The sequence below is a fragment of the Netta rufina genome (assembly GCF_964035555.1).
Source record: "Netta rufina genome assembly, chromosome: 26".
In the NCBI taxonomy this organism is placed as follows: Eukaryota; Metazoa; Chordata; class Aves; order Anseriformes; family Anatidae; genus Netta; species Netta rufina.
The window spans coordinates 2,121,224-2,190,684 of record NC_140150.1 but is presented as its reverse complement, the minus strand read 5'-3'; the positions used below and the strand labels follow the sequence as shown (position 1 = coordinate 2,190,684).

At 52.8% G+C, this 69,461-nt stretch overlaps 2 protein-coding genes across 4 annotated transcripts; one reads left to right on the top strand and one right to left on the bottom strand.

The window, feature by feature from the left end:
- Window positions 1-13,664: 13,664 nt before the first annotated feature.
- On the bottom strand, window positions 13,665-34,842 carry LRIG2 (leucine rich repeats and immunoglobulin like domains 2). The gene is made up of 18 exons (XM_084301812.1): window positions 34,612-34,842; window positions 31,378-31,449; window positions 30,830-30,904; window positions 30,211-30,345; window positions 29,542-29,685; window positions 29,275-29,418; window positions 28,428-28,571; window positions 28,044-28,187; window positions 25,362-25,442; window positions 24,490-24,561; window positions 24,284-24,352; window positions 22,713-22,876; window positions 21,333-21,653; window positions 20,144-20,425; window positions 19,088-19,537; window positions 18,457-18,606; window positions 17,009-17,290; window positions 13,665-16,701 (listed from the first exon to the last, which is right to left on the bottom strand). The coding sequence occupies exons 1-18, from the start codon at window positions 34,836-34,838 to the stop codon at window positions 16,472-16,474; spliced, it is 3,186 nt and encodes a 1,061-aa protein (XP_084157938.1). The 5' UTR covers window positions 34,839-34,842; the 3' UTR covers window positions 13,665-16,471.
- Window positions 34,843-48,386: 13,544 nt separating this feature from the next.
- SLC16A1 (solute carrier family 16 member 1) lies at window positions 48,387-62,870 on the top strand. Of its 3 annotated transcripts, none has more exons than XM_084301815.1 (5): window positions 48,387-48,447; window positions 55,904-56,161; window positions 58,339-58,482; window positions 58,982-59,842; window positions 60,161-62,870. In XM_084301815.1, exons 2-5 carry the CDS (start codon window positions 55,945-55,947, stop codon window positions 60,436-60,438), a joined length of 1,500 nt encoding a protein of 499 aa, XP_084157941.1. In that variant the 5' UTR covers window positions 48,387-48,447; window positions 55,904-55,944; the 3' UTR covers window positions 60,439-62,870. The 3 variants fall into 3 exon arrangements, with proteins under 3 accessions (XP_084157941.1, XP_084157942.1, XP_084157943.1); XM_084301816.1 differs by lacking the exon at window positions 48,387-48,447 and adding an exon at window positions 50,604-50,706; XM_084301817.1 differs by lacking the exon at window positions 48,387-48,447 and adding an exon at window positions 53,331-53,822.
- Window positions 62,871-69,461: the final 6,591 nt, after the last annotated feature.

The window sequence follows — 69,461 nt, the reverse complement described above, 5'->3', positions numbered from 1 at the left end:
TGCCAGACAGCCCTCGGATTTGGGAAGAGCTTTTGAGAGAGCGCCAAAGCCTGTCCTCTGTAAGCAGAGTTTTGAAAGCTGCTGCCTGGTAGGTAACAGGCTCCAGGCAATTCTCTGGTGGCTGCTGAGCTGCTGCTTCATCTTGGAGCCTCTGATGAACTTGGAGCTTCGCAGAAGCAGAAATAACGAAATAGACCCTTCCCTTTATGTGAAGCTGGGTGCTGGATGTGCCGCATTGTTCCTATCCCTCTCCTTCACCGCGCAGCAAAGCAAACGCAGCACGGAGGTAAGAGCAGTCATTCCCAGGAGTAACACAGAGAGGATGAAAAACAACCTCAGAGTCGTGTTCTGTGCAAGGTTGTTTATAATGCCGGGAACTATTTTTAAACCTGGGCAATGAAGGGCTGCCAGCTGCAGAGAGCCCTTCTGGGCAGGTACGTGCGCTGCTGGCAGCACAGGAGCGGGCGCTGGGTGCGGGCAGGGATGGCCGTGACACCACCACAAAACCCTTCCCAAGGACACCACTCAGGGTAAAAAGCCGTTTCTGGAGCTCAAAGGAGAAGAGGAGCATGGAAAATCCTGGCAGGTGATGCCATTTGCTGCACTCGGCCATCGGGCAGGAGGGAGCATGCCGGGCAGGGCGGCTGCGCGCGGGGACAAACGGCACGCGGTGCTCCGGCTCCTCGGCGGGGCAAAGAAGAGGGCAGGAGAGGCAGCCAGCCCCTCCTCACTGCATCATCCACACGTCAGCTCCCAGATGCTGACAGCAGCTATTTTGAACAGCCTCTGGCATGGGTAAAGTGAGAAATCAATTCCCAGAGCCAGAATTCCTGTCTACGGCGTTTTGGAGAGATTTGAGGCCACCCAGGCTCAGGCTGCGGATACCACCACGGAGCTGCAAGCCCTGTGCCCACCCTTCCCACCGCCCCGGCGAGGGCGATTCCCCACCACCAAGAGGCTCAGCAACCGCGGCGTGGCTCTGGCTTACCGGGGAGCCAGGACCTGCTTGCAATCTGCTGTCACCTCCTGAAGTTTTGGTGTGCGATCATCAATCTGAAAGGGATTAAAAGAGAAATGAATATCGTGAACACCCCAAATGAGTCGGATCTGTAATGGTTTCCGAGCACACTGTCAATATACGTTACAGTATTTAAATAATAGGTTAACAACTTTTGCCTATAAATTAAACTATTTTATTGAAATGTATGCTGATTATGAGGCAAATATCTTTGTTCTAATTATCTTAATTACGGGCTTTTAATGGCAAGAAGCTGCAGAAATAAAAACACACATAAACGGCAGCTTACAATGATGATGGCCGCACCTGCCAGCGCTTCTGCTGTGTTGTCAGGGTAATTCATGCACCGATTCCCACCGAGGCCGAGGGCTGTGCCGGTGACGTGCGGGCAGGGCAGCAGCCTGGGCTCAGCACGTGCCCACGGGGGGATTCACTGCATGGAGGGGCTGCTGTGGAGGGACAGAGGTGCAGGCTGCTTCAACCCCCAGTACCACAGCACCTCGATTTGCTCCTGGCAGGGGCCCTCCCTGCTCCCCGTGGCACGGGCAGCTGCGGCGTGCCCAGGCACCCGTCCTGGTCCTTCAGCCCCAGGGCCTCGGCCGGGCCCCGTCTGAGTCTGCACGGAGAAGAATTAATTTCCATTTGCTCTGCTCCACTGCTAGTGACTGCATTCAACCTCCCGGGCTGCTGACTCGGCTCCCATTGCCTATGCCTGACAAACTAATGAATTTCCTTTGATTAGACGTCTGCGCTGCGTCTACCACCTTCGTTTTATTCTCATTTTAGCTCCTTATCTTTCTTCACGCTCCCTTACCTTCAGCCTGTGAGTGGCTGCAGCCTCTCCGGGTGGAGGCTGTGTGCCTTGCTCAGGCTCTTTCCCCTCTCCGAGCGCACAGGCAGCGATCGCCCTCGCTGGCCTCTTGCTGGGTGCTGCACAGCACTCCTGGAGACACAGGACTGGCCTCAGCTGGGGAACACCACCTGGCTGGTTAGCAGGGAAAAGAGCCCTTGCGATGCAAGCCCAAGCTGAGGGCTGTGCCTGCAGGCCTGGCTGGCTGCAGCGCTGCGCTCAGAGGCTCGGTGCAGAGCCAGCAAAGCACGCACAGGCAGGGGCTGTGCTCCTGCACCCACTGCTCGGAGCCCCAGGGAGAAATGCCAAGCGCTGGGAGCAGAAGCAGCGGGGCAGCACGGGGGCACCCACCTCTCGTCGGCTCCTGATGGCAGAGCGTTCTGCAGGACCAGCAGGAGGGCTGTGCCATCTCCTGCTGCAACTCGTAACGGTGGGGACACGGCTTCTGAAAAGCACGGAGCAGAAGTAGATCAGAATCAGGTTTTATTTCCCTTCAGATTTATGCAGGCAGGGCCATTTTGGCTCCCCAGCCGTGCATTAACCCTGGAAACACGAAGTCCTGGCCAAACTATCGCGATGGTACAATTTCAAACTGGATTCCCCATCCAGGTTGTTTTTCTTTTCTATCTGGACATACGGATAGAGGAAATCTTTGGAGACCCTGAAAAAGCAAACTGCCTCACTTTGAATTCCTGAAGCAGCGGCATGGCTAAGAATAGCCTCCGAAGGGAGTGACAGGAGGAATTCAGCACCTTTCCTTACTGCCTAACGTTCACAAAATTTAAAATACTGTACAGAAGGAAAAAAAAAAAAAAAAGAGGAATAGCCAGTCACGTTGAGGACATTTGGAGGAGTGTGCTATTATGTAAAGCGAGCCAAGGAAAGGTTAGTAAATACCACTCCTTCCCCTGGGAGCTCTTCCCTTGCAGGAGTCATTAGTGCACTGGCAGGATAACAGATCCTCGCCGCTAATTCTCTAGGTCATAAGCAAATGAAACAGCAAAGCTGATCGGCTCTCGATCCACATTAGGCACGGCTGACCAACTCACCTGCCTGCTGGCTGCCATTGTTACAGCAAGGTTAGGGCTACAAATACCAAGCTCTTGTCATTAAACCAAGCAAATTTTGCTCCTAACTGCCAGGCAGACCGGGCACGGGGCCTTAGGAGACTACAGGGTGCTCGTCCCCGTGTGCTCACACCACGATCCGGTCCCTCCCGTAACCTCGGGGAGGTTACACTTGTACTAAGTGGCAGTTTTATTCCAACAAATTGTGATTTCAGTGTTTGCACCATCAGCCTATGTATATAAAGATGGTCATTTTGTCACGCTGGCTCTGCAGAAGGGAGGTGTGGCCCCTCCTTTGCTCCTTCCCTAAGCAGTTTGGTCCGGAGCCCACAGGTGGCTCGGTGTCTGGCCACCAGCACCGACCCACGCCGCGTGCACGATGCTGGCCGTGATCCCTGCAAGCCTGGGCAGCACGCCCAGCCCCACGGTGCTCGGAGAGGTTTGAGTGAGCACTTTGCTGCAGGGCAGCTTTGGGGAAGAAGCATCCTTCTTGCTACCTCTGCCAGTGCTCTCCCATTCCAGCTGCTGCAGGACACCGCGCAGATGTGCCAAAGCCCACGGAGCAGCAGAGCCAACTTCAAACGGAAACGCTGCCTGTGAAACCTCCGGAGTCGTAATGCAGCGAACAAAACCAGCCACCCGCATGCAGCACACCGTCCCAAATCCTGCCTTTAATCTCAGGTTCCAGCACCAGCCTTCCCCCCACCCAATTACTTGTCTTACAATTGACATCGCAATATTAAATTCCTAAGAACTAAAGCACTTTGAAAACATAACCTACTTTAAAGCAGACAAGATTTATAGCAGAAGTATTTACTTTCTGGTCCTTGATGCTATCAAAGTCCCTGCTGTCTGCTCAGCAGCCCCTCAGCGAGGCCTCCAAGCCCAGGGGCCGCCGGGCGCACATCCCACAGCGGGCAGCGTCTGCCGAGGCACCCTGGGGGCTCTGCTCCCCCAAAGGCTGCGGTGTGGTTTGTGGCCGTGCTGCAATTTTAGCCTTCGAGAGCAGTGCAGAAACCACAGAGAATGCCTCTGCCACGGCAGTGAAACAAGGTCACGGCAGCGAACCTCCAGAAGGGAGGCTCGGAAAAGCCCGCAGCGAGGTGCCGGCCAAGCAAGTGGGGGTCGGGCATGGAAAAGGACTGAAGAGGTGCCCAAAGCGGGCGAGGGGGCAGCGAGGGTCTCCCCGTACTCACTGGTGGCAGGAGCAAGACAGCACTTTCCCTCTGCTGCTCCCAGGACCTAGTAAAACAGCCCAGAGCCACTGCTCTCCTTGCGCTTCTCTCCTGCTGCCCCCAGCGCCCCCAGCCCAGGGGTGAGGGTGGCACCGCGCTGCCCCTCCGCTCGGGTACGGGGGCTCTGGCACCACGGGCTGGTCAGCACGCAGCTGTGACACCCAGAGGCAGCTCGGATGTAAAATGGGAAATCTTTCCGCTGGTGCAAGTGGAAAGTCTCCAGGCAGCAAGGCAGGCAGTGGGACTCCTGGTGCACTTTTCTGCCTGGCCTCATCCCTAATCATATATTGCTGCGCTAACCTAAATGGAGTAACATTAACTTTCACTCCTGAAGCAAGGTGCAATTAGTTGGGCATAAAAGAACACTGAAGTGATGCTAATTACCCTCTAAAAGATGAATAGTATTGAGCCAGAGAAGCAGAAAATTACCTTTGTGGGAAATCAGTCTCAGAGTCTGTACTGAACAGCGGCAGCAGCAGCAGGACAGGCACGGCCCGGCACAGAGCTGCCTCTCCTCCACATCCAGCCGAGCCCTGAGCAGCCGAGGATGCAGGGAGCATCCCACCCGTGCTGCCTGTTAGCCCCACACCGAGCCCAGGCCCCCCGGGCACAACAGCACCGGGACGAGGCACTGGGAGCGCCCGCTGCTGCTGGGCAGAAGGGGCTCGGCCACGTTGCCCCTGTTCCACTGGGCACTGCTCTCTAAAGCATAGGGCAGAAAAAACACATCCGACAGCAGCTCAGGGAGGCCACAGCCCTGCAACTTTGCCTGCAGCAGCTGCAGGAACTGCGGCTCAGCCAGAAAACACACACAGGAGGGGCTGTGCCACCGATGTCCCTACGCAGCGGCGCAGCACGCGGCGTGGTGCCAGCACACCGGCCGTGGCACTGGTTGTACCGGTACTGCAGAAAGGCAAACATTGGCAGCACCCTGAGGTGCCTCCGTCCCAGCTGGGAGCATGCAGAGGGCTGCGGGGCAGCTGCAGGGCTGATTTCGACTTTCCTGGTTCCAGCAGGGCTGCCTGTGGGGCTGTCCCCACTTCCCATGGCGCAGCAGCTGCTGTCAGCCCCCGCACGGAGGTCGTGGCTCTGCTCTGCGGGAGATGCTCAGGCGCAGGAGGATGAACGGGAAGGATTGGGAGTGGCTGGGGCTGCCCAGGGAGGGGGCATCTGCTCGGGGGTGCTGCACGCCCGGCCAGGAGGATGCAGCGCAGCGGCACGTCAGCTCTAACCCCTGCGCGGAAAAGGTCTCGTAACAACAGTTCACGAGTGCCCTGACCGTCCCGTCTTGTTTGTTCCTGGAAACCACCCAGGTTTTTAATTAGACATCAGCTATTCCCTACCCATTTAGCAGCATTCAGAGAACCCAGTGCGTTTCTTTCCCCTACCATCCGGCAGGTTCCTCGGCGCTGCCTCGCGGCACTTTGCTGGCCAGCGCCTGCTTCCAGTAACAGGCCGGCATTCCTCAGGGCAGGAATCCAGCCACGCTGCAGTCCAAGGCACTTTTCTGACCTGAAATCCTTTTTTAAGGAGGTCTGCAGGGTGGCCACGTGCCCAAGGCAGCCCAGAGCACCTGCCCAGGAGCCGGACACCACGTGGGACAGCTTCAGGGCTCGCAGGACCAACACGAGGTGCAGCGGAGCCGTGCCACAAGCAGCTCCTGCCGCAGCCCTTCACAATGTGCTTTGTGCAGCTTTCAGGCTGAGCAGCAGAGGGGTGGTGATGCTTGCACCCTCCAGATCACAGCAGCGAGCCTCGTGGCCGCAGCCAGCTCTGCTGGGTCTGCAGAGCGGGGAAGTCCCCGGTGTGCAGGACAGGGCTCCCCAGCACCTCCTGCTCCGGACTGGGTGTCCCCAAGAGAAAGCTTGGACCTTACCTAGTGCAAAACCACCCGCACCCGAGACCTCGGGGAGCTTCACCCCCATCTGCTCCACTGCAGGCAGGCTGCCTCGGTACTCCGCAGCTCCCAGGACCTTTAATAGTAATTAACAGGCTGCTCTGCTCCAGTCCTGGTGGTAAGGGGAGGCAGCTTGCTGGGGTGCGAAGCACAGCATGTAGCAGGACAGCTCTGACACGGCTGAAAATGCTCCTGAGAAGGGGCAGAGACCCGGCTCCCTCCGAGGGATAACACCTCGGCAGCCTCCTGCCTTCCCTACTGCTCCGAGCTCATACACACACAACCTTCATGTTCCCATCAAAGCCTCTCCCTGATTTATGCCCATGGGAGAAGCTCACGGAGTTATGTTGTGGGAACTAAACATTTTAAAAGGCAAATTGAAAAGCAGTCCAGAAAGCAATCTGCTCCCAGGTACCGCTGCCGTCTGCTCTCCCTGCTCCACCAGACTGGCTGTACCTGCAGCACAGGCTGCTTGTTCCAGCCGTGATGTGAGCGCTGGTTTCATTTATAAGATGCATTATTTACCAGTCTGACGTGCAGCTCATTTAAAAAACAAGATTTATCAGCAAAAAAAAAAAGTAGTGCTTGCTATGGCAGCTTCCAACAAGCGCAGCGGGGCTCTTTGCTGGCCCTGTGCTGACCGTGCAGATTCCTGCCCCATCCAGCACCAAAGCGCCCTGGCCCGGTGCAAAGCAGCCCCGGGGCTCATCCCCCCCATGCCTGGGGCTCCCCACGTGGTGCCACCGGCCTGCAGCCCCCTGAACTTGGGAGTTAAACAAACGGGTCAGGGACACCTGCACCAAGGAGAGACCTTCCCAGCACCGTGGTAACTCCCATGCTGGTGGAGATCCCAGATGCTGCAGCCTGGCCCTTTTTGGGGAGCAGCAGCTCCCCAAAGGGGTGCTTCCCACAGAGCTGGGGTACCCCCACACTGCTCCCCGAGCTGCCGTGTTCCCAGTGGGATCTGTCCTGCTCCACTGCTGCCTGCCCTGCAGCGATGGGGCCGTGCTTGCCTTTTGTGCCCTGCTCTGCTGGTAGAAGCGGCTCCCTCCAGCCCAACAAAGCCAGAGGAGCTGCTCCGGTGCCAAGGAATTTTTAGCAAGCCGTGGGAAGTGTCAGTCGCTTTGCAAAGGTGCGACTGTTCTCAACGAGCAAAGCGTAACCAGAGCTCGCCGAGAGATCAGGATCTGCAGCGGGACATCGGGGCTCAGAGAACCAACGTCCTCACCCCGCCTGCCCCCTTCCTGGCCAGCACCCCACTGCTGCTGTGCGCCAAGCTCCTAGGGGCCACAAACTTCCCTCCTTCGACCCCTTCCTCCCCCTGTCCTTGTGTTGTTAAGCCAAGGGATGATGCCACCCTGCTCGCTGTGCCCCCAGCCCTGGTCTGAACACCCCGGGGCCGTACCTGCAGGAGGAGCTCCCCAGGGACCCGCTGCCCTCCGACACCCGGCGCCGTCACGGCCACTCGCACGTGGTCGATCCTGGCCCTGCCGCCCCTCCTCAGCAGCCCGGAGCTGGAGCACGCTGTAAGCACAGATGAATGTTTAATGCTCAGAGCGAGTTTTTGCGTTGACCTACATTTCCTTCCCCCAGACACCACGCTGGGGCCTGAGGGGATCGCGTGGGGCAGGAGCGCGGCACAACCCCCAGTGCTCGTAGCAGCCCCCAGCCCACACAAGCCGGGCACCAGATCTTCCCTCCCTGGTGCCCGGCCCTCTTGCAGCTCCAGCCTGAGCCAGAGCTGGTGCACGCCTGCGGGTGCTGCTTCCCCTACCTGCAACGGGTGAGCACAGAGGGAGGTGAGCGCCCAACTTCTCTGTGGGTTTGGGGGAAGTAGCTGGGATGCTCCGGGCAGGATCAGGCCACTTCCCGCAGCGGGCAGCTCCCAGGTTGGCCAGAGGCCTGCCAGGAGCACCCAGCTCCCCAACTGCTAAAACCAAGGCCAGGCTGACCCCGAGGAGCACACGAACCTTGTGCCAGGGTGGCCGCAGCACCGGCAGGGCCCAGGGCTGCTGCTCCTGCACGTGGCCGAGTCGCATCCTGCAAAGGCAGCGCTGCCCCATCAATAATAAAAAGCAATTTCCCCGGACAGAGCCGGGAGATTACGCGGGCATTCGCGCTCCTCCTCTGCTGCTGACAGGATGGGAAGGACTTTAATAAGATGTGATTTGACAGTAACACAAAACAACAACAGCATTAAGGGAAGAGTAATGGCAAAGGCAGCTGTCAAAAACCTCATGTTCCCTAACCAGGAGAAAGAAATCAGAGCTGTCAGGCCTCGGCGGAGGAGCAAAGGGCAGCCAGGACAGGAGTGGGTGGCCAGGTAGAGCTGGCGGCCCCAAGAGGAGGTGTTGGGGCTGGGGAGGCCGAGGGGACCCACCGGGGAGCTGCAGCAGTGAGAGCAGGAGGAGCGGGGCAGGCAAGCAGTGCTCCGTGCCCACCATGAAGCCTCGGTGAGCACGAGCCAAAGGACAGCTGATGGATTGAAAGAGAGGGAAATGAAACGCATCCAGGAGTCGGGCTCTGCGAGGCCGTGCCAGCACCCTGCAGCACCCTGCGAGGATCCGCAGCACCCCACAGCACCGCAGCCCCCAAAACCTGCAGCAGAGGGAGGACCACCAACAGGGCAGGGATGCACCAAAGCCCGTGGTGGGGAGGAGACCCTGCTCAGCTGGCAGCAGCAGCAGCCCCTGGGCCACGGCAGGGCTCAGAGAGGAACCACGGGGCACTGCCGCTGCCGGGGAGCACAGATCAACGGGTGGCACCCACACAGCACGGAGAGGTTCAGGCCAGATGAGATCTCATTAAGATTCTGTTGTGCCTCGATTCTTGTAATTAAGAAATGAGGGTGAGAAACGGAGAGGCCCCAGTAAAACCAGACACCCCCCCTCCCCTTTTAATATGGGCTGCGTGTTATGAACCGCATTAATACAAAAAGCGCAGAAATACAACTCGGAGGCCTTGGAAAAGTGCCCTGCCCATGCAAAGCAGCACGCAGAGATGCTCCAGTGGTGCTGTCAGCCTCCAGCTGCACGCAGCCACGCCAAGAAACCCCTTGGCCAAAGCAGCAGCACAGTCACAGCCCAGCGCCACGGCTCCCCGTAGCGATGAGAGCACGGGGAGGACGACCACAGCACGGGTAGGAAAACCTGGGGTTCCACCCCGAGGGACGGCAGGAGCCTCGAGAGCACTGCCTGCATGGGAAGCACCTTTCTGAGGAGGAGCAGCCCCGAGGAGGACGCCGGGCTCCCATCAGAGGCTCCACTAAAAGCTCCCCCGTTACAGCCCCAAGGAGCAGGGGCTGCCCTGTGCCCTCACGCGGTGCCTGCTCCCAGGGCAGAGCCTGCCCGAGCCCGGGGAGCTGCTGCCAAGCCCAAAGCCACTGGGTACAAACCAGGTTTGGGATTTGCTCACGTGTGTGCCTGGCAACACAACTAAACAGGGCTTCGTGAAGCCTTTATTTTAAAAATATGTTTTTTAATTTAAATGCAAATTCGGCGCTGTGTTATCTGTAAGGTCATTTGAAGTGACACGCTGCTTAATTAGCGGGGATGAGTCTCAGGAAGCAAAAGCAGCTAATGGCTGGCCCTTTCCTGGGCATTTGTTTTAAGTTAATTAAAATTTCTCAGAGAGGGATCCATCCTGCTCTGCAGAACAGCTCCTGCCTCCGTCCAGCCAGTCCCTCCCTAAGCCAAGCGTGCTGCCAGGGATGCTCTCAGCAGCCCATTAGCTATTAATCAAGCAGAGCACATTTATTCCTGCATCCTGAAATCCCCTTTGGCGACTCACAAATCACAGCCCACCGCTCGATGGATGCGCCTGCACCACCCAGCAGCAGGCAGAGCGGTCCCCGCGATACATCAGAGCGAGGACGGGGGAGATTTTTCTTAATGCTGGGAGGAATTACACGTCTAAGCCTTCAGAAGAGACATTAAACCTAATATGAAATTGAACCTTCAAAGCGAGGAGCGGAGCAGTTACCCTGTGTTACGCACAAGGAGCTCATTTGGAGACGAGCTGCCTTTGCCAAGAGCCGAGCTGGAAGCGAGAGCCGCGCTCCGTGCCGTCAGGGGCGTGCGTCACAGCTCTGGGGAGGGAGTTCAACCCTTCCCTCAGCCCTCCTCTGCCTCCTGCCCCCGTGGCCCGCTGGTGTGAGGGGTTAGGAGCAGAGCCAGGGGCCTGGACCTCGCAGCAGCGACGGCTCCGAGGGCGCACGGAGCGCCTCAGCCCCCCGTGCTTGGTTTAATGCTTGGTTTAATCAGTGTAAGTCCCTTCACGGTGCGGATCGATAGCCTCTCATTGGGAGAAAATGAGATAAACGGCGGCCTTAATAGCGCTCCATTTCCCTGCAAATAGGAATCCCGATCTGGGTCTGCCTCCCAGCTGCAGGAAGAAAAGGCCCTTAATTAAAAGCCCTGCTCGGAGGCTGCCCGCTCTCTGCAGCGCTGCGTTTCATCCCAGCTCCTGTCCTGACCCGCTCCGTGCAGCCGAGCAGATGCAGAAATAGCTGGGTGCCAGAGGAAGGGAAACCAGGCAGGAGAGGCACGGGGTAAACCCTGTCCTTCCGCTCCATTACTTGCTTCTTCTCTTACCCAGCACGTGCCCTAAGGACACAAAAGGCTGGGCTCAGAATCCTACAACACCCTGAGTTGGAAGGGACCCCCAAGGATCATCGCATCCGGCTTCTGGCTCCACACAGGAGGAGGACCACATAAAAAAAAATAAAAATAAATCAAACCTATAGCTGAGAGCGGTGCTCAAACGGTTCCTGAACTCCACCAGGCTGAGCCCCGGGGAGCCTGCTGTACGCCCAGCCGCCCTCTCGGTGAGGAGCCTTTTCCCAACACCCAGCCCAAAACGCTTCATTTGGTGGAAGGCAAATCCCAGCCAGGAGCACAGCTGGGACCCCGGCTGGGTGCACCCTCAGCTGCTCTGAGCTGGACCCTGCGCTGCTTCAAACCACCGAGGGATTAAAGCGAGGAAGGGAAAGGATCTTCCACGAAAACTCAAGTCGTTAGCGAAGCCTGAGGGTAGATGCAATTGTTTTCTGTTTTTTCCTCTCTTTGATGACCCAGTTTTTTTAATCTCATCAGCACCAGGCTGCAGTGTTAATTTTTAAATATGCTTGGGTAACTGAGAACATTAACTATTCATGATCTTATCTTCAATAGCTGCTGGTTCTCTGACACTGTGCCAAAGTTGAGATGTACATAATAAACCTGGGAGAGCTGAACTTACCCGGAAAGGTGATAGCTGGTTTTTCCTGAGCACCTTGTTGAAATGATCACAGGACGGGGTGGGGTTTCACAATACTTCTCCACAAAGCAAGGCTTGGGGGGCAGGCTTGTATCACGGCGGCTATCTGCCTGCAATTACCGCGGCTTGAAAATACTCGGAGCATGCAAAAAGCTGGTATCTGGGGAATGCTGTGGACACGCTGCGACTGCTTCAGCTCCAGTCCCCTAGGAAAACCCAAAGCGTTGTAGAATTACCAGGGAAGCCTCCTGAGGCAGATAGCGCTGTGCCTGCTCCTGAGGCCAGGCACGGGCACCGAGGTCTGTGCTGACAGACCTAAGAGTTGAGAGCCTTTATGCAGAGAAGCAGCAGCCCTTTGGCAAAAAAAACAAAGGAATGCGGCACTACGGCAGTAAAATGAAAGCAAAAGTCCTGATGTTTGCTTGCAGCCTGCCTTCGCTGTCGGGTTCCCGCAGTGCAGGACCTACGGATGTGACACGCTGCTGCTGGGAGCACACACGGCCCACGAGCAACCCAAATGCATCGCATGCTGCCGCACAGAGCCGGGCAGGGACCCAAGGCAGGGCTGCCAGCAGCCAAGCCCCTGCCCAACAGCGTGCTCTGACAGCTGCCGGCAAGGCAAGGCAAGGCAGGAGCCTCCGCAGGGGCTGGCCGGCTCTCCTGGGAAAGCGGCGCCGAGAGCCGCATCTGGAGCTGCTCTCTGCCAAGCCGCTCCCCTGGGCAGCCCCTGGCTGCCACGGCCAGGGGAGAAAAGCCCTGAGCTGGAGGTTGCCACGTGCTGAGCTTCCAACAAGCGCGGCGTGCCAAGGAGGGCGGCTCAGTTCTGCTCGTTGGGCTGGGGTGAGCTCTAGATCCACGCTTCGTGGGCACAAACCTTGGGGGTCAGCAAGAAGAGAGGAGCAAGCAGCCACGGCTCAGTTAAACCTGGGAAAAACTGCAGTGCTGACAGCTGTGAACAGGCAGAATGGAGTGCAGGAACAGCGAACGTGCTTATCAGACATGGACTAGCAAAATACCAGTGGTAGAAATAGGGTAGGTTATTCAAAGGAACAATAATAAAAAACTTACGCAGGTTTTTAGGAAGGATGGTAGCTGGTAGGGTGGGAAGTAGTCGCCTCTCCTCCTGCAGCAGGTATCTGGGGACGTGCTGTCACTACCTCATTTATGCTCTTGGTCTGTTGCCAGAAAGAAAATCACTTTTGGCACTTGAAAGGATCCAAATAGCAGGACGGCAGTGCTATGAGCACAGAGATCGCTGAGTCTTCTCGCTCGGAGGCAACAGCCCTGCTGTTGTACCACATTTCCAGAAGTCTTTGTGCTTCCTAGTGGAAAACTGAAATAAGAACTATTTGGTAACAAAATCTACTTTTAATGAAGGCTCTAATTTTGAAAATAATCTGTGTCTAGGTGGGAGGCAGCCTGACAAGAAAAGCTGGCACCGTTCTCATCTCTCACAAGCAGCAGGTGCCTCAGGTAGCATATACAAGGCACCTGAACCAGGACTGCAAGCAATGAGTTTTCATGAAAACTGAAAACCTAGTAACAAATTCAGATCTCACCTTGCTGCAGAATTACTGGCGAACCTATTGAAATGCAACATTTTCCTTCCTGACTGCCACTCACCTTCAGTCGTTTCCTCCCTGCTTGCTCCGTGTGCTCCATGCCAGGCCTGCAGCAGTGCCCATCGCGGGCAGAATCAGCCAACAGCCCCATGCCCTGGCACAGCCGCTGAGAAAGGGCTGCAAGACCCCGTTCCTAATGCCAGCTACCACTTTGTTACCATGTGTGGAAGCTCCTTTGTGAGCCAGGGTAAATACCCGGTGCCCTTCCCATAATGAAAGGAAAGGATTGGTGTAATATTCATGTTAAGAAGACTGGAATCCTACCTGAAACTGCTTTTATGAGGCTTACTGTGTTTTCTTCCCTATAAAAATGAAATATCATTGAATAACCACACATTAATCTGCAAACTAACAGAAGTTACAGTGACAGCTCCATGTATACAGTATTTTATTGAATGAAGGTATATTACAATAGACAAACATATATTACACATGCTATACAAAATATACATTCTTATGTGAAAAAAATATAAATAGACACTAGGAAGTAGCAACAGGGAACAAGAGCATCTTTGCTCACGCTGAACCCCAGCTCCTGTACCGTTAGTACTTTGGCATTGATTGAGGACACCATTTACTGCAAACTGAACGGCCACTCTGCTCTTTGCGCCTCCTGGAGGAAAGGGTAAAGAAAAGACACCTGATTTTTTTCCTGCAAGTCTGCCAAGTAAGTTTTTCCACAATTAAGCACCGCAGCATGTTCACCTGTAAATAGCTGCATGCAACTGGTCCGTGTACTTTCACAGAAGTCAGTGCAGCTTCAGCTCCTAAACTCTTTCAAGAGCTAGGACTTCAGTTTGTTCTGGTGCAGACAGCATAATTTTAAAACCTTGTTCTGGGCTAAGCACATCTTAATGACCTAACACAAGTATGATCATACTGGGAAGTTGTGCCTTAAGTACACCTAAGGTTTTGGATGCCCCCCATGCAAATCAACAGTTATAATGAGACAGCTGAGAGATCTGCATTAGCTTAACCCCACAGAAGAGAAGGATGAAAGAAAACAAAAGGTAAGAAGCATTTGCCAAATGGTGATGGGAGACAAGGCAGCAGTGGAGGTGCTACTTTCTTGCTCGTGGGAAACCATGGCACTGCACGTGCTAAGAAGCAACTGTCACATCAGCCTCTGAATATCTGAGTAAAGCAGCAAGCAGCCCAAAAGGATGCGTCTTTGCTGCTGCTGTAGTTTCATGACCTGACCTTTCTCATCTGAATTTAAACTGAAAGTTCCTGCAACAGAAACAAGTTTGGATTGAAAATAACCACTCGGTCTTAAATGCTATCTGGGAAGGGAAAGCCTGGAGCAAATAAAAGCAGAAAGGAACAAACATCAAATTCTTCTTTTAGCATGTATGTTACGTGTAAGCCCTTAAAATATTTCAGATGGCAGAGGTCAAAAAGAATTTAACACACCTGTTTCTCCACTTTATCCAAAGGTCAAGGAAAATCAGATCCTCTTCCTACTAAAGCTGCTGGCTACCAAAGTCACTGTAGCTGTTTTCAAAACATGGTAAGAGCCATTAATAATAATTGCTCATTTGCATAGATCTGACTACTATTCATGCTCAAAGAGCTGTGGGAAAATAATCACTATTCCCAGTGCTTCCTCACTCTTTCACACAGCTAAACCACAGCCTCAGAAGGTTCAGCTGTGATTCTGCAAGACTGCATCTGATAATGCAGTCACACCCCCTTCTATTTAGGAATGGATCAACAGGAAGCCCTACATACTTCTCTTAGGCTTGTCCAAAAAGGCTTTTGTCTTTATAAAAATATACCTTGCAGCTGTTTTCACTCTAGTGCATATCCTATGGCTCCGAAAGATACAGCGATGACCAGGAAGAAAGCCCCCTGCTCTTCAAGCAAGGCTACACAGCGTAGCACAGAAGCGCTCCACCTCCAAATGCAAGACACTTGCTGAAAACCCACTGCTGCTGGGTCATATCTTTGTGTAGAGTATGTTAATATTTTCTGAGAAGAACTTTTCAGGAAGTCTTCAGAATGTTCCTCCTCCCAACTCTGTCAGGCATGCGCCACTAACAAGTGAAGTTTCTTTGCTTCCTCTGCTTCTCTCATCCAGTACTAGACTTTCAGTAGAGTGGTTCTCCCCCACGTTATTTCACTGCTCACCTGTGAAATACTTACACCTTTTTGCCACCCTGTGGTCTAGGGAACTATTACAGAGCTCAATATGGCCAGAATTTTGCCTGATCTTTTACAAAAGAAGAGGGCGCAAGTGTTTTAAAGGACACGTGCCTCTTGGCTGTGCAGAAGAAACAGAAAATCCACAGTATAGTTCACAGATAATTTACCCAATGCTTCTCCAATTTATCTAATGTTCTTCATCACATTATTCTTTTTAAAAGTTCATTTAACTGGCAGCTATGAAAAATACACATATACCTCTCTGCAACATACACAACACAAAAGCTTTTTAAAGATAAAAGCTTAGATAAACTTCTGAAATAAACCACTCAAAGCTCCCACCTTAAAGCTATTTTAAGAGATGAAAAGAAACATGTTGTGTACTATTTTTTTTTTGTTTGCTATTTACAAAGCTTCTGAGAAGTTGTATAGTACTGCCTGTAGTGTAGGCTAACGCCATTAATGCAGGGTCCATTGGGCTTTATGCTCTCCTAGAAAAGACAGGCAACCTAATATAGAAATTGAGAGACTCACTCACCACGTAGAAGTGTGCCAAACTTGGAATTCTGCTAATCTAATGAAATTGATCAGCTTGCAGTCAGGTCAGGCAAGCTTAATGCCTACAGAGTTGTATGTGACAATGAAATTCATCAGTATCACCGTTGCACCACATATCTATAGCAAATTCACTTCTTTCCAAAACGAAGAATTTGTTATCCCCCTCAGAAACAAGCTTTCAATACCACAAAAAAAAAAATATGGCTTGATATGCAGCTGTCAAGACTAACAGTATAATACATACTTTGGCATAATAAAAAATATATTTACATTACAGCCAACACATTTATATGCTTAGTGTATACAAAATATTTATAAATGCAAATTTATTTACAACTAGAGTCCATTATTCATAGGAGAAAACAAGCCCCAAAGTTAGACTGGTAAGAAACGCTTGCCAATAGTCTGAGGAACAAAAAGCTGGCCAAGAGTTTTATGCTTACAATTACTGGGGAATTCCATGAGGAGGCCCTGAACATTTGTTTTCGAGCAGACAATGTACTGTGAAATAGCTATGCATTCTTGAGAGCTTTTCAAAGCATGCACCAACACAAAGGCTGTCTCCAACACCAGAAGATCCATGTTTTAACACTGTTCTCGTGGATATCACTAATTGCCATGCGTACGTCCCACATTCCAGTACAGGTGAATCCAAGCAAAAAGGGCATGTGCCACCTCCTTCGAGGGAGTCTGTCTTGGTTTACTCAGCCTGTAATTGTAGGCACATGTACAAAAGCATCTTTGGCCTAGGGGTTAGTCCTGAGGTAGTAAATACAAAAAGTCGGTCGGTATGGATTTGCTTCCAAGACTTCATTTGAGTGTCTTACGTGGTTTCACTATAGTCATGAATGTTCCGTGTCCTATTAAAATCAAAGTTATGTTCACGTAACCTGTGGCAAGGTCGGGGTGAAGCAGCTTGCTCCCGGTCACTGTCAATAATGCCCTCGCTTCGAAGAGGTCGTGGGGTCTCACGGGCTGACTGCTGATGCAGGAAGTGTGAATGAGAGAGCGCTAGATCTTTGTTTACTCCCCATAAAGGAAGCTGAAAGGGTTCTGAGGAAGAAAAATTAGCAAATGAACAGGAGTGGGTTCATGAGAAGTACATGCAAGGGATCACATTTCACAGGCTTTAAGAGAGGAATTAAGAAATACCATCCTTAGTAACATCACCCCCTTCAACTCTTGGGTATTGGATGCAAACAGAGCTAGCTCTGAGAACAAGTGGTTAACAAACAGAGTGATTACTCCACAAACTATAGCGTTTGTAAAATTAGCTGTGAACCAACACTGAAAGGCAGCACAACAAGGGCTAGCAGTGTCAGGGAATACAAAACATCAGAAAGGAAAAGGATATGCTCACCATTAATATGCTGGGAAGAGATTTTCTTCTCACTTATTCTGTCGTGGTTGGTAAGGAAGACAGACATGTCCCTGTCTGCTAAAAGATTATCAAGAGTACTGGGTTCATGCTGGGTGCGTGCTGCATACGCTTCCTTAGGCATCTGCACCATGAGATTAGGGAGAGTTTGCTCCAGGGGGTCCTCTTCTGAGATGTAGGCATAGGGACAGTACTCGCGTGTCCTGGAGTAGATGTTTGCGTTGTCGTAGCAGTCTGAGCAGATCACCAACGGCACTGTACCACCTGGCAAACAGCAAGGAAAAACAAAATACTCTCAAAGCAATAAGGATGTTTAAATTCCATCGACTTCCACGTATTTAGGATAGTTTCATGATTAGGATGGCATTATAGCAGCACAGTTTGAAAGGCCTCTGTACAAAGGCAACACAATAACAGAGTATTCAGCTCCACTGTTTACCAAGGAAGTCACGTGAGAAATGCTCTGTTTGTCACCATCCCAATTCTCAATAGCACAGCCTTTCAGAAGCTGATTACAAAAAACCACAGGAGTGAAAGAATAATCTCATGTTTGCTTTCCTGTTTCAAGGGCAGAAGGGCTCCAGCAGGTCCAACCAGCTTAGGCACCAGGCTGAAACAGCACTGGAATCAAAGCTATCCACACAGGTCTGTGTGTTGAAAGGTTTCACCAAGGCACCCTGGGCTACACCTGTGCTCTGCTATGCTCTGGTCTCAGACTGGATGATAAAGTGGTGACTGAGACAAGTTGCTTCTCAGCTCCTTTCCTGGTACAGGCTCTAGAGACTGACTGGGCTGCAGATGAAGGGAATAAATCACGGGACGCAGGTGGAAAAACTTGTACTGAAGGATCACTTTTGGAAGCCAGGCTGTGTAAAGACTGAATGGCTCCTCAGCATTTATATGGTAAAACATCTCTAAAACACCTTTATTTCTTATTATTTTTAAGATGCCAAAGGAACATAGCATTATAAAAACCTACCTTGACATTTAACCTAGGAATTCTCTAATGGCATCCCTGTCTTGCTGGACAGATCACAAACCCTGAAGCAGAGAGCCTCTGGAGGAAAATGTACTAACTCTGGGAGTTGAAGGATGGCAGTCATGACATCTACACGCAAAGGCCCTGAGAGCAGAGCAGAAGTGAGCCCAGACATTGCTGAACCGAAGCTTAAACTATCTGCATGGAAAGCAGAAGCTTTGATCACAGAAAATAAACAAACACTGGAAGAGAAACAAAAGATGCCTCAGACTCAAAAGAGTCAATGGAAACTTTATGATCAACCTGAATTCTTCTCCAGGAAAAGTGAGGAGCTTTCTACTCTACTAGGGCATCCTTCTCTACTATCCTACATTGTGCAACACTGCTGCCAGCTATGAGGACTGGAGGCATCTTGCTGAGTGCAACTGATAGATGTGAGGACTTCGCTTACCATCTGTGCCTTTGTGCACGTAGCTACCGGCTGGAGGCATAAGCTGCTGATGGCTTCCTGCCTCTGAGGTACTGTAGCCTTCCTGAGGCTCCGACAGAGTTCCTTGGGAGGATAAATAACTGGGAATGTCTGCAGGTAGGTTCATCTCCTCTGCAAGGCAGAATTAACAGTGATGACATTCAGAGCTAAGTAGCATCAGCACTATTATGCACATCATCAGCAATATAATGCAGAACTTCAGCTCACATATGGTTCTCTCTACCTCAGTGATTAAAAATCCATATATCTAGTTCAAAACTAACAGGGACAGAATAGCTATTTACACACATTATTCCAGGTCTTGAAAACATTTAAGTTAACTCAAATATTGACTTTCAAATTAGTGTTTTCCCTCAATGCAGAACAAATCTAGTGTGTCAGGAATAAAACAGACTGCTGATACTTAAAAATAAAAGCCTAAGCTCGCCTCTTCCCTAACGGATGAAGGAATTTGAGCAAATCCCTGAATAGATTTTAGAAGGAAATCTTTAACGCTTTGATCTTATCCAGCTGTAACGAAACCAGAAATATCACCACTCTTCAGTGTTCTGGATTAAAAACATGTCTGAAGCACGCTGCTTTGGCACTTTACCTGTGTTAGTGATGCTATAATCCTCATTCTTCCTTCTCATGTGGTAGATCACAATAACCCATACCAGGGACGTTCCCACAACACAGCAAACCACAACGATAATCACAATGCCTACTGTTGCCCAGCCATCCTCCTCATGGACAATGCCACTCTGGGACGAATCGCAATTTGGGGAAGCCAGGACATTTAGGTAAATATGACCACGCTCGGTGCCCAGCGTGTTGGACATAATGCACGTGTACTTTCCAGCATCCTCTAACCCAGCATCCACGATGATGAGGAGTTGATTGGCTGCAGCAAAAAAATGCCGTTCTGTGACTGTCAGAGGCCCGTCATCTTTAGTCCAGTTGAGGCGAGGGGCAGGACTGCCACCAGCAATGCACTGCAGGACAGCAGTTTCACCTCGGGTTACTGTTCTGTCTTCTAGAGGCCTAATGAAGGAAGGAGTTTCTGTAGCAATAGAGGAGGGGAAAAAAAAAGTAAGATAACTTCACTATGCAAGCACCCCCGTGTCACCACGGTGTATTCCATGAGATTTTAAGTCTGACTTTACAGCCTGAACATAAACATAAGCAACAAAATAGAGGATTCAGGAAATCCTGTGACGTCAGTTATTCTATGGATCACTGCAACAAATGCAAGTACAGCAAACATCCTGAAGATTACGCTAGCCTCATTCTGCTTTATGTATTCCAGTTCTAAATTTGCCTATGACCATAATGTTAAGTGTCTCCAAAGAAGACTGCACTCTAGAAGGAACTGTCCTTCCATTATTACTCAGCATGTTTCATGCTGCCTGTGACTAGATTTGTTCCAGTACAACGAAAATTCTCATTTACATTGCTGGGCTGAGGTATCTCCCTCAATTCTCTCCTGCAAAGATCACACTAACTTCACTGGTCAGCACTGAAGCTTAGCTTCTAAAAAGCTTCGCTGTTCAGAAGTCCTGAGTGCAGCATTCAAATGCCCTCAAAGCCCTCCAAAGCAGTTCAGAGACGCTGTTCCAAAGGCAGAAGTGAAATGATCCATGCCAGCAGAGATAAGCACATCACTTACCTAACACAGTCAGCGTGGCATTTGCTGACAAACCGCCTGCAGTGTTTTGTGCCATGCAGCTATAGATACCCATGTCTTCTATTTTTACATTTGCAATAAAGAACACATCATCCTCGGGCATGACGTGCATTCTCCTCTCTCGTGCAGCAGGGAAGTCTGTGCCACCATCTTTCTGCCAGGAGATCTGAGGAGTAGGGTGGCCCTCTGCAGCACACTCCAGCCGAGCCATAGCCCCAGTACGGATAGTAAGATCCATGGGGGTTTTCAGGAAGGAAGGCAGCTCTGGATCAAAGGGGATACTAAGGCTTTAGTATTTTCAGAAACAGGAAAAAAGCAGCAAAAGCACAGGATATCTGAAAACACACAAATCTGGAACACCTGTAGCTCTCCCTGGTTAAGGCAGATTATTAACAGCTGCACAAATGTTAGAAGTGGTCACTTCTAAGAGCCTATCCTTCAAATTTAAATGCAACACCTACACTGTTCATTTAAGATGATCTGAACAATAGCATTTCTCATGGGGAAAACACAGGGGAAAGCTTTAGCCTTCATGAGCCCTTTGTCACACTTTCTCTTCCCTGGTAATAAGGAAAGCAAACTTCCATCTCCACAGCTGCATGTTTTATACAAGCAAAAGCAACACATGCACTCCAACACAATGGGGATCAGTGGTCTACTGACTGATAAAAACAGTGCCTTCTCAACTCCCTTCTCTGAAGTTAAATAGGGATCCTCTGTTACAGCCAAAAAAAGGGACTTCATAATTTGATTTTCCAGTTTATTTCCAGTCCCACAACTTACTTTTAGTTGAATCTTCCCTAGCTTTACAAACACTCAGGGAAGGTGCTTAGTTATGAAGAGACAGCAGAGGGAGCTTTTAGTTTAAGAGAGTTCTACCTTCATTCAGCTAGATGAACAATTCAGTTCTAGTGAAAGCATGGGAGATACCAGCCCCTTTTCAAAAGTGAACAGAAGGCCTTTCACAGCCAGTTTCACTTATCTGCTTTATAAAGAGATGTTTGATGCATTGAATTACAAGTGAGACATTATCGCAAGGCTATTTTGAGCCAGCTCTAGCTGAGAATTAAGGAAATCTATTGGGTTTTATAAATCAAAATGAAAACATGAAAAACAGACTCGTTACACTTCAGGTTAAACATATTTCTTCTTTGTTACTGTTATTGCTTACCATTAACGGTCAGCTTGGCTTTGTTGGAATAGTTGGAGCCAAAGTGATTGGTAACAATGCACTGATACCTTCCTTCGTCAGTGAAGTTCACATTGAAAAGATGCAGGACAGTGGTGTATTCAACCACCTCACCACTTTGCTGCTGATACCTGGCAAAATTCTCAACCTCTGCATCATACAAGACTTCGCTGTCCTTACGCCAGGCTGTGGACATGGGTGAATCACTGCTGCTCACAGCAGTGCAAGTCAGAGTCACATTCATGCCTCGCAGAGCAATCGTGGTCTCAGGATGTACTCTTATCTGCGGTTTAGGGAAGTTATCTGAAAAGAAAAGCACCAATATTAGCTACTTTGCTCTCCAACATGCAATCAGTATTGCGGGAAAACTCACTGAAAAGACAATGTAAGCAGAATGAAACCTGTAGGAACAATATGTGCACCCCAAGCAGGACATCTATGTTATTTCCATATTTTCAAGCTAGAAAAAGGATTAGAACCACAGGCAGAAGTACAGGCAAAGCACTGAGGTCAATACAGAAGCATGATCTTGAACAGCACCCTGCAATTTCTACAACTGTCTAGAACTTGCTCTATTTAGATTACAAACAAAGACCACGCTTGGCTGAAGAACTAGGTTATTTTATAAAAGACTGAAGACTTACTTTCAGAGAGTTTATATATCTTGAAGAGTCTTTAAGTTATACAAATAAAGAATAGCAAGCTAGCAGTTTGCACTGTCTTATCACACTGAAGTTATTTCAATACCTATTATTTCATCAAAGGCATTCTCACAGGTACACAATGTTCAGTGTCAGGCACAATGGTGGTAACGTTCGTATAGGGAAGTTGATGACTGTGCCTACATGATGGTATTGTAGCCTTTGCCACCAAAAGAATGAAAGAATTATGCAAACACAAGTAACTGTTGTTAAACCGTTCATCTGGAAAACAGAACACCAGACTATTTCCAGGCCTGCCACAGACTTCACACGTGATTCTGTGCGAAGAGTCTCTCAGTTTTCCATCTTCACAGTTTTGTTACAGAAATAGATATATTTGAAACCGTGGTGGCACAGAGACAGGTGAATGTTAGAGATACGGAGCACCAGAAAATATACCAGAGTATTAAATATCCTCGCCTTGCTGGTAGGGACAAGAACAAATAAGAAAGTGCTAAATAGCCCGTATAAAGAGAAAGACATTTATAGTCAGGAAGAATGGAAACATGATCAGTTCTTAACAGTAATCTAAATGAAAACCAATGCAGTCTTACAGAATTAAAGACCAAGCACCTCCAGCTGTGTTACAACTGGGTTTCAGAAAGGTACCTGCACAGATTTGTGTTATGTTTTGATATCAAAATTAATTTAAAATACAAACCACAGACAAAGTCATCAGGGTCCACACTGAGAAGGCTTTGTCCTGCTAACCATTCAGGATGAGCACAGCTAACGTTTACAGCCTGCTGTAAGTGACTGTCAGTGAGCCACTGCGGCAGCCATTTCAACTGGCAATCACAAAGCAAGCTGCTGGTGTTCAAAAGCCTGCAGAAACAAAGCAAAATGAAAGTGCGATGACAGTTTAAGTATTTCGCAGTCCTACATGTGATTTCACCACGCAAAACAACTTTAATGTGTATATTTCCAGGAATTACAAGATTCACAGTATTCTTTTATGCCCATGGGTGTTTACTATACCATGTTATATATGCTATAAACAGTCCAGGAAAAAAGAATCTTTCTACTATCAGTATTAAAACCTTACATTTCTTTTTAATTGTAAGGAAATTAGCCTTGGATCTGCAGCTTGTAAGTATGTATGTATGGTCTCTCTTTAAAGCAAATAAAAAAACATAATACTGCAGAGCAACTCTGTATCTCAAACTAGACGCATTATGAAGTGAGTGTAAGTCTCAATATTTGTTTTCATGCCAGCTAATAAATATTTAAGAATTAAAGTGATTTGTTTTACAGAAGCATCTGCTGCAGATTGTTTTCTTCTCTGCTCCACAAGAAAATTGAGGAACAATGACTGGTCAACTTTTTCCTCACTGTGTGCTTTCAAAGTTTCTTAAATATTATATGTGAACATAATTGATTGGAGAGAAAGAACAGTATTGTAACAGAAAATTATCTTCCACTCAGATGAATCTGATAGATCTGCAGTGAGAATAGAGGCACACAAGCCAGAGTTCCAACCTGCTGTTTGCCCATACATAGCAGTGATTTCTCACTTTTAAGATACATAAGAATATGCAATCGAAGTCTCGTCTTTAACACCTAGAATGTGTCTCATCGCCTTCCTCCTCAAACTGTCAGACCTTGCAGACTAACCGTCCATATGGCCAAGATTATCTAACTGGATAACAGTTTTAAAACAGATTATATGATATTCAGAGACTTTATCTCATAGAGATGACTGTGTTACACTAGGATTAGTCTTGGGTGTGAAGGTCACTTCAAATAATACTTTACATGTCTGAAGATCACAAGTCTCTAACAGCTTAAGCATCAGATGAGCAACTAAAAGAATGTTGTCGAGTTTTGATTTTTAAGGCCCTTCCCTAGGCAAAAAAAGGGAACAATGAAAACATAGGGTTTGTTAAACCCCCTGAAAGACTCTTGATGAATCATTTATGTTGTCTAAATACTAGTGTGTTCCAAGTTTGCAGCAAAATTCTAAGATACAAGAACTTATGGTTCACTACTGCAAGAAAAAAATCATTTTTCTACTAAATTGCAACTAAGGAAATGGATGTTTAGATTTTTATCAAACCTTAAACCAAGCCAAGTATACTGCCAATACCTTTTAGTTGATAATTAGTTTTGTTTTACATATTTCAGGATGAAAATGGGATGCACTTCGGTCAATTTCAGCTAATCCTGCAACAGCTGAAGGATTCTTAACACGGTAAGAATTATACAGAATCTGTAAAGAACTGTCAAACTTACAGCTCCTTCAATTGAGCCTGTGCAAACGCATTTTCTTGGATGGACATCACTGCGTTGTTGCTTAAATCTCTGCAAGTTAAACAAAGAACAATAATGTAAATGTAACTTCATAGTCTACCTTCAGTTAAATTCTTGAAAATTTGAGGGAGAATACAAGGCTGAAGTTGATAAACAACTAGGAGTTCTACACAAAGCAGAGTACTTACAGATGTTCAAGTCTTTCAAGACCGGAGAATGCTTTCTTCATAATTGATTTAATCTGGTTTCCTTGCAAGATTCTGAAAGACAAGCACCCCCCAAGCCCAAAAAGCAGCTTGAATGTCAGTATGAGCTCATAAGTAAGACATAAAAGAAGTTTCTCTAGGATGTTTAACTAAAGTTTTCTTCTTTCTAGAAGAGAAGAATGACTGAATACCATTTTCTGAGCTTGAAGGCTCATCTAATTTTCTTATAGTGTTTCTTTTCTATCCTTAACTTTGAGATCTGGGTCTGAGATGGGCTCTGAAGATCATTCAAGCCAGCAGAATGAAAAAATGATAAACAGAACTTGGGAGCAGAACAATAATATCCTAATACGAATCTGCCACAACCACATTAGTTCCTGAGACTGCACACTCCTACTATTTGTTATAAGCATTGTCTGTAGTTGCACAGGATTGCACAGCTCCCTGCAAAGCACACAGCACCAGATGCAAAGTGCATAGCCAAAGTACTGAAAAGGTGCTAAATCAGTGTTGTCTCATATTTGGACAACCCCCTCCCCTCAAGAAACTAACTTTTACCAAACTAAAACAAACAAAAGTAACAGTCACCATACAACAAGACCATGCCATTCTAATAATAAATGCAGTCAAATATTCTTGCTTAATTTCTTCAGTATGGTCCCATAAAATGATCCAGATCCATGGAACCCAAACCTCTGAAGGTCACAGCACGAAAGGGGAAATACACTGACTACAGCTGCCAATTAGAAAGTCTTTCTGCCTCATATCATTGATTTCACAATTATTATTTTGCATTTTCGCTCTGTTCTGCTTGCCTGAGAAGCACTGTCATTGCAACGTTTTGTAATACGTACAGTTTATCCAGCCTGCTGAGTCCTGCAAATGCTTCATTTGCATCTTCTATGGCCCATGAGATCTCATTGTTCCTCAAGTCCCTGCAGGAGCAGAAGAGCCTGATTACAAACCTTGCAACATCACTGTGACCACTGCTTGTACTTAGCTAAGGAAGAGAACTGACTGTTACTTGTGCCTGGAAATGGTGTTCTGGGGCAGGCATCACAACTCATATAGAACCATGTTTGTCAGAGGGTGACTATTGCATTTCAGAGATGCAAGGGAAAACAGGATTGTTGGAGATCAGTGCCTCAGACAGAACCACAAACAAATCCTGAAGTACAAATTCTTGATGTGGTATTGAAGGACAGACCCAGTCTGACTCGCAATTGCCATGTGATGGGCTGTTTACCAGAAGCTGGGAGAGGCTCCTGAAGTCGGTTCATGTAAGTGAATTAACCAATACACCACCAGCATTAATCTTCCCGAGTAACAGGCTTATAATGGCATTAGCATATTAAGAGATTACACACAGGTTATAGCGCAAGGCTGCCAAGCACAATGTAGTAGATTTTCAGCATGAAGTTGATATTCTGCTCACAGATCTTGTTAGCAGCTAATGGGATTTCTGTTTGACCTCTGCACAGCTCTTCTGCCCCTCACACAGAACAGCGGCCTGAGCAGAAAAAGCAATATAGCAGCACTGTTTGTAGAGAATTACACGCTTGTTAGAGAGAAGGTGAAATAAATCCAATAGTATTTTTAGCTGGAATGGCATGGATTGAGCAAAGAGTTTCTGATAAAGCCAGTTTTCATCTGTCCTAATACAACCACACACAGAATTGCAGATTGTTGTGTGTTTAGAGGTACACTGATGGAAAGTAGTCCCTGCTGCGCTTTATCAGATATTATATGGATCAGCTCGATGAAGTTTCTGAAGAAGTTATGACACAGAAAGCTAACTACCTATACACGTGTACGTGTCATCTCATGGAAACGCTTCTTTCCTTCTGCTAGTGGTAGAAACACGCAGCATCTACTTGTCCTTGCGTGAGATTGTAAAAGGTGTAGATTACTATTCTGGGAGAGACTGGGATCAACCTCCGGGATGTTGTCAGTGGTAACACGTTGTCTTATTTGTCTTACTTTGAAAGACAGAAGGCTTGTTTTTGATACCTTGGAGGAGACACTTCCACAATACATGTACTTTAAAGATTAGGACAAAAAGAAAAGAGTGCTTGTAATTCCACAATTCAGGTATTGCAAGGATTGGAATACAGCCCTGAAGCTTGCTCACGTTAAGATTTTTCCTCTTTGAGAAGTATTTCAGTTTAATGTACTGGACATTGGAATCATCTACTGAGAAAAATGACCAGATGAGTAACATGCCTAATTTGTTTCCTAGTTGCTTGTTCTTGTGATTTAAAAGTAGTTTCTGTAATTCTCTCCAGGTCTGCTTCAGAGTTTTAGATTGTGAATGCATGAGTGGTATCAGTGGCAAGCTAAAATATTGAAAAGTAATGAATGTTTTAGAATTTAGAACTTCAGATCTTCAGTGTTATTCTTTGATACACCTTCCATCTTACTTTGCTCTTATTACCTTGTGGTTTATATACAGTTTTTACAGTTTGTTCTAGGTTATTAAGGCTACCTTGCAGAATAGTGACAGGAGCTGAACCTACAGAGAAATATTTATGTCAGCCTTAGCACTGAAACAAATCGTATACAAGCAACAATGGAGGTAAGCCGACAGCACCACAGTATCTAGTTTGTAGTATTTTTACACTCCGCTACTCCAACCACTTAGCAAAACGAGTGAGCAACCCAAAAGAAAAGCCCCTCATTGTGTGTGCTGAGGAGCTGGCTCCTTATGCTTGGCTGGGCACGAATGCTTGGAGCTTTGTTTGTCACCACAGCCCTGTCCCGCACATTCCAGCCCTGAAGCAAATGGCCAGCTTTTCAGCTGTTTATAGCCCCTCAGGAGCCCAGGAAAACCTATTAATTAATCCGCTCTTGTTCTTTTTTCATTCTACTCTAGATCTAAGAAATTAGTTTTAATTATTCCATTAAAAGGTTGCATTAAGGCTAACAGAATATGACTGCTTACATAGGTCTGATAAGTTTGCTTATTTAAGCATTTATTTAATGAACTGACACAGGGGCTATAAACTTACACTCCTTTCTCAGCTACCATTGTTTAGGATGATTACAAGTTTTCAGATCCACTTGGGAAGTGTTTTTATTATTATTAAAAGTCAGCATTGAGTTTTATAAAAAAAATATTGAACAGCTACAGCTGGTAACAGCAGTCCTGACAAAAGCAGAGCTGTGCCTCAGATGGCAAGTAATCCTACTCCTCTCCTACACCCTGCCTGACTTCAGCTCACACGCAGGGTGGGCTAAACAGCACCTTCTGTGACTGTGCAGGATTCACCATGTGGTTTCATAGTTATCCAGCCTTAAGAAAACCACCTGGAATAGAGAGAGGTCCAGACTGGCAGTCCTACAAGCTGCCTATCCACAGCTGCTCAGAACTGGTACGAGACGTAGCCGAGTGCTTAAGGTCATCACACCGCTTCTCATCAGCACACTAAACCAGGATTCTGTTATCTCAGCATACCGAGTACCACATTCATCATCATTACTTCCAGAAGTGTTGCTGAATTAAATTGAGATTCTAGCTAGAGGTTTTCAGTACTTACAAGATCTGCAGATTTGTCAGACCTCTGAACACACCATCAGCAATGTGACTAATGCGATTGTCACCCAGGTTTAGTTTCTCCAATAAACCAAGTCCCACGAAGGCAGATTCCTTGAGGCGAGTTAGCTGGTTGTACGACAAGTCTCTGAAAATATTGAGCAAGACAAGTGGGGGGATTAATTAGGAAGATACTATCGAACTTGATTAACTATGGAATCTCGATAAATTTCTAGTAGAACACAAAAAAAAGTAAAACACACAACATCACCATGGGCCTAACAAAGAAATTGAGTACTTCCTTCAGTAACTCACCCTTGCTGTGTACTATCCAATACATTACTTGCAACATTACAAAATCCCCACTGAAAAGCAGCCCAGAACTTACAGCTCTGAAAGTCTTTGGCAGAACTCCCACGCATCTGGACTGATCCTGCTAATGGCATTCTGGCTAACTTGGAGTTGTTGCAATGTCCGCAGACCATACAGCCAGCCCTTGTTTATTTCTGTTAAGTTATTATGTTCCAGTTCTCTAAGGAAAAGAGATGGAAAAGCATTTGCAAAACAGGTAATAAATGAAAACACATTTACAAAGTTTTACCTAGTGGATGTTGAAATGATTTACTAACATTAAGCCTTACGGAACTTGAAATTCATGATTATACTCGTTCCATGGAAACCAAGAGTGAACAAAAGTACACAAAAAATCCAGCAGCAGAAGTGAAATTGCAGTCTGTCCTAAAAGATGACTTTTTTTTTTTTAAAAAAAAAAAAAAGCCTTTTGCTAATGTTGCATTGCATACCCTTGTGCTATGTCAAAACATTACCTAACAAAGAACCACCCCATGTTACAGAGAACACAAATGCTTTCTTGCAAAGCAAGAAGTGCTGAGTTTTGACTACTCCTGCATTTGCTATCCCACTGGTACTAAAGTGGAGAAGCGATTCAACTAAGCACGCTAAAATCAGAAAATTGACAAATATTCACAAGTACACAAAAAAAAGCTATCGACAGTGACAAAGCATTCTTGATCACTAAGTGGAAAGAAGGCGGAGAGACACAGTATCTTTACACCTCTAAAGGAACCAGATATGATATCAACGTAATGCGAAAATGCAGATCTATAAACTCTCATCTTGTGACACTCATCAATATTTCAGCACAGAGTCAGTGTGAGGGTAGCAATACAGGACTGAACCCTACACAAAGAAATCCCAGGACTGGGTATACTCACAATTCTTCTATGTTATTCAGGCCAAAGAATGCTCCATCCATGAGTCTGCTAATCCCATTGCGTTGCATTTTTAAAGATTTTAGGGACTCCAGTCCTTGGAATGTAAGGCTTTCCACTATTTTAATCCTGTTCCTCTTCAGTTCCCTTATATAAAGATGTTAGAAAAATGTTAAGATGTATTTAATAAGCAACATTTTGTGACCGTCAAGAACACGTACTGAGATAGTGTAAACACCATCTTTTTAACCTTTCAAGACCACTACTTACAGGAACTGCACATGAGGCAATTTGAAGATCTTTGGTGGAATCACACTAATCCTGTTTCTGTTCAGCTTTACCACTATTAGAGAGCTCGATAAATTATCAAGACAGCCTGCTTCTAGTGTAGTTATTCTGTTGTTACTCAGATTCCTACAAAAGAAGAGGAGAAAGGCATTTTAGAATGTGCAATATTTTATGAACAAAACTGCACAAGCATGTTGGAGCAACCACTTATCACTAGAACTCAAGTTCATTGTGATGTCACATCAGAAATCTGAGTTCTAGCATACCAGAAAGCTGTATCATTTTTTTCCCCAAAATAATCCATGGTAGGAGCTGATTTTGACTGCATGCCATGCTTCAGTTAGCCATGGTTAAGACAATGTCAACAGGAATCTACACAAGATGAGCTGAAATCATTCCACGTCCCTGCGGGCTGAAGTGCCAGCACTTTGGTAACAGCAGTTATTGTTTCCCATGCTACCAGAGGAAAAAGCAATACGGATTGCTATGAAAAGTATTTAATTTCAAGCACATTTGTAGCTACATTGAGTGCTCCTAGCAGTTCAAAGCCACACAAGGCGGCCTGCACTAAAACAGTAACTTAGAGTAGATGAGGAATTCAACAACGTTGAGGAAACAGGAGCCCAGGCATGGCAGACCGCTCATACTTACAGGTACTTTAGTTGCATCCGTGGAAAAGAAGCAGCTTTAATTTCTGAAATGAGATTAGAACTCAGGTCTAGATTTTCCAATGAAAGGTAAACTTGGAGCTGCTCAGCATTTATTTCTGGAATGGTATTGTGTACCCTGAAAAACATAAGCAACAGAGCTGGTTACCATCACATCCCATCCTGCCCACTGCGTGGCTTTACAGCTACAGGATTCTGTCTACCAACATCACCAGTGAGTCTCTTACATTGGAAATGTAGCACGCACTGCAGAACATTAATTCTTAAAGCAGCACTGAAAATCCAAGACCGATCCGCCGCCCTGACATAGAAATAGATTCAAGTTCTGGGGACTGTAACAGGGCTGTATCTCATGGGAACTGTCAGTGCCAGACTGAATCCCTTCCCTTCAAAGCTGCCCGTCTTGGTGGACTGCATTTTGTTGGTAATTTAGGGTGACTTGATTGTCTAACTGATTTGTATTTCTTTAAAGAGTGCTTACATATTCCCTACAGCACTTTAGAGGAGTAGCATTTCAGACAAAACAAATGCTTTCCTACAACTCGATAGCAAAATCCTCACTTTTGTTAAAACAAGAACAATGCACACAAGCTGCTACTTACAATGAGAGCAGAGTTATGTTTGAAGTTGTTTCTCCAAAATAAGGAATTTCACTTAGCTCATTGTAATTCATTTTCCTTAAAGAAAAGTTAAAAAAAAAAAAATCTTTACTGACACCTCAGAGAAAAGCCCTTCTATATACAGCAGAAAACTCGTATCACAAGACATTTAACAATTTAATGTTAATATTAGTCGTTAACAAAACTGGTTAAGAGCTTAAATCCTAATAACTTCAAAAATGTAACAGTGAAGCACACAAGTTCTTACCATTTTTAACAGTTACTATTCCTTCTCTTTAACTTCAGACCGGCCATAGCGAAAACAAACAGCTCATTTCTTTTTAACATATTGGCCTGCTAAACTTTTACGAAAAAGCATTCTGCACACAAAACACCAGTTTTCCATACAATTTGCTGCCAGCAAAGCATCCATTTTTAATTAACCAGCATTAAATATTTCTGCACGTCAGACCAGACTTCTAGATATGCAATGAAATGCGCTCATTAGAATCACGGAGGAAACCTTCAGCTTATCATAAAAAGCAACTTACACTTCTTGCAGCGTGCGAACGGATAAATCGATGCTCCAGTTGGATGACAGCAGATGATTATGGCTTAAATCCCTAGAGAAAAAAGAGGAGTTATTCGAGATGGCACTCCGTTCTGCAAAACAAACTAGGCTTTTTGACGCCTCTCTGGCACTAGCCCAGCACAGAGATGAGTCGCAGACACTTGTGCCGACAGCCCCAGCATCTCTGCTTGCTGGACGAGGCCAACGCTGAGAGCAGGCGTGCAACACGCTGCCGGTACCCTCGCCGCAGGGAGCACAGCGCGCATGCACCTGACCCCTGCCCAATAATTCGGGGAGCCCACCGGGGGCAGCGAGCTGTGCCTGTCCATGGGCATGACACCATGGACACACCATTTCCAATTCTGCCCCCACGCACAGGGTCGCAGCGAGCCGTTTCCAGCAACAGCTGCTCACCTCCTGGTTAATTCCTCCCCATGGGCTCGCACCGCAGCTGGTTTTAACTCCATCAGCCAGGGCTGGCACAGGAGGCGGTCACCCTTTAGGAGCAGAACTACCACTACTAAAAACACTAAAACATAACCTGCCACCATCAGTTTTCCTGCTGGTGAGCACGCTCAGTGCCAGCACCACGGGCACATCCTGCGCTCTGGACCCAGGGACAGCTCCAGCTACACCGAGAGCCGGCCGTGAGGCTCTCCAGGAAGGATATGGGGTGAAGACAGAGCTGGCAATGCCCCTGCTGAGGAGGGGGACCCAGAATGGGTTGAGCCCTCGCTGGGCACAGCAAGGATCCGCAGGGTCGGTCAGCAGCATGTGCAGGGCACGGGATGGCCTCGCACTGGGCAGCCCACTGGGGGCTGGGGGCAGTTCTGGCAGGGAGTTACTAAAACCTTGGGAAATGGTGAGAAATCTCTCCACTGCACTCAGCACTGGCTTAAGTAGCACAGCAATAGTCTGACGTTCAAGGTAATCCCTGGCTTTAGCTTTAAAAAGGTAACGATTTTGAAGTCCTGTTGTGTGTATTTGCTCAAGATTTGCCATTTGTAATAAAGAAACGGTGACATAAAAGCCAGAATTCAGTTACAAATGACAAAAAGAAACCACATTTTAATTCCCACGGGGTTTAATTGGGCCATTATGGTAATGCAGCAACCTGTTCTTCTAAGACAGCTTTTCAGCGTGCCAGTTATTTCCCCGTGAGGCCGCTGACTGATGCCATCCCCAGAGAAACGCACCCGTTCTGCCCTGCAGCACACACACACCCCATCGTGGACAGGATCCGAGAGATGCCCAACTGTACCCCAAAAGATCTCAGCTAATACAAGCCGGAAAGTCAGCAGGCCACGTGAATGCTTTCTTTTCTTCCACAACCACCCCTAACGCCCTGGTCAATGGGTCTGCCAGCAACCAGGAACCCTGCCAGAGGCCTTAACGACAACCCAGAGATGAGGATTTTGATTTGGAGCACCCAGGAGAAGCATGCCCCAAGTACTAACCACGTTGGGACTACACCACCGTTTTTGTCAGGTCCCCTTTCAAGAAGTTCTGCACAGAGCTCATACCTAAAGCAGCTCGGGCATTATTTATATCTAGTTACTGATGCTTTCCTTTTCAAAGTAGGATGGATGGCTAAATACTATCTGAAAAACATTGAATGATCGATCTATAAACATACAAATCAGACATCCACATGGCTACGTTTCTGGCTTTCACACACAGAACCAAATTCCCATGTCCTGAAGCAGCAGGACACCAGAGCAGCCCTGTTATTCTACAAGCACTCGGGCCTTTACTGCAGGGCCCACCTTACAGAGGACATACAGCAAACGTGCAGAACTCGTGTTTCAGAGACTCAGCTGGTATCGCATCTAAAATCACCTAAACATTCATTTTGAGCTGAACTGGTGGTAAATCAGCTGCAAGCAGCTCAAGAGTTATGGAAAACAAGAACTTTCAGTCCATAAAGTTAGGTGAAACGAGAACTGAGGGGGAAAAGCCCATCAGGGACTTTTTCATGTGAGGAAAAAAAAATAAAAGGCTTTGATTAATTTTAAACAGCTTTTATGCATTACGGCTCATTTAGAGTCAGAACTGCTAGAGCTGTCTTAGGGAAGAAAAAATTCCCCCCCCACATGCTTCGTGTGCCAAAATCCTGGAAGCCACAACAGAGAATATACACTTAATTATTGTTTGCAGCATATGGCAGATTGCATAACTTAGCACAGCGCCAACACCACTTCTTCCCAGCGCAGCCTGCGCCAAGCAGTTTGCAGCACACCCTCTGTTGGCCTGCAGAAAGACGCGAGCCCTTCGAAGCTTGAAAGCTCGCTCCCAAACACAACAGATATCGCTTTGCTCATCAGCCACCTGATGAACCCCCAGCTCACCTTTCCAGGCCCTGACAAGCACTAAGATATCCTCCTACCTTTCTAAAGGTGAAATATTTTAAGAGACGAGTTAACTGCATGTCTGTGCTGAGCTCTACATCTCCTCTTCGATGTTTCTGATTGATTATCGTATGGGGAAAGAAGAGAGCTACAAAACCAGCACACGGCAGTGCAGTGACAAACTTCCTTATGCACACCCAGCTTTTGGCATAGCTCAGACTCCTCAAGTCCTGCCAAAAGGGACCCCTGGAGCCAGCTGCACGCACTCTGCTCTGCCAGGCCCGCTTTATGCTGCCTGCAGCCCCGTCCCCCCGGCCGTGCTGGGGACAGCTCTGGCCTAGGAACCTCGCTGGCTCCAGGAGGGCCCGGGAACTCCCGTGAGCAGCGGGGATTTATCCCCCCCCAGGGGACAAACGGCTCGGGCAGTGCTGAGTAACGGCCGGGGGCGCCCTGCCTGGGCCCTGGGGGCTGTGCTCAGGTACCCGTGGCCCTAACCCAGGGCTGCCAACCCCAACCCCAACCCCAACCCCTCGGCTCCGAAGCAGCAGCAGCGGCGGCACGGCCCGGGGAGGAGGGGGTGGCCCGCAGGGATCCCAGTGGGAAGCGAGGCCCAGGCCGAGGCGCCGCCGGGAGGGACTGCGGCCTGCAGCAGGCCCAGGAAGGAGGGGGGGTGAACGGGGACACCGAGCCCCGCCGCGGGCAGAGCCGTGCCCGGGGCCCCGCCCGCTGCCCCGGGAGGCGGCCGCAGGCCCGTTAGGCCCAGCCCGGCCTCACCGCACCACCGCAGGGCCCCGACCGGTGCCGCCCAGCCCAGCCCAGCCCAGCCCGGCCCGGCCCGGCCCGGCCCCGCCGCCCCCCGGACTCACAGCGCGGTGGTGCCGGCGGGCAGCGGCGGGATCCTGCGCGGGCCGGGCCCGGCGGGCAGGCGGTGGCGGCTGCAGTCCAGCAGGCCGCGGCGGCAGGAGCAGGGCGTGGAGCAGGGCTCGGAGGCGGCAGCGGCGGCCCCCAGCGCGCACAGCGCCGCCAGCAGCAGGGGCAGGGCCCGCGGCAGCGCCCCGCGGGGGGGCCCCGCGCCCGGCCCCGCGCCCCGCATCCCCCGGCACGGCGCGGCCCGGCCCGCACCGCGCCCGCCCACCCACCGACTGCGTCACCGCGCAGCGCGCCGGGGGGGTGGGACCGGCGTGAGTGGGCGTGGTCAACGGAGGGGGCGTGGTCGAGCGGAAGGGGGCGTGGTTACGGGGCGCCGCCGAGCGGGGCGGTGCCGCGGGAACCGGGAGGGGGCGGGGCCGGGGGTGGGGCCGCTCGGAGCCCGGTGTGGCCCGGTCCCGGTCCCGGTGCCCGCGGTGCTCGGTGCCGCTGTGCACGGGTCCCGGTGTGCCCCGGTGCCGGCGGTGCTGGCGGGGCCGCTCCCGACCGCCCGGTGCCGCCGGCTCCCGGTGAGCCCCGTTACCGGCCCCGTTACCAGCCCCGTTACCAGCCCCGTTACCAGCCCCCTCAGTCTCCCCGACCACTGCTCCCCCCCGCCATTTCCGTTTCCGAGCTTAGCACCGCGGCAGCCCCGCCGCGTGCGCGTTAACCGGGGCCGTGCCCCTCTGCCGGGCTGCTCCCCGCACCCTCTGTGCCGCACCGAGCCGGTGCCACCGGAGCCCTATTCCCCCCGCCGGGCTCCCTCCGGTGCCCCCGCGTCCCGTCGGGCCCCAAACTCCATCCCCCGGGGCCGCCGGGCGCGGCTCTCCCTGCCCCCGGCCGCTGGATGGCACACGAGCCCCGGCGGAGGAGCCCGGCGGGGCCCGGGGCTGCCGGGGGGGGAAGGCAGCGAGGGAGGGGGCAGCGCTGGCTGCCAGGGGTGGGAGCCTCCTCTCTCGAGTCGCTCAGTGTCGTTCATGACATCTCTGTAAAGTAACAGCAAAAGCTTCAACCACGCAGCCCCGCAGCCCCCCCAGTGGCTGGCCCAGCCATGAATCCACACCCTCCTGGTCATGAAGCACTTCCCAGGAACAGTGAGGAGATCTCCAAGCCTGTTTTTTTTTTTTTTTTTTTTTTTTTCCAGGGAAATTACTGCAGCATAATAGCATCTTCAGCTGGAGCCCGGCTCAGGCTCTGAAGACATGTGGCCAACACCTACAGCCCTTCCTCTCCCTCCCTTTCCAGCGGTTATGCTTGTTTCCTTGAACATTTATGGGTCAGCCGGAGTCAAGATTGCTAATGAGTGGGGTGATTATGGCCCAGGGCGCTTCTCAAGCCATTCCTGATGCCGTGCTGCACAGGGGACAGGGACGGGGACAGGGACGGGGATGGGGACAGGGACGGGGACAGGGACAGCCTGGGGAAGGCTCCCACAGTGCACAGTGGTGTTGGGCAGCCCTGGTGCACTGCGTGGCATTTCAGTGGCAGTGAAGGCCCTGTTCAGGCTGTACAATCAGGAGCAAAGTGTCTCCCTAAGTTGGGTTTTATGAGCAACAAATCAGGAGCAGTTCAATATTTACCCCAGCATGGAGACCAGATACTCTCCTAAGATGAACGATAAAATACTGCTGTTATATCATAACCTTTAAGCTATATTTAAATTAAATGTAAATTAATATTTTTAAAGATCCATTTTTATTCAGATTTACATTTCTATTACCAGATTAGATCAAAGGATTTCCTGGGGAAGATTATTTTAGGAACGTTTTTGGGCCATACACCTGTGGCGCTGCTCTAATTCGGACCAGTCGTAGCTCTTCCTCAGTGCCACCCGGGATTAATTCCAGCAGTAGAATAGGAATCACCCCACGGATCTGCTCTCCTGTGTAGAAAAGCTCCAGATTTGGGCAAGGACACCGATGAACTCCCCAGCATCTCCATCAGAGCACCTCACCGTGCTCGCCCCGGCCAGGGGCCCAGCTCAGGGGGAGATGTCAAGCCCAAGGCTCTGCAAAACCATCCCCTGGTCCTCTGCTGCTGCTCAGAGGACTCAGGGACTGGTGGCGATTGGGATCAGAGTGAACCCGGGGCCTTCTCCTCCCCGTGGCGGGGTCCTGCCCGTGCCCCTGTGGCCCCCTCACGCCGCGGCCATGGGAGCTCCCGGAGCCGGTGCGGGATCCAAAGAGCACACCAACGTCAGAGCCGGGGCAAAGTCTGGCAGGACGCAGAGAGGTGTGAAAGGCAAAATGCCCTCACATGTGTGTGCTACACGTGACTGACAGCACCCGCGCTGCCTGCCGAGCGCTCTGCAGTGCCCTGGCCGCGTCCTGGCGGCGTGCTGGGGCTGCAGGAGGAGAGCAGGGCCGGGCCGGAGACGTGTCCCACCGCAAACATCTGCTGGAGCTGGCACTGGGAGAAGGAGAAGCAGCCTTCTCTGCTGCGTACCTGTGGCATACTGGTGCTGTGGGCACCTTGTGGCTGTGCCTTGCATCCCAAATTCACCATAGCCCCCAAGCCCTGCCCTGGGATGACCGCGGCACTGCGGGCTGGCTGCCTTTTGCCAGCGGGGTGCAGGGACGGGCGCGAGCATGTGAGGGTGCCTGAGCACCCCGGCCAGGGCATCGCCTTTCATGAGGCTTTGTCTGCACCATCACTAATAATATCAAGGTGTTCTGCCAAGTTCCTTCCAGCAAACCCATGACTTCATTCAAAGTGACAGGGGACCTGATTTATTATACTAACGAGCCACTGATAAATAAACATGACCTGAGAGAATCCCAATCCCACAATTCCATTCTTGTTCGGTTCCTTGGGGGAGATGAAAGGTTTCCTGCAATTTCCCAATGCTACCCAGAATCTCCCCTACTTGGTCTGCCAAAGCTTTCTACTGCTGTCGAGCCTGGCATTTGATTGAATTGACAGAAGCAGCTTATTAATTGCACTAATGAGGGGCTCAGAAATATGGAGCGGTGGAGAGAGTCCAGTGTGGCTAATAAAACGCTCAAAGCTGAGCAGAGCATAAGGTCACCGTGTTGCCAGGCTACTGGCTAAGCTGCCTGGAAAAATAATACGCGAACCAGTAGGTGACTCTGGGAAAAATATTGCTCCATAACTCACATAATTAATAGGACAGTGATGCTTTATTTTCTTAGGAAGAGTGTACAGTAGGAAAGTCTGAGCGCACGGACGTCGCAGCCTTCCTGCTTGGTGCGTGGGGACCGGCGGCTGGGGTGCTGGGGGCTGAGGCCAGGCTGGCTCTGCTAACCCGTGAGCAGTAATGGCACAGATAAGCAAGAGCCCCAGGCCAGGCTCCAGAAAAAAAGGCAGTGGGAAGGTATCCACACCATGAACCATCTCAGCGTGTGACCTGAAGGTAGATTACAGATATCTGGTAACATCGAGGACTCTGTCCTGTGTTTGACCTGTGCTAGTTTCCCAAATACCATCACGGAGAGAGATAAACAAGGCTGATTAGGGCTAACAGTAACTGTAAATTTGGCAAGGGGATGTTCTCGGGACCTGTGATCTCTTGAGACATTGATTCCCACTGGGAGTTTACCATACAGCTCCCCAGGGTTTAGAGCAATAAACGGGAATATTTTTGCTCCAGTAGGAAGGAAAAAAAAAAAAAAAAAGGACAAATACTGATCTTAATCTTTTTCTCTGCATTCAATTTTGGAGCCCCCATTCAAGTTCTCCAAATTGCTCCTCACCAGGGAGCTCATCCTCATACCGAGACTGTTATCTTAACGAAGCCTGGAGAACAAACCCTCTGGTTTGCCGTGACAGCCCTGCCTAAAGCAAACACTGCTCATTGCTTCCCCTGGCTCTTTCAGGCTCATTTGGGCCTTGGAGCCGTGTCCCTGGGGGCTGCTGTGCCTGGCCCCGTGTCCCTGGGGTGCTGTGCCACCCATCGCAGCAGCTTGGCATGGGTATTGCTTGTGGGGCAGCGGGGTGCAGACGCGGGGGCAGGAGGCAGGAGGAAGGGCAGCCTCACCCCCGGGGCTGCCGAACAATGGCAGGGAAGGCAGCGGGGCGCTGGGAAGCACAGGGAGGGGGACACACAGAGCCTGGCAGGCTGCCTCCCTCCCCACTGGCCTGCCCTGCTGGCCCCTCCGAGCCATCCCCATCCTGTCCCGGCCCCTGCCCCATGGCCCCTGCCCTCTGCACTTCTGGAAGCCCAGGGGCCTGTGGCCCCTCTCCTCTGAGGCAGCAGCCCGGCCCTTCCCTCTGAACGCCTTTGTTTCTCTTCTCTAGAGGGAAATGGAGCTACAGCTCAGGTTTCCAAGGTGGAAAATCCACGTCTTCCCTTGCAAATTGCTCCTATTTTGTTTTGTTTCCTAATCACTGCTGACCGGCCCAGGCCGGGAGGACCGGGGGCAGCTGCCCACCGTGCAGCTCGCAGGCACCATGGTGGCTGCCCACCAGCCCAGGGAACAGCCCCGACCCAGTGCCCATGTGTCTTGTGGCAGCATGGCCGCGTGTGGGGAGCCCTGGGGAGCTGGGGCACCCCTGGGCTCAGCTACTGCAACCTGTCCGAGCACAGAGCTGCATGGAGGGTGCCCAGGCAGCATGGGGTGGGCGCAAAGCACCTGAACGTGTCTGCGGGGTCTGGCATGGTGCAGGTCAGGCCTGGCCGGCGCACAGAGCTCAGCCTCAGCCCTGGGCTCAGGCAGGCACGTCGGTGTTCACAGGCTGGGGTTACAGCCCCCTGCCCAGCAAGGGGCTCCTGCCCAGGCACACGGGCTTCTTGCCCCGGAGAAATGTGCGGAGGGGCTGCAGGGCAGGGACGGAGCGGGGCAGCAGCAGGGCTGGGCCTGGGGAAGGGGGAGGCAGGGCCGGAGCTGCTGGCTGCAGGGCGCTGGGATTTTCGCTTGTATTCCCACTGCAGCTGAGGTGAAACTCGAGGCTTCCTGGCACGAGGGCTCGGCTGGCCGTGCTGCAGCCTCCGTCCTGCCGCCCAGGGTCCCCCCGGGCAGGGCAGCCCACGCCACTGCCTCATGCCCGTGGGCCCCCGCCAAGTTCCCTCTGCCGGCTCCTCTTGCCAGCTTGAAATTCACTTGGGAAAAAAAAAAAAAAAATACTTAAAGAGCCTAACAAATAACAAACCTGGCAGATGGCCAGTGATTCAAAGGCTCCAAAAATGAAGCCTAAATTTGCAGCTGGCCACGCTCCCTGCCTGGGTTGGCAGCAGCGCTGGTGTCTGAACACCTGCCAGGGGCAGGAGCAACTGCGGAGCCTTCGGCAGGATGCGCTGGGGCAGCCGGCAGCAGGAGAGAGTGCTGGTGGCACCAGAGCCTTGGGCTTTATTCTCACAGAAAGGGACACGCTGGCTGCAGGGAGCAGGCGCTGGGACAAGGAACGTGTCCTGCAGAAATGTCTGCAAACAGCTGGGAGAGGCACGGTGTGTGCGGCAGGCAGAGCGGCGGGGTTCATCCCAGCCACAGCAGCAAGGTTCGGTGCAGCCATGTCCCACAGCTCCCCGAGCGTGGCTCGCCAGCGCTCTGCGGGATAAGGCAAACTCTGCTAATGCCGAGTGACACCGGGATGCAGAGGTGCGAGAGGGCGGAGGGGCCGCAGGCTGCGGCCGGAGGAGCGGTGGTGGGCGGGCGCTGCCTGGCCTCCCGCTCCCGGGCACGGTGTCATGTGAAACAGTAATTGGATCCTGGGATTTGCTGAATGATACCGTGGATTATTTCCCAGCCATCATGTCTCAGTGTAATCTTGTTATGGTATTACGCAGCCACGTGTACACACAGCGCTGCGGTGCCCACGGCTGGTGATGCACGGGGACCTGCCCAGCGTGCCCTTTTTCCAAAGCTTGCTCTGAAACCAAACGGCAGAGGTGGCGTTTGGCTGCTGAGGGTGGGTGCCTCCTGCCACCCTGCCTCCTGAAGACAGGCCGGCAAGCTGCTGCTGGCTCGGTGATGGAAAATTCCTCCCCCTCGGCACCCTGCCGCCCTCCTGAGCCACAGCCAGCCGGTCCCACCGCTGGGACGGCCTAAATGCTCCCCTGCCGGCACAGCCCACGGCGCTGGTGAAGTGGGTGTTGGCAGGTTTGCAAGAATAGCAGACGAGCTGGGACAGAAAAACAGCTTCCACCACAGCTTCCTGCTGTGGTCCGGCAGCCCCGTGGAAGTGGAGATGCTCCCTGCATTTTGGAGAGCCTAAAGCCAGCGGGAAGCTCAGTGCTACAGAGCAGCTCCTGGGCAGAACGGGGGGCACTTACCAGACTAGCACAAGCCCCTGGGGTTTCAGGGGGCATGGCTGGAAACCTGAGGGTCCTCCTCCTCCTCCCTCGTCCCTCTGGTTTGGGGAAGTGGAAACCACGGGGCAGCTGCGTGAAGCGGCTGCAGGCTGAGCCGTAGCACAGCCCACGCCCTGGGCACAAATTCTGTGTTTTACCAGGGGATTAATGATCTTTGGTGCTTGTGTCCCAATGAACTTCCACCTACAAATAAGTATTTCTGCCTGGCAGCAACGAGTTTAATCAAAAACAAGCTTTTATAGCATTTTTTTGGTTTGTTTGTGCCCAGCTAAAACATTGCAGATGCAGCCAACTCTCCCACAGCAGATTTCTAGCAGGTTAACTTTGGACTAAGATGATAACAAATTATCTGCTAAACACACATTTGAAGGGAAGTTAATGCTAGCATGTTTGACATGTCTCTAGCTGCTCCTACTCTAATTTTCTCTGACTTTTTTTAAGTCTGAAAAGCAGGGGAAGGGGTACAGTGTTTTATCCTAAGATGGCACATGACCTCCTGCTTAAACACAAGGCTGGCTTTATTTATCCTGAAGTTGGGCTGGAGGAATAACAGAAATGTTTGTTGTCCCCCAGAAGACTAGCTTATCAGCTGTTATTAGAGCAGGGATGATAACTCAGAATGAACAATTAATTGGGCACATTTAACCCCATTCTCTGTTTAAGAAATATCTGTGTTTTATTAAGATTGTAACTGTGGTCACTGCAAGGATTTTCTTCTGAATCTTTTTGGAGCCAGCGCATGCATGTGTCCTGTGTGTATGCCAGCATTCTTGCCATGGGCTGTTGTGTAGCTGTGTCTGTGTAGGTCAAAAGACATTTCATAGGGCACTTGTCCAGGTGAGAAAGCAGTTCTGGCTTGTACATAGGAGTCATTAAATTGTTTTATGTAACCTCTCTTGCCTTTACAGTCCAACCACAAGAGTTTGTGTAAACTAAACACAGAAAGCACATGAAGAAAACAGAACCTAATTGGTCAGCAGTGAGAGCTAGCTTTCACAGGTACTTTGCAGTATTTACCCAAACCTTATCCCCGGTACTGTGGACTTGGAGGGCAGCACTCAGGGTGTGTTATGTGTTGACTCCCCCATCACAGCTTTCTTGTTGCTCACGGCTACGGACAGCACTATCTCACAGAGAGCAGCTGTCGGGCCTGCCGCTCAGCAGTGCAAAGGCTGACAGCGTTTCTGTGAGGGCATTTCGGATGAAGTGCAGGCAGGGAAGTGGGATTTGCTGAACACAGAGGATCCGCAGCCAGTGGGAGCAAAGCATCCCTGAGGGGAGGCAGGAGGGAGGCGCAGACAAGCGGTGGGATGCAGCAGGCAGGGCCCACGGCGGAGCAGCAGCCGCTCCTCAGGCAAGAAGTCCCCCACAGCCTGCTCTGACCCTCGCTGCTGGCAGCGCACAAAATCCTGGCCTTCACTGCAGCAAAAGGCAAAGTCCCATCGGCTGTACCAGGGCCAGGACTTCCTCCAGCGCTGTGCACTTTGGTGGTGCTGGACTTAGGCCTGTGTTTGCACAGGGACAGGACCTGACCCTCTTCAGAAGGTGCCGGCTCTGCAGTGGGCCTCTGGGACGGGCATCCAGCCAGTGCCTGGGGCGCTGCCACCTCCTCTCCCCTCTGCCCATTGCAGGCACTGGCCCTGCTCACTCTGTCCCAGCTCTGGGGCTCGTGGGGACCCATGGGGACCACGCTGTGCGAGGTCTTGGGGAGCCCTCGGCCGGGCTTGCCAGGGCTGCTCGCGCGCCAGCAGCCGGGATGTGTTGGAGCACGCAGCGGCTGCGAGCTCCTCTCCAGGGATCTTTCCTCCAAGTAAGCAGAGTCGAACAAAGCCAGGGGATAGAGGCTTTCCTGACATTGTCCATCCTGGCTCTTTGGGAACAGAACAAGCGGGGTTTTGGAACGAGCAACGCCGATGTGTATTTACACATGCACACAATAGGTCGTGTGCTCACCAGCGCTGAATGAGGAGCTGAACGTGGCTGTGCTGCTGCCAAATCCTGCCAGCAAGGGGAAGGCCAGGAGAGCAGCTCTGATACGCACAGCCACAAAGAAGCTGCCAGCACGTGGAGCACTGCGTTCGCTTTCCTCACATCCGTGCAGCCTGGGAGGCTGTGGGCGAACAGCAGTGTATTTAGGAAATGCTTCTCAGCCTCACAGCTCCTCCCAGCTGCACTCTGCCATCCCCAGCGCCTGGCCGATCCCACACTGCTGCCATCCATGGGGTTAGGAAGCACCACGGGGGCAGCGGGGCAGGGCTGGCAGGGGACAGACACACGGATCAATGTCCGTGCTGGCTCTCCATGGCCCCACTGGGGCCCAAGCCCAGCACTGCTGTGAATGGATGTGAATGTGCTCTACCAGCCCCTGCTTGGACACCCAGTCTGAACAACCAGGAGCTCGCCTTGGGCTCTGCATCCCCCAGACTGGTGTAGGACACAAGGAGCATGCTCCTGACCTCCTCCCTGCAACTTCTGCCTTCCCTTCCCAGCTGCCACCCAGGTGTGGAGCAGCCCAGGCTGGGCAGTCCCTGGGGCTCTGCCCTGGTCCCAGCCTAGCCAGGGAGGTGCCTCCTGCAAGGACAGGCACTCAGCCCCACCACCTGCTGCAGGAGCATGCACGAGGCCCAGGGGCTGCGAGCACAGCCATCCAGCAGGTGACTTCCTTCCCAAAGCACCTTCCAGCTTGGTCACCTTCACTCACCCCACGTGCAGGGACCAGGGCTGCCCAGATGGCGCGGAGGGAGCAGGCTCCTTGTCATCCTACAACCAGTGTGCTCAGACCAGGAAATCCCAGCCCTCTGGTGCTTGCCAGGCACCAGGTTTAAAAATACTTAAGGAAAATAATCCTCCAGCCTTACTGAGGCCAAAAAAAATCCTGGGCAGGTTTCAGAACAAATATTGGTGGTTGTGTTTCGTCTCCTCGGCAGGCTCCCGCGCTCTGGCCCTTGGCTCGGCGCTCGCTGCTTCCCCAGGGACTTGAGCAGCAGCGACGTCCCGGTGGCAGCCCTCGGCCACATCTCGACGTGCCAGACAAGACATCCGCTGCGTGCTGCAGGGCAGAAGTGCTCGGCCATGCTTACAAGCCAGGAGCAGCCCCGTGGTGGCTGCTGCTGTCGGTGGAGTTTGGGACTTGGGCGTTTCACAGCCACAGCTGTGATGTGAACCCAGCCGGCGCTCACCCTCTGCTGCAGCTTCCCCTGGAAGGCACCTGCTGGCCCCGCAGCCTGGCCTTGCAGTCAACACATGCAAATGCCAAAGCACAGAGCAAGCGAGGGCATGGGAGGAGGAGGAGCTCAGTGCTCTGCTGCCCGCTCCCCGTGCTGGCACTGGCGGTCAACTGGGGCAGCAGCAATGCCTGCCCCCAGTGCAGCACTGGGCAACTGTGAGGTGGGACCAGTGCACCCAGAGGCTGAGAGGCTTCTCTGTGTCCTGAGCCTGTGCCTGGAGGGAGGCTGTTTCACACCTCTGAGAGCGTGCTAAGCTCCCCCAGGATGATGTAGAACCAAAAATACTGAGTACTGCACAGAGCAATAGTGTGTTGTGCAACATCCCAAGGAAACAGCTGCTGCAGTGCATGACTGGAGCTGGAGAGCAGCCTGGAGCTCCAGATTTTCCCTTGCTGAGACTATCCTGAGATCATCGCATGAATAACCGAACTTGCCCAGGAGCAGCCCAGACACTAAATGTGCAGGCGGTGGAAGCTGACCCTGGTGGTGCCTTGCCTGGAGAGGGAGCAGAGCTGCAGGCAGATCGAAGATCAGGGACGTGGCAATGGATGCCACCAGCATCCAACAGCTGTGGGCCACCCAAGGCTGAAACGGGCTCTCTGGACGGGGATACGAGGGAGAGTACAATGCAGGGGAGGCAGTGCTATTGACCCGTGAAGTTATTTGATCTGGGATATGGTTAAATTATTTGCAGAGCCCCCACCTTTTCCTCCCCACCCCGAGAACAGGAATAGAGTCATTAAAACAGCATGTTCTGGGACAGCAGCGCTCCCGCGGGAGGGCTGCACACGGTGAGAAGTACGCCCACCGTACGCCCACCCCTGCCTCCTCCCTCGGGGACCCTAGGGCTGCCCGAGAGCTTCTTGCGAGGAAAATCATCCCAGCGGCTGGTGAAATGTCACAGAACGGGATCCTGTGGCCGGTTGGGCTGGTCTGGGTGTCCCCGAGGGCGCTGACCCCAGTGCGAGGAGGGCAGTGGGTGGGGTGCTCCGCTGCCCGCAGCACCCCTAGGATGAGGACAGGGTCTCCATGCACTGCATCATCCCGGTGCCGTCCCATCCCAGGACACAGCCGGGGTGTGATTTGCCTCCAGGCACAGCTCTGAGCTGCTCCTCACCAGGGAAAGCTTCGACCCTTCAGGTGTGGAGGCACTGACCCCTGCCAGCCAGCCCGCAGGCGGGGGGCTGCCCTGTGCTCTCCCCAGGGAGAACACGCGAGCGGCAGACCTGGCAGTGCCGAGATGTGCTGTCAGGCAGCCAGCACTCGGGAGGCGAGCACGGGGAGCGTGGAGGGAACGAGCTGCTGTGCCGGGAACATATGGGGCAGCAATCTGCAGGGAAGGACGGCAGCCCCCACGTTCCTGGAGGAGCGAGCAGAGACCTCCCGAGTCCCCGTGGAGCAGGAGTCAGCACTGAAAGTACATTGAGCACCAGCACCTTCCCCCGGCTAAGGACAGCAAGGAAGGAGGAACAGAGATACCATTTCTTGTGCCAGATAAGCTTCTTGGCAAAAGGCAACGGGCTGCTATGCTCCGCACCAGCAGCACCCTGAGGAGACGAACCAGAGCGTGCCCACCTCAGAAAATGAGGAAAAGGCACAGGGTGAGGGTCGAGACAGGACCACGGTGTGCATGTGGCGTCCCTTAGGGCTTGCTGTGTGGTCTCCACGTGGCCAAGGACCCCTTGCTTCTGGGCAAGCGCCCTGCTCCTGGCCACGAGGACCCAGGGGTGCGCGGCGTTGGGCCCAGCTGCAGGGCTGCCCTGGGAGACACTCGGTGAGGCCATCCTGCCTGCTGCCACACATCATCTGACGCCCAAATTAATGTCTTTGTCTCATCACATGCCCCTGCAACTCATCTTTGTAAGGAATTAATTCTGCTGCCATCGTTAACACTTACTGGTGCAGTTAATATGCTGAGGGAGGGTGAGAAAAACCTCAACTCCCATCCTGCTGGGGCAGCTCTCTCTGAAGCAGTCATTAGCACCTGGCCTCAGGAGCACTTTGCAGAACACAATCCTGTTAATCCTTCGTTTGCTTCCCAAGGGAGGACGTGTTTGTGAACCTGGGAGCAACCCAGTTCCACAGGAGCTGGAGGAGAAGCCCCTTCACTCGGAGGGTGACCGAGCCCTGGTGCAGGTTGTCTGTGAGCGTACAGAAGACCACATTTGCAAAGGTTTTCTATTGATTATTAGTGGCCATTTAAAACATGTTATCAACAAACAACTTCTTCCCAAGACATATTATTGTCTAAACAATGACAGAAGCTGTTACACACCCCTGAACAATGTCATGCCTTTGTCATCCGACGGAGGCAGACCCCCCGCGCTCCCCAGGGACGGCGCTCCGACGCCTTCTCTTCCACAGCCATTGTCACAGGGTTGTGAGGATGGGTGAACTCAGGGCCTGGAAGCTCAGTTAAAGTTAAATGCGAACCCAAAAGTTCAGAAAACCTTTTTCCAAAGCCTAGTCAGGAAACTAGGATGGATATCTCGAAAGAACAGGCTTTCCCAAGAGATTTCCAATAATTCCTGGATTTGGACTCCTGTTTGTTATCTCTCTTATCAAGCAGGACACACGTATTCATGGCAGATGAGGGGGATAGCCTTTTACACCTGTTGGAGACATTAATTCCAATGGAAACCAAAGCTAGTGATTATATTTTAAGATTACTTAGTGTTTAGTGTTTAGTCCTTAGTGTTTACAATGGGATACAGAAACCTGAACTTGAATTACTCTGCTGTGACCTCTCACTCATTCTGGAAGTAAAAGGGCTTGGCTGTACCCAATTTTCAACTCGATTAACAACAAATGCAGCCAGTAGTAAGGACTGCAAGGCTGCTTATAGTTGCTTTTCAAGGGCAGCTTTGTTGCCCAATATCCTGAAACAATATCCTGTTTTCCTCTCAAGAAAAAATTCCTGGAGGGATTAATATTAAATCTGCCTTTTAAAGGAGACAGAAGAGCAGAGGCACAGAGCATGGACTCCTTCCCGCTGTCTACAAGACGCAGCAGCAGCGTCCCACGAAGCCCATGGTCCCTAGTTAAGGCGTTACAGGACGGCAAAGCCAAGCGGCACGTTGAGTTTGATCCCAAATTGCCCTTTTTAATTATTATTCGCCTTGTTGTCTAAGCAAACTCGAGCGCGGGCCTATCCCTGTTTACCGAGGTGCACGGGAGATGTATCAAGAAAGCCGCCCGCCCACTCGCTCCTTGGTTCACGGCGTCGTCTTGCTTCAGAAGTGGGTGAGGGAGTTTGCTGCAGTGCCTGGTGCGCTTTTATCGAGTGCACCTGGCCCATTAAGTGCCTTGACACACAGCGCACACCCCTGCACGCGCTGGCTGCGGTGAGGAGGAACCGTGCTTGCCTTTGATATGAAAAGGGATTGCACCCCCCCTGCGGCTGCTCCAGCTCCCATCTGCTGAGTATCACTGCCTTTTTGCCTCTCAGGGCTCCGAGGTGAACTGCACCGCGCTTCTCTGCTCTGAAACGAATTAAGAGCATTAGATGTGAGACCCAGAGGACAATTAACTTCATTAGGGCCGCAGGAACCGGCGGCTGCAGGGAAGCACCCGCAGGGAACAGCCCCTCGAGCAGGGCCTGTTACACACAGGGGGTGCAGGGCTCGATGCGGCGCTGCCACCGCCGTGCACCCGACAGCGAGGGGCTCCGCATGCAGGCAGCTTCCAGCAGCTTCCAGCACCTTCCAGGCTCCATCAGCCGCCGAGCCTGGGCCCGTCTCCTGCAGAACCGACGGGGAAAGCCCCGGGCTCTGCGAGGGGCGAGCGGGGCACCCAGCAGCACATCCCAGCTCCTGGCTCAGGGCTCCGAGCACAGCCCCGGGTCCCCCCGGGCTCCGGGGCAGCACCGGGGACCGGGGCCAGCCCGGGGTGGGCTCCCTGAAGCTGGGCTCGCTGCTCGCCCGTCCCCACCGACACCCCCGGCGGCTGTGCCGGAGGGGAGGAGCCCCCCGGGGACCAAACGGGGATGATCCCGGTCCCGGTGCCGGTGCCGGTCCCGGTGGGGCTCCCGGTGCCCGGCTCCGCGCCGTGGCCTCGCTTCCCACCCGTTTGGGCGGAGCAGGGCGGGGGCTGGGGGGGGGGGGGGGCCCGGTACGTGCCGGGGCACACGGCGGCGGCGGGGCCGAGGGGCCCGGGCGGGGGCCGCGGAGCGCACGTGGCGGCGGCGGCGGGGGGGGGGGGGCGGGGAAAGGGGCGGAGCCTGGGTTCGGCCCCGCCCCCCCGCGGTCCCGTATAACGGCGGGGCGGGGGGGGCCGCACTCGGCCGGCGGCGGCACGCGCAGGTAGGGCCCGGCGGGGCCACGTGGCGGGGGGACGGCACCGGGCACCGCACCGGGATGGGATGGGGACGGGAACGGATGGGATGGGATGGGATGGGGGGGCCCGGGGTGGGGGGTGCGGCTCCGTGATCCCGGGGCTGCCGCTCCCGGCCTGGCGGGGGCGCGGGGCGCAGCCGGAACCTCGTGGAGGGACCTCGTGGAGGGCGCTGCGGCGGCGGGGACACGCGGGGCCGGCGGGCACCGGGCTCCTCCGGGTCGGTGGATGCCCTCCCGTGCCGCTGGGGGTGCGAACCGGCCGGCCACGGGCCCCCCCTCGTGGCTTGGGGGCTGGATGGGGGCTGCACGGTGCCGCCGCCCCCTCCCCGTAACTCCGGGGTCGACCCCCGGGGCCCCGCAGCCGCCGGTCGGTGTCGGGCCGGAGATGCCCGGCCCTCGTTCCGTGACCTTCCCCGGTAGAGGACTTTGGGTGCCGGTTCCCGGGCCCGTGTTCGCCCCCTGTCCCGGTGCAGGACCGTGGGCAGGCGGTGCCCCCCGGTGGAGCTCCTCGGGGTGAACGGGGGGCGACCGGTGACCGGTGGGGGCCGGTGCACGGAGCCGCCGTCCGGGGGCTCCGCAGCCCTCGGGCCTCCCGGTAGCGGGGAGAGTAAATCCGCCCCGTGTGAGCCGCAGATAGCGGGGGGAGCCGGGGCTGGGGCGATTACAGCCCCGCTCCGAGCCGCCGATAACAGCGGGGAAGGGGCCCGGGGGGGGGGACCGGGCCCCTCGGGCTGCCGCCTGCCCGTGCTCCCCGGTCCCGTAACCGCCCCGAGGGAGGTCACGAACGGGGGGGCCACAAGGAGAGCGGGTGACCTGCGGCTCCCTGGGGAGGCTCAGAGGGGACCGAGCTGTGCCCTTTGTCCCCCCCCATGGCAGCAGGTCCCAGCAGGCAGCCCCAGGGCTGTCCCCTCTGCCACGCTCCTGCTGCCCCACGAGCTGGGGCCATCTGCACAAGATGTTCCTGGGCTTTTAATTTTCTCGGGGGGCGGCTAAAAGAAGTCATTTCTAGCTTCCTCACGAGACACCTGAAATCCAGGGGTAGTGTTTTCTTGCTTTTCTGTCTGCCTGGAGCCTTTCTGTGGTGCACAAGCATCCCATTTTCATGCTAAGTGAGGTAATTTAGTGCAGGCTGCCTCTCCCGGGTGGCTCTGCTCTGAGGCTTTTTTGACTCCTGAGAAGCGCAGGGAACAGTGGCTGCGTGCCTGGGGGGCTGGGGCTGCAGGCAGAGCCCCACAGCTCCTGCTTGCTGCTTTTATCTTCTCACTTAACCACCGGTGTGGTGGATCCTCTGCCTACAAACAAGCGTTTTGCTGCTGCACTGCAAACTTCCCCGCCATGCCGTGACCCTGACCATGTTCTTTCTGCCCTGGCCCTTCAGGCAGAGGGTTGAGAGAATCACCCCCTTTTGGGAAAGCCAGGAGGTGGTTCCCAATAAAAAGGTGCGAATGGTTTGCTTGATTTCTGCTGTGCTCAAATCTCTCACTTGTCTTGATTAATCTGGCAGCTAATGTGGAAAATACCCGGTGACTTTTATAGGCTGGAGACTTCCAGTGTTTTACTTCATATATCCCTTGTGAGGAGTTGAAAAGTTGCACGTAGGCTATGCAGGCAAGCTTTATCGGAGCACTATAGTGCTAATCTCAGTTTTACGGCTTCTATTTCCTTCTGTGAAATCAGCAGATAACAGTAACTTTTCTTAAGAAGGCAGAAGCCTCTTCCCATTATTGTCTGTAAAACTCGTTGTGAAATGTTCCTTCTGTTGTTGTACAGTTGTGCTGTAGCCAAAGGTCTGTGTGAGGCTGTAGCTGACTCCTGAAACCACAGTCACCCAGGTGGTGTCGGGTGGTTTCATCCATGGAGCTGCTTTAGCCCAACTTTGGAGGCTCTAAAGGCAATGGTGCAGAGGTGGCTGGGAACAAAGAACTCGAGCTGGTGCCCTCAGGAAAAGGAGCAGAAATGCTCTGTCTGTAGCAACTGTGTGACTCGAGTTTTGCAGCCTCACGCAAACACGCTCTGCAGCGAAATCTGGAGGGGATGTGTCTCTGGTGGTATTGATGTCTGGTGAAGGAATGCCGGTGCTGCTTGGTACCACATTTTTCTCATTCTGAGCATTTCTTGTTGAGGCACAGATCAGCGCTGAGGAGGAGCCCCTGGCACTCAGACCTGCACCTGGGACGTGCCGGGTCGGGGGGCTGTGTGTCTGCAGCCCCGCAGCTCCTGCTGCAGGTGAGCTTGTGGCTTTGTGGACGGAGCATGAGAGGCACGGCCGCGGTGCCTGGCAGCCCTGCCTGGCTGTGCCCGGGCTGGCCTCTCCCTGTTGTGTTTGCAGGGGCTGTGCTGGGCGTGCAGCTGATCTGGGCAGTGCTGTGCCTGTAACCTGTGCGTGAGGTTTGCCTGTGGTTGTGGGTCAGAGGGTTCTGGGAGAGCCTCGCTTGAGTCATGGCAATTGCCAGGCAGCAATGTAAGAAAACAGCCAAGGTTTTTCCCTTGATCTTTTTGATAGCTTGCTTAAGCTTGCTTCACGCTTTCTCATAGCAGTGCTTGGTATGAGAAATCCCATCCTCCCATACCCTGGGTCCTTGCTCAGGCAGGCTGAGCATCAGTGGTTGTAACAGCTAAAGACAGCAGCCTGGAATGGTGCTTGTAATGGACCCGTTCTGGAGGGAGATCTGCCTGTCTTGTTTGTTCCCCCATCCCCCTTGTGCTCCTGACAAAGGGTCTCGATGTCCCTCTCCCTCAGCCAGCTTGCTTTCAGAGACCAGTGGCGCGGCCTTTTTGTAGCCTGCGAGCCAGGCGTGGTGACTGCTGCGCAGGGGATTATCTGCAAATCCCTGGCGTGCTCTGTCCTCAGCAGACGGTGTTTGTAGTGGCTGATGTTCAAGGAGAGCCTCCAGCACTCGGCAGCCCTGCCCAGGTGAGTGCCTGCCCGCTGGGTGCTGGTGAGTGGGCTGCCGTGCACCTCTGCTCCGCGGCTGCAGGCTGGGGCTTGCAGCGCTGCGGGATCGGGCTCTGAGCTGAAGATGAAGGCAGCTGCCACTTGCTCCTTCCTTTACGAGTGCAAAAGTCTTGCCTTTTGGCGTCTAGCTGTCTGCTCTCCAGGCTGGCTCACCAGGCTGGCAGACTGGAGCATGTCTAGGGATACGCCGGCCGCTTTCTGGTAGAGGAGGGGAGCTGAGCAGGCCGTGCAGCTGCTGGCAGGAGAACCTTGAGCTCATCTGTGTGGGCTGCTGTCCTTGGGCAAACTCTTTACATGCTGTTGACCTCGCTTCACCCTGGGAACAAACGCTTCAGCTGAGCAGGACCTCAATTGAGTATTGTTTTGGTGCAGAGCCCTTGCAAACGCTGGGTCGTCACGTATGCCATGTACAGGCAGGTTAAACCCTCGGCTGGGGGTGCTCGCTGGGATTACATCCCCATGCTTAATTCTGTAAACCCGCTTTAAACCAGTGGAAGCAGCGTCTCATTAGCTTATAACAATCTGTGTTTGATCTTTCCTCTAGCCAGAAAAAGTCCAAATCTGAAGCTATGAAGTGTTATTCACCATAAACAGCTTGCAGCTGCTAGCAGCTCCCAGCAATGAGCACAAGACTTCAGCTCAGGCGGAGGGGTGCTTGGTTTCTGCTGTGGGTGCTGCCTGCCTGCGGCTGCCAAGCGAGTCCTGCTGCTCTGGGAGAGGTTTTAAAAGCACCCAAGGCAGTGGGTGCAATGTGGATGTGTGCCTGGTGAGGTAAAACCCTGAGCTGGAAGGATGGGAGCGAGGGGGACGGGCAGGGACCTGAGGGGCTGGGGTTCTGCCCCCTGGGGAGAAGCCCCTTCTCTTCCTGCCCTGAAAGAGCAGTTTGAGGATACTTTGCTAAAGGGCTTGCCCCAGAAATATTTTTCAGCATTTGCAGTGCCTTATAAATGTGATCCTCTGTCTTTCTGCTGTGGAATCCTGCCAATCCGGGGCTTTTAAAAGCACAGTAATTTGCGGCATTATGTAAGCAGAAGTCTTAAAATCTTCCTGATCCAGGCAGCTTCAAGCAAGGAATCAATCGCAGTGCTGGTGCGTGGGACCTGGGAGGAGGAAAGGATCCTGGTCCTCTCCAGGACCTGTTTCTGGATGATATGGTGTGGACTGCCTCAGTCTCTGCTCTTGCCATTGCTGTGTAGGAAAAGGGCTTGCTGTAGGCTACCCATTTCTGCAGGTTTGTCAAGAAGTTTACAGGCTGGCAGATGTGATACTTGCAGTCATTACTTGGGCTCATCAGTCTTAATTACTGCAAATATGGTTATTTTATTTCCTAATAGGGCAAACTGTAGCTGCTGCCTGGCAGCTGTGAATTTGATTTCCAAACACGTCTTACACGTTGCAGCTCTTCCAAAACAGAACTGTAAATGTCATCACGGCATTGTTTTTTTTTTTTTTTTTTTTCAAAGGGGAGGGAAGCTTTCCTTCTGGACTGACTGCCTCGCATGTGCTTTTTTCCACTCTCATTTGAAACTACGTCTGTGTGGCGGCACAGAGGAAATCAGAAAGAAACCTTAATGCGGTAGAAGGAAAAGCTTTCTAAAACTGGTCTGTCTTAATAAGGATTTGTAATGAGTCGGGGAAAAATGTTGTGGCACGCAGAACTCATGTAAACCCTCTGGCGTCAGATGTTGGGAATCTGGTTTAATGGTCTCAGACTTCCTAGAGCTGCTTTCAGGCCAAGGCTTTTCACCATGCATTGGCAATGCAGGAGAGGTTATGTTTAACCCCCCAAAAGTCCTTTTTCTTTTATAGGAAGGCGCTGCCTGAACAGCCATAGGAAGAGGGATGTTGCTTGCAGAGGAAGAACAAATAAATGAACCAAGCCACAGTAATTTTGGCACAGCTGAGCTTCTCGGGAGTGATGGAAGAATTAAACCTGTGTTCTGTCTCAGAAGCAAAGTGGAAAAATCCCCAACCTCATCAGCACCGCCCAGCTTTTTGATTTGATACCGTTATTGCCAGTAGCTTTTATTTGCACTATCGGGAAGTTCTTACTACTTGCTAGTAGCTGATAGCTTTTATTATCAAAATGTGGCAGTTTCTCTTTTTTTAAGAATGTTTTGGGCAAATCAGGGTAGTTAAATGATGCATTAGAGCTTACTGAATGCTCTGAAAGCTCAGTCTGACTCAGAAAGCAAGAGTAAGCAGGAAACTTCAGTGTGCACTGTCCGGACGGTGTTGATAACCCCAATATTCATATCAGCTTTCCAAGAAGCACGTAACTTCTGGAGGAGTTGTCTCAATGGCCAGAGGACAAAGTGCACTGTGGCTGCTTGTCATGCAGGGCTTGGCTGGCACCGTCCTCGCTGGGGACCAGCCGGTGGCTGCGGTGAGTCGGGCTGATGGGGGGGCTCGCCTTGGGGAGCGTCCTGTCAATGATTTGTTTGTTTGAAGGGGCAGCGTGCTTGTGACAGTCATGTGCTGCATTGGCTGGGGTGCGGGCAAAATACCCTTCCAGCCGGAAAGCTCCGTGCCTGGGCCAGGCTAAACCAGTCTTAAGGGCTTAGGGAAGGCAGCCTGCAGTGCTGCCTCCTTCCTGCTGCGTCGCAGGCCTGTGGCCGGGAGGCCTCTGCTCGGCAGGAGGAGCTGCGGGGCTCCGGTGGGTGGTGGAGTGAAAGAGCAAAGGAAAGCGATATGGGTACCTGCGGTAACGCACGGGCTGCCAGCAGCGGGAGGGAGCGTGCCAGGTGGATGCTGGCATGCCAGTGGCCGTGGATGAGATGGTAATCACAGGAAGCCTGAACGGATGCGTGCTATAAATAGGGCACGCTGCAGCTTTGAGTCCGCGCGCTGCTTTGCATTCGGAGTTATCGCTGCATTGTGGTGCGACTTACAGGAGCTCTGAAGAAAGGTCTTGTGCTCAAAGATGGCTTTTTCTTCAATCGAAAACCTGAGCAGCAGAGCAGAAAACTAGCAGGAGGGTTTAGACTCTGCCAAAGGAGCCTGCTGCCCCCTCTGTGGCTCACGAGGCTCGCTCTGAGCAGAGCATGGCCTGGTGGTGCTGCAGCCATCACAGCGGGCCTGGGCTGCCTGGCTTTGAGCTCTGCCTCTCCCTGGCCCCCAGCAGATGTCCTGCGAGCAAGATCCCGGCACTGAGAGCATCTTGAAATCTGTAGGGGCATGCTGGAGTTTCAGGGACTGTGGCAGTTCCTGTTGTTTTGCATATTGTGAAATGTGTATGTGAGCAGCTGCGCTTCCTCTCAGGGGTGGCTCGTGCTGCTCTCTGCTGTCTGGAGCAGCCTTGTTGTTTTTCAAATAACCACAGCTTCGCTGTGTGAGCCAGCCCTACAGCGAGCACAGGAGCTGCACTACTTGCACTGACCCAGCCTTTCCATGCTCTGCCTAAGAAGGATCCTGTTATTCAGCAGATAGACAGAATTAGAAAACAATAAATTTCATGCATGTCTTCAAACTTTTAAGGTCATTGCTGCTGGTACTTGGGTGCTCTCATGAAATCTGCTGTAGCTTTTTTGGTATCAGGGAGGAAGTGTTTGGCTACGGCTCGGTTATGGGGTGGGTGCGGAGACATCCTATAGGGGCAGAGCCTTGGGGAGGCCGGCCTGGAGCGAATCCACCTCCTGCCCCAGGGCTGCGGTGAGCCTTGGGAGCCCTGGCAGCATCCCGGGAAGCTTCCCACTGTTGTTGCTCATGGCTAAGTTTAGCTGCGGCCTGTGACCTTCAGGGGGTTGTGCTGGGGTGGCACCTGTCTGTCTGCCTTGTCTGTTTTTTCCTGGTGTGCGTGCACTTAATGACCTGTGTGTGCTGCCCCTGCTGCAGGCAGCCCTCCAGAGTGTGGGGTGGCTGCTGGAGGCGACACCTGGGGTCCCTGCCTGCCTCTGGGGTTTCCCCTCTGGCCCTCGCCTGCCTGGGTTTCCCTGGGTGAGGGTCAGGAAGGCTGTGGACCTGCTGGGACACCGCTGGGGGCCATCAGGGTGGGTTTCAGCATTCCCAGTGTGGATTAATTAATGGGTCTCACTGATAGCAGGTTTCAAGAAAACCCATGTGAGCAGCTCAGTGCTGGGGGTGCCCAGGGCCTGTGAGCCCCATCCTGCTGGGTGCTTCCCCGTGGAACCCTCCAGGGCCCAGCCCGGTAGCACGGCCCTGCTGTGCGGCCTCCTCTTTGTTGCTGTGCCCGGCCGCTGTTGGCAAGGTCACCGCCTGCCCTTTTCGGCTTATAATAGCATATCATGTCTTAAACCTGTCACATATAAATAAATACCTGCTCGCCAGGGCTTTTAAAGGCCACCAGTGATCTGAGCCTGTGACTTTAGAGAGCCTTCAGGGGCCAACGTGCTCATGAGCCCGGGGCGCACTGAGGTGATCCGGGTGCTGGTGGTGTGGACTTTCTGCGTGGCAGGGCAGTGGGGACTCGTTTCAGCTGAGCACAGGCCAATACTTTGTCCTCTGCAGGTCTCTGAGCCCCAACTGAGTCATCACCAGCTTCGTTCAAGATGCCCCCGGCCGTCGGAGGCCCTGTGGGATACACTCCCCCTGAAGGAGGATGGGGATGGGCTGTGGTCATCGGAGCTTTCATCTCCATCGGGTTTTCCTACGCCTTCCCCAAATCCATCACTGTGTTCTTCAAAGAGATCGAGGTCATCTTCAACGCATCTAGCAGCAAAGTCTCATGGATCTCCTCTATCATGCTGGCTGTTATGTATGCAGGAGGTAAGTGAGCTGGAGACAGCGGTGTTGGAGTATGGGGTGCTGGGTCTGATAAATTGCATCTCACTGTAACAGCAGCCAAAGCTTTACTAAGAGTTGGAGCTTTATGTGAGAACAAAACTTCCCTTAGCAAGTTTGCTTGAAGTAGGTTGCTCAAAAAGTTCTCTTTAATGCCCAGAATGCAGAAGCTGGGTTAATCTGTCCTTCTCAGGAAAGCTGTAGGTAAAATCTTTCCGGGGAATTACAACTTGTGTAATTCTGCACTTGTTACAACGCACGGCTGATGCTGTCTGCTCCCAGCACCCACGAGGAGGCTGGGGACAGCGGCTGTGCTGAGCGGAGGAGCCCTGTTCACAGGGTCTCTGTTTCTCTTTTAGATAAGACTTTCATTTTGAGTCCAGCAAGCAGTGGCTGTCTGTAAGGATCTGTTCCCTTTTCTGATCAGCTCTGACTACTGAAATGTGTTCTAGAGTGCGCTGAAGTTTGTCTATTCTTCCCTGCTGGTGCTGAGCAGTGCCTTAGACAGCTTGTACTGTTTGGAGATGGCAGAATGCACTGGAAGTACAGAAATGCGAGCAGAACAAAGCCAACTGCTTAGTGAAACAGCTCCCCTCCCCTGTGCTTCAGAAACTGCTTGGAGTCGTACTCCCCAAGCTGTGCATTTGGTGTTTCTTTGTACCAGCTAGGAGCCGGCAGCCTGTGGTCTGCCGGGGCGATGCATTTCCAGTCTTTGCATCTCCTGTCCTGAAGTCCCAGTGCCTTGTACCAGCTTGCAAATGCAGTTTTGCACCGGGTAGCCTGGCTGAAAGAAACTCTTATTGGGATGTTGCTGTTGTGTGTACTTCAGAGGCAAATCAGAGCTTGTACTGCTGCCATCCCAAGCTGGCAGAGTGCCCAAGTCTTATTTGCATTTGTGCATCAAAAGGAGCTGACATCAGCGGCCTGGCTGAGCGTGAGGCTTTTCCTTTGGGGGAAACAGGCTCTGCTTTGTCCTTGCTTAGCTAGCGAGGCGACCGGCACATCTCCCTGCTCCGATGTTATAACAAGCTTGTAAACTCTGTAGCTGCCTTAATGAGGCTCGATCTGGGCCATTCCTTCAGTGCTGAGAACCCATCCCTGAGTGCCCGGGGGGTTGCGGTGCCTGGTGCCCCTCATGGCCTTGGGTCTGGGGGGCTCCCTGTCCCCTCTCCACGCTGACACTGCCTCTCCTGCTCATCCTGAACAGTTGGCACCAAATCCCAGCAGCTCACCTGCCTTGACCTGCTTGCCTGTGAGCTGGTGGCACAGGTGCTGCCACCCACACCCAGGCAGATGTGTCCCTCTGGCCTCCAGGAGAGCTGCTACAGCAGCAGCCAAGCTTCCCAAATGTTCTCCAGGCTCTGTTTAAACTAAGCAGAAAGGTCAAGTAGTGTCTGAGGACCCATGAACAACATGTTGACAGCCTGGCTATCTGTTAATGGTAAAGCTAGGTCTGTTAATATTCAATGGATGTTCATTCAGTTTATTTAAATACATCTTAGTGTCTGTAGAGCATGCTTCACAGTATCTAATCACTGTTTGCTTTGGATTAAAGCTGCTGATAATGAAGCACTTAAAAGGCAGGTGTGCAGAGCAATTGGGCTTTTCCTGCCTCAGGGCAGCAGTGAAAACAGAAGCCCCCTTTCCCCTGCATCTCCCTGGTGCAGCCCAGTGGCTTTTCCTCCTGTGAGCCATCGGGGCACTTTGCCCAGTGCCCATCGAAGCTGCTGCTCCGTAGCCGTGTCTGGTTCCTGTGGGAAGCATGGCTTTGCCCTGGCCCTGAGCTGTGGCTGTGGGGAGCAGGTGGTCTGGGAAGACAGCTTACTGTGGCCCACAGAAAGCAGCTTGCTCAGGACAGTCGTGGCTTTCGGCAGCCACAAACAGCTCCTGGTGCTCAACAGAAGCCCCAGCCTACAGCACTTGCTGTAGTCTCACTTCTCTAGCTGGGATTTCAGCGTGTGCTTTAACCAAACATCACTCTTATCTTCAGCTGTCTCTGCACCTTCTGTCCTTTCCCCTTACCCCAGTTCCCTCGCTGGGTGAAGTGTCACCATGCGGGATCTGGAAGCCTTTAGCTGTAGCCCTCCTGGGTGCTTGCCTGTCTGTCTGGTCTCCAGTACAAAAGTAACTCATCTCTGGCCATGTCTCCTTTGCCTTCCCAGGTCCCATCAGCAGCATCCTGGTGAACAAATACGGCAGCCGACCCATCATGATCGTGGGTGGGTGCCTCTCTGGGTGCGGGCTGATTGCAGCTTCTTTCTGCAACACTGTGGAGGAGCTCTACTTCTGCGTGGGGGTTGTAGGGGGTAAGTGACTCTCTGCTATAATGGGACTGCAACCAGGAAAAGTCCTCTTTGGAGGAGGGACTTCTATCTAGTAATTCTTGTGAAACAACTACCCTGGATTTGCATAAGTGCTGATTTCCCCTATGTACTCTAGCTTAAAGGTGGCCCTGGTGACATAATGCAGGAAGAATGTAAGTGCACAGGCACTTGTGCCATGCTTAAAATAGAAAGCCTTCCATTATTGCTGTCTCAGGTTAGGATTGTGCCATGCCAGTAAATGTTAGGCTTGTTGAGGTTTGTGCTGGTTCTCCTTTTGCCTCCCCTAACTCCTGCACACAACTCTGCTGCCCTAGCTTGTCCTCCCAGATACTGCCAGGAAGGGGTGGTGAGGGGCTGGAAGTTAATAGAGAAGTGGTACTCTGAAATTGTGATAACTGAAACCCTGTTCCTCTTCCTCGGCCCCTCTGTCAGTGCTGCTGGCTTGCGGAACTCTGAATCCTTCATTTCTTTTCTTCTGCAGGCCTCGGACTTGCATTTAACCTGAACCCAGCCTTAACCATGATTGGCAAGTACTTCTTCAAGAAGCGTCCCCTGGCAAATGGACTGGCTATGGCAGGCAGCCCCGTGTTCCTGTCGACCTTGGCGCCTGTGAACCAGATGTTCTTTGGTATATTTGGCTGGCGAGGGAGCTTCCTCATCCTCGGTGGTCTCCTGCTGAACTGCTGTGTTGCTGGGTCCCTCATGCGGCCAATTGGCCCCAAGCCAGACCAGCTGAAAAAAGAGGCTGCGAAAGAGGTGTTGCAGGAAGCTGGGAAAGCAAAAAAAGATGATGGTGATACTAGCACAGACCTCATCGGTGGGAAGGCGAAGAAAGAGAAGAGCACACTCTTCCAGACGATCAACAAGTTCTTGGACCTTTCCCTGTTCACGCACAGGGGCTTCCTGCTCTATCTGTCGGGCAATGTGATCATGTTTTTTGGGCTCTTCACTCCCTTGGTCTTCCTCAGCAACTATGCGAAGAGCAAGAACATTGCTAACGAGTCTGCAGCCTTCTTGCTCTCCATACTGGCCTTTGTGGACATGGTAGCCAGACCTTCCATGGGACTTGTGGCAAACACCAAGTGGATCAGACCGAGAGTCCAGTATTTCTTTGCCATCTCCGTGATTTACAACGGGGTGTGCCACCTCCTGGCCCCCATGTCCACCACCTATGCTGGGTTCTGCATTTATGCTGGTTTCTTTGGCTTTGCCTTTGGCTGGCTTAGCTCGGTGCTGTTTGAAACCCTGATGGACCTGGTGGGAGCACAGAGGTTCTCCAGCGCTGTCGGCCTTGTGACCATCGTGGAGTGCTGCCCGGTGCTTCTGGGACCCCCTCTGCTCGGTAGGGTGCCCGCGTGTGCAGCCCCCCTGGTCTGGCATTACGTGGGGTTTGGGTCCTGGCAGTCTTCCTGCTGGGTTCTATTTCTGGGTGGAGGTGAGGGAGGGAGAGCACCAGCCACTGGACCTTCCTGGGATTTGGAGGAGTGGGGGTGGGCTGAGTGCTGGCCCAAGTTGGGGAGCAGGGGTCAGAAGAAATAGGGACCTGAAGCAAAGGTGATGGGCTTGGGCTGCTCGTGGGAAAGCTTCCTTGGCCTGGAGCGGTTCCCTGTTGGTGCTGGGAGGAGTAGTCCTGCTAAGTTGTCCCCTCTCTGTCTGTCAGGTAAGCTCAACGACATGTACGGTGACTACAAGTACACGTACTGGGCCTGCGGGGTCATCCTCATCGTCTCCGGGGTCTACCTCTTCATCGGGATGGGCATCAACTACCGCCTGGTGGCGAAGGAACAGAAGGCGGAGGAGAAGACGAGGACCGAAGGGAAAGAGGAGGAGACCAACATCGATGAGGCTGAGAAGCAGAAAGAGGCAAACAACGATGTGGCCACCTTGCCGCAGAAGAGCACGGAAGATAGTGTCAAAGAGGAAGAAAGCCACATGTGAGGGACTGGTTTTAATCCCAGTGTGTCGGGGGGAAGTGCCGCTGCCCTGGAGCGGTGTCTGGGGAATGCTCTGCTGGTGTTGAGCGGCTGTGAGAAGTGTTTAAACCAGGTGTTCATTTTTAACCAGGCTCTGAATTGTCTTTCCATCTGTGTTCAACAAAGGTAACAGAGCTACGTGTGCAGTATCCTCGCGTGTTTGGGGTGGGGGTGGGGGAAGGGATGACTTTTTTATATTCTGGCTTTTTAACAGTAACATGATTGTACTAATACGTGCCTTACAGTCTTCATATCTAGCTGAATCTGGATGAGCCTTAACTCTACTCTGTAAACCGTGCTTTAGCTCTGTATTCTGCTCGGGGTATGGTGTGTGTGCGCGTGCCTGTATTTTGAGGAGTTCTGTTGTTAAAAAGCCATAAAAAGCAGGATACTGGATTTGTTGAAGCACAGGGGTGTCAGGGCCAAGCCCCGGATGAATACCGCTTCACACGCTTCTTACTGCGGGCTCTCCACGGGGGGGAGATCTGGGCATGGGGGCAGGGGGTCTTCAGCTCCTCTACCAGATGCCTCCTGGCTCTGTTAGGTGGTCTTTAGGTATGTTTTGAAAACACTTTAGCTACTGTAGTTCTCTAAAAATCCTTCTTTTTGTAGTTGTGTTCTCACGGGATATTCAGGTTTGAAAAAAGGATGGCTGGAGTTCGTGTCGGGTGGTGTCTGCTGTGCGAGCGTCCCCGTGGGGGGCTGGGGTCTGTGCCCCTGGGTGGGAGCCTCCTGCCTCCCCCTCTGCTGTGCCTCTGGGTGTGATGTGACACAAACGGGGTACTGGCATGGGGGGCACCAGTCCCCCAGCCCACCTGGGGTTGGGCTCGCAGGTGCTGCCCGTCTCTGGGGTGGGTTTCTACTTGGGAACCCCCAGCTCAGAGTCCTGACAAGACAAGTGGGTTTGGATGCTTAACGCTTCGCAGGCTGAAGGGGCCAGACGGACCGGATTATCGTTGTTACATCCCTGAGACAGGTATTCTGCTTTTGCTCTTTTATCTCTTAGAAAAACCTCTTCTACTTGCTTCTGTTCAACTAAGATATTAAGGCAACGGATGCCAAACCACTCACATCTAGGACGTGTAAGGGGGTGGAAAGAATTTGTACGTATTTATTTTTTATTTTTTAGTGTTGGAAAATATCTCAACGTACGTGGAGCAGGTTAATGGCTCTCAAGTTCTAGTAAATGTTGATCAGAAATCTTGTAAGAGGCTGAGTATTTTTTCAAATAAACTTGTTTTTTTTACAATTCACCCATCAAATGTTGAACTCTTCTTTCATACTTACAGCCACGTTCCAGGACCGTGCCAAACAACGTATCAACGTGTATTTGGGGATGGTTAGGGGGAGATGAAATGGGGTAAAGCAGCCTGGCTGGGCAGATATGGTGCAAAGCCAGTTCCTTAGGCCAGGTCCTGGTGTTGTGAGAGGAGGCAGCAAGGAGACTCGGTGCTTTCCTTTAGGGGCTGGTTCGGCTTCCCTGTGCAGATCTCTTCCTGCAATGCAAAACTCCTCAGCCTGAAACTCCTGCCTGCAGGAGAGGGTGCCCTTTCCCATGGGCACAGCGTCAGCCTTGCCAAGCTCAGGTTGGGGTGTGTGGGAGTGCGTGTGTGTGCATGCCTGTGTACGTGTCTTACTGCCTTGGTTGCAGCCTTTGCATGTCAGGAAAACACAGCCTTGGGGAGAGCCTGGGTTCCTACCTGCTTTTCCAGCTGCGCAGAGCTGCTAATTTGATGAACCCTACCTGGGGGGAAGCTGCTGTGGTTCCTGCAAGGGATGAAATGTGTTTTGCATGTCTTTCAATCTCTTCAGCTGCAAGAGGAGGCTTTTGTTTGGAGTTTGCAAGATGGCCACAACTTGGGCTTTTTATTTTTTTTTTTTAAAGACACTCTGACACTCTCCCACCCTTCTTAAAAGGACATTTACGAATGCCTTAAGGTTCCTCTTTACTATGGGGTGTGGAAGGGCACCCAAATGTGCTATGGACAGGGCTGTGATGAAGGGGCTCTCCCTGCCTGCCCAGGCTGGCAGCCTGTGGTGCTGTGGGTGCTCTGTGGGCCTGGTGCTGGTGGGATGAGGGAACCCAAACCCCCTCGGTCAGCCTCACACCCTGCCCCAGGGCTGCCTGGTGGGGCACCATGCAGGGTTGTTGACTGCTCTGCTCTGTGCTGCTGCTGGGGTTCTCCAGCTTTGTGACAGCCAGCTCCACACCTCACAAAACCAGATGAGGTATTTCATGCTGTAGAGAAACTTTATAAAGCCAACAGTATTTTGTACAGAAGGTTTTTATTGTACTGAGCGGCGATACTGGAAAACCAAGTATCTGTATTTCCATAAATGCTGTGTCTGTAGCTGTCATAACTGGTTCCCATCGCAATAAACTAACCGTGATCAGCTGAGCTGTGGTCCCTGTTCCTCTGGGTGCATGCCGGGTGTGTTTCCAGCCCCTCTGCTGGGGGTCTCCTGAGGGTGAGGGGGGCATGGTGGGCCTGGGGGCTCGGCTGGTCACTCCTGCCCCAGCCCTGGTCTGGGGACCTGCAGTGCCCCTGGGGGTGTTGGACAGCTGATGGCTACTGCGGGTGGTGTTGATTTCCCCTGGGATGAAAAGCACTTGGCCCTGTCTGCTGCGTTCTTCCCCTGCTTGACCTCTGTTAGCTGCCTCATAAAACCAGGTGTCCCGTTTTCCCTGGGTTCTGGTAGTGTAATAGCCGATGTATGCCTTACCATAACTAACACGACTTTCCTGCCTCTGGCTTCCCAGAGGCTTGCGCAGCCAGGGCAGGGGGCCAGCTTGGTCTTCTAAGGAAAAATGTTTAAATAATTTCCTGCTGTTTTGACTTGGCTAGCTGATAAGGCCTTGTTCCTAAAACCTCTGTTTTCTAGGGGTGGCTTCTGCCCCATGTGTCCCTCAAGACCCTGTGTCAGCCCCACCGGGCCTGCCCTCGCCCGCTCCGTCCTGAGGCCTGGGTGCTGGGGGAGGAAGGGGTGCGTGTGGTTTGGGGAGGAGTGCTGCCCTGCTTGGGCAATGCAGTGACTCAGGCTGGGGATCCTGTAATTAATGGATCCCGTAATCAATCACTTGTGAGGCACGGGCACTGCTGCCCTGTGGTGCGGGTGGTTGGTGCATGATGGGCACCGCAGCCTGCGTGGACTCTGCCCCGCAGCACGCCCGGCCCCAGCGCTGCCTCCTCACCCCGCTCCTCCCTGGGGGCTGGGGCCTTGAGGAGGGAGCGGTGCCCCAATTAGTCACAGTGCCACAATTAGTCACTTCCAGGCTGGGAGCAAAGGGTGGCTGCGGAGCTGGGTGCTGCCGAGGGGCTGCTTCTCATGGGGGCCACAAAAAGCCTGTGGTGGGTGCGGGATGGGGCTCCCTGTAGGGTGCTCTGGGGTCAGCGCTGTGCCTGCCCCCCGCTGTGGCTCTGTGAGGCCGGGCTGTGTGAGTTATTGCACAGATTTCCTTGAAACCCTCTGTCAAGCTGCCTTCCTTCCGCCTGGGGGAAGCAAAATAAAATTCTCTTCATAGCAGGTAGAATTGAGGAAATACTTGGGAGCTAATTCCCATGTAGTTTGTTTTCCCAGGCCTCTGAGGTCTCTGACCAGAAATGCTCAGCGGTGGCTGGGGCGGGGGCTCCGGCTGGCGGCCAGGAGCCGGGACCTCTGCCAGCTGCTGGCCACGGCACCCGGGGGGGCTCTGCCAGGGCTGGGGCAGCTCGTGTGGGGTGGGGAGAGCGAGCAGCAGCAGCAGCCCCGCAGCGGGAGATACCAGGCTGGAAGGACTGGGGTCAGGAAGGCTTGGTCCTGCCAGCCCTTTGTCTCCACATCCCTGCTGCCTGGCCTCTTCCAGGTGATTTGGGGAATACAGGGTGAGGTCCCGGTGATCCCCCAGAGGCAAAACCTCTCCAGGAGCTCTGCTGCCCGCACTGGGCAGGAGTGGGGGCGAAGGCAGCGCCCTCCCCACTGGGTCGCAGCAGGCCAGGGCGGGCAGGCAGGGGCTGAGCCCCGCTCCCTGCAGCAGCCCTGGAGCCTTGCACGCACAGATCCTCCTGGCCTCCCGAAACAGCCTAATCCTCCCCATAATACACACAATCCCCTTCCGAGATGAAAGGCGTGAGCCCAGCCGCAGAGCTCATTCATGTGACAAGCATGAGGAGAGGATCTGGGTCCCTGCCCGCCGCACGGGTCCGGCTCTGTGCACAGGGGAGTTTATTCAGGTTTTTCGGGAGATTTGAGTTCTGCTGAGTCTGCAGCTCCGGCTGAGCAGTCAGGGCTGCTGCTCTGCAAACAACCTTCTCTGTTCCCAGCCGCCCTGTGAAGACACTGGCAGGGGTTATGCTGATGCTGTGCTGGCGAGAGGAGGCGGGAGGGCTGCTTGGCCAGAGGGCAGCCTGCTGGAAAACACAGCCTGGCCAAGGCCGAGATGGGGGCCACAGGCTGCCCCCATGCCAGACTCGTGTGGATGCCAGGTGCCTGCACCGTCCCGTGTGTGCCAGGGGATGGATGAGCTGTGCCAGGCTGTCCTGGGGCATGGGGGCTGCCTTGCTGGGTGCACGCAGAGCCCGGGGGCTCGCCGGCTGCGGTGCTGTGCCTGCAGCACGGGGGAGATGGGCAGGAACGGACACGGCTGTGTGCTTGGCTGCCTGCTCTGCGCTGAGCAGGGAAAAGCGATTTCCCCTTACCGTATGAGCAAAGCAGCACTACAGTGGACAGATAATCAATTGTTACAAGATGATCATCAATTATTTTCACTGCGCATTATATTCTGTTAATGAGAGCCCTTTGCCGGTGTCATGGATCCATTAAGGAGGAGATGAGTGATGCTCGGTTGTTGCATGGCAGCGAGAGGTGGCTGCAGAGAGCAGCGCAAGCCCCAGCGGGTGTCTCTCCTGTGGGGCTGGATGGGCTGTGCTCACTGCAAACACGGCCAAGGACACTCTCCGCTGCACTTTGCCCAGGCTTTTCCCCTGCTTTTTCAAGACCTTTGTTCTGCTTCCTGCAAACCGTGGTGGCCTCGTGTTGCTCAGGTGCATCTTGCAGCTCTGCGGGCTGGAGAAGTGGCCCCATCTGCAGGGTCTCAGGTTGGGGGGCCTGTGGCCGTGCCCGGGGCAGGAACTGGCGCTGCTGCTGCATGCGGGGTGCTCGCTGTGCCTCCGAGCCAAAGAGGTGCAGGGTGTGGGGGCCCCGCTGCGGGCAGGCCGATCCCATCTGAGCTTCGTGCCATGGCTACGTGTGGTGGGAAGTGGCTGAACCGGCCCCGTGATGGGCCCGGACCCATCCTGAGCGTGCCCGCAGCCGCTGGGGCCGGTGCCTCGGCTGCTCGCCTGCCTGTGCCTGGAGCCTGTCCCGCACCCAGCGTGCGGTGGCAGCCAGGGAGCTGTTCTTGGGACCCTGTTGTGCTGTAGGGCCAGCATCCCCTACACACATCCCCCTGGGCACACGAGGACCATGGAGGCGATGTGCCCCGCTGTGAACCAGCAGAGCCTGCCTGGGAAGCACTTTGCCTCCTGCAGCCACGGTGCATGCCCTGCTCACCCCTGCTGGGCCGGCGGCAGCTGAAAAGCAGCTTTCGCTCCGCGCTGCCCTGCGATGTGACTCCCTGGCTCGATCTAAATTTAATTACTGAGAGGCTCGAGGGTCTGCGTGCTGCCGGCTGCGGGGCCGGCCACGGACACTCAGGGACGAGCATCGGCGGCTGGGCTGTGCCGGGCGGCAAAGGCTGGGGCCGGGCAGAACCGGGCAGAACCGGGCAGAACTGGGCAAAACCGGGCAGAACCGGGCAGAACCGGGCAGAACCGGGCCGTGCCGGGCCGTGCCGAGCCGTGCCGGGCGCGGGGCTCCCCCTGGCGGCCGCCGCTCCCGCAGCTCGCAGCCGGGGCAGGGGCCGCTGGGGAATTGCTCCGAAATTGGGGGGCGGGGGATTTGACAGTAAATGAAATGTGTTTGAAATTTAATTAGAGGCTGCATGTTGCGCATAGGAATGAGCCTGTATTTTTTTTTTTTTTTTTTTTTTTAAGTGTGTGTGTGTGTGTATTTAATTGTTTGCAATAAAAGAGCAGCGCCTCCTTTCCATGTTTCCATCTCCCCCAGCCAGGGGCTGCATCCCTCCTCCAGCGGGGCCTCCCCTCTGCCCCCTGCCCAGCCGCTGCTCAGGGGGCTGGGGGCTGCCCACGGCCCCGGGGAGCAGAGGGCAGCGTGACGGCGTTTGCCAGCCTAGGGGAGGTTGGTGCGTCCCTCATCGTGTCTATCTGCAGAGCTCAGCACTCCCCGCAGCCTAATTGAATGCAGTTTGGGGGTAATTGTTTTTTAATCACGTTTTTGCAGCCTGCAGAGATTGAACTTGCACGGGGTGAGGAGAGTCGTGCATCATGTGGGCTTGCTCTCAGTCCTGCCACCAGAAGCACACAGCTAAAACATGCAATGGTGGGGGGTGAGGGGTGTGGGGAGCTCCTCGCCCGGCACCCAGCCCGTTGGGACCCCCTGGTCTGTCCGTGCCGGTGGGGACACCAAGCAGGCTGGGTAAGGGGCCGTCACCACAAGCACCTCTGCCTGCAGGGTTTCCTGGCTCAGGAGCCAACGCGGTGACCCCATGGCTGCTGCTCACATCAACCAGTTGTGTAAGTCGAATTCAGAGGTTTGTTTTACCTCCTCTGTGAGCAGCCCCAGAGCCCCCCTCTCTGCGGTTAAATGGAAATTAACAATCAGGAGAAGTGGTTAAGCAAGACCCTGCTAGGAACTAATCTGATGGAGCAGAAATTAAGGGAAGAAATGAAATATTTCAATTCACTCTCCAGACAAGAGCCCTCATTTGGGACTAGCCTCAATTTTTCTTTAAAATTTGTTTTAATTGCATGACTAGAAGAAAAAAAAGCCACATTTCCCTGAGACCTCCAGACGTACCCCCAGCCTGGCCGTTCCCCTGCAGCTGTGTTACTGTGGGTGAGAGTTGTCACTGCCAGCCAGCACAGCTCTGAGTGGTGCTGGACGAGGCGCTGGTGTGCTCCTGAGCCCTCCGCTGACCCTATCGGTGCTCCTCGTCCTTTCATGTCTGTCTCAGGAGCACCCGGAGCCTGCAGACAATGAAACGGTAAACCCAACCAGGCTTTGAACTACAATAAACCCTGTGAAAATGGAATCAATTCTGCAGTCTGATGACTCAGTAATGAAGAGTCAAGTCCCACACTGTGGTGTGTCACATCTCTGATATCTTCATTGCTTTTATCTGCATGGAGGGAGCAGATTTACCCGGCTTTCAACTGAGACTGCAGCAAAAGGGCTGACGATTATCCCCTTCTCAGCGACATGCTGGGGGTTAATCCCTTGATGTGCCCCCAGCACACTGCTGACAGGAGGGGACTCTGCCAGCCAAGAGCTCCAAGCGTTGCAGGAGCCCCTTCCCTCCCCATGGGACCTTCTGCACCCATAGGTGCCTGGCTGCAAACCCGAGCCCGTTGTACCAGCAGGAAGGAGCTGGTGGCTGGATGAGTGCTGCCCCCATTCCCAGTATGGGTGAAATCCTGCAGAGGGACGTGCAGGAGCACACAGCCAGCAACAGGGCTGGGGGCCGGTGCTGGGCAGCGCGGCCGCTGGAGGCGTGGGGTGATGCCAGCAGGGAGGGCGCAGCAGGAGCAGGGCAGCTGTGTCCCAGCAGCGCTTCCTCTTCAGGTGAGTCACGGCCCCAGAAGTGAGGGGACCCGATTTCGGGCTGGGCACAGCTGTGGTTGTTAGATGCAGGGACTGTGTGCAAGTTCCAGAGAGACCGAAGAAGAAAAGCAAAGGGATTATCCACCAAGGGCTCCCTGGTGTACGGCCCAGGGAGCCCTACCATGGGTTGTAGGGACTATATCGGTGACATGTTAAAGTAAAACACTGAATTCTCACCCAGAACAGCTCCTGCCACTACGTTAGGCCAGCCCCAGCTTTAGGATGTGGCTAAGAAGCGGTCAGGGCATCACATCCCGGGGTGAAACCCAGGCACTGTTCTCTCCTCCTACCCCTCCGCAAAACAAGAGGCAAAAAGCTGAACCTGGCAGCAGCCACAGCCCCGAGGAAAGGCAGGCAGGGCTCCTCCGCTCTGTGCTGGGCCAAGACGTGCATTTACAGGGCATCAGCCTCTTCAGAGTCCTTCCTAAAGGATAGGTTCGTCCTGTCCTAAAAATGAGATCTTATCAGGTGTATTTTAAGTATGTAATGAATAGCATACAAGTCAGAACAAACCTAATTATACAAGGCACCTGTGCTAATAACTGCTTTTGAGACCATATGGGGATCGAATACACATCAAATAACAGGCAAAGAAAGCCATTATCTTGAAATGTCTGGTCCTTGCTCAGCCAAACACTATGAAATCATTATGTTTAATTATGGGATATCATCCTGGAATGCCGGCTCGCTAATTATTTGTAAAGATTTGTGAATGCACATTATAATCTCCTGGACAGGGCACTGAAAGTTGCCACCGGCAGCTGCAGCCAATCTTGCTTTCCTGTGGCACTTTTTCTCCCAGGAGCTAGTGCTGCCTGATGCTACGATCCGACAGGCTCAGAGGTCCCTGCTTTGCGAGGAAAACGCTGCAGCAGGAGCTGATTTTGCTTCGTTTTCTGCCCGCATCACGATGGGGTACCCACCACGCAGCTGAGGGGTGCGGGGCTTGGGCTGGGGCTGGGAGCTGGGGGCTGAGCGGGATGGGGAAATGAACCCCGCTGCCCTGCACCCTGCTGCCATGCACCCTGCACCCCACTGCCCTGCACCCTGCACCCTCCTGCCCTGCCCTGCAGCCAGCCCCGCGGTGCCCCAGCCCCGCTGCCCGTCCTGCGCCGGGTCCCGGTGCGGAGCCACCAGGGGGCAGAGCGAAGGCGGCGCAGGGACGGAGCCGGGGGCGGCCCCGAAAAGATTTGGGGCGGTTTCCAGGCGGCGGAGGACCAGGAGCCCCCCTCGGGTGGGTGAGTTGCCAGCCAGCTGCAAATCTCCAGCTGGGAGAAAGAGCGGGGTGTG

Bases quoted from the DNA above. Each gene is read 5' to 3' on its own strand.
- LRIG2 (XM_084301812.1), bottom strand. From the start codon at position 34,838: ATGCGGGGCGCGGGGCCGGGCGCGGGGCCCCCCCGCGGGGCGCTGCCG. The intron at 30,346-30,829 runs GTAAGTAGCAGC...TATGTTTTTCAG, and splicing joins AACATAACTCTGCTCTCATT to GGTACACAATACCATTCCAG. The intron at 20,426-21,332 runs GTAAGCAATAAC...CCTTTGATCCAG, and splicing joins AGCCAAGCTGACCGTTAATG to AGCTGCCTTCCTTCCTGAAA.
- SLC16A1 (XM_084301815.1), top strand. From the start codon at position 55,945: ATGCCCCCGGCCGTCGGAGGCCCTGTGGGATACACTCCCCCTGAAGGA. The intron at 58,483-58,981 runs GTAAGTGACTCT...TTTCTTCTGCAG, and splicing joins CTGCGTGGGGGTTGTAGGGG to GCCTCGGACTTGCATTTAAC. The intron at 59,843-60,160 runs GTAGGGTGCCCG...TCTGTCTGTCAG, and splicing joins TCTGGGACCCCCTCTGCTCG to GTAAGCTCAACGACATGTAC.